At 37.3% G+C, this 72,089-nt stretch overlaps 1 long non-coding RNA gene across 1 annotated transcript; it reads right to left on the bottom strand.

Annotated features, from left to right (window-relative positions):
• Positions 1 to 53,022: 53,022 nt before the first annotated feature.
• On the bottom strand, positions 53,023 to 70,470 carry LOC310893369. Its single transcript, XR_014578941.1, has 8 exons — positions 70,377 to 70,470; positions 69,550 to 69,645; positions 61,510 to 61,709; positions 59,843 to 59,950; positions 59,059 to 59,204; positions 58,695 to 58,926; positions 55,628 to 55,788; positions 53,023 to 53,692 (listed from the first exon to the last, which is right to left on the bottom strand). It is a non-coding gene; the product is annotated as an uncharacterized lncRNA (long non-coding RNA).
• Positions 70,471 to 72,089: the final 1,619 nt, after the last annotated feature.

The following is a 72,089-nucleotide window of genomic DNA, read 5'->3' as shown; positions in this document are numbered from 1 at the left end:
GCTGACCTTCAAGAAGTTATCTACCTTTAGTAATATCACAGGATCCTCAGGTGAATTCACGTTATTAATATTTCCACACTCTCTCCTTACACAAACACTGCAAAACAGATTCTGACATTCATTCACTATTTCAAGATTGGAGGTAACATTCTCACCCAGCCCACACTTCTATTTTAAGAGATTCAGTAAACTTACATTAAATATATTTAATAAGTCATCACCACCAGCAAAATCCTCAGCAGTAATAGGCTCCTTTTCCCATTGGAAAAAGAATATTGTAATTTTTAAATGGAAGAGAGAATGTATTTACTTCAAATAGTGTGATGAGGTGAGAAAAACTGCAGAATTGCCAATAAATGTACAATTTGGTGAGAACAGCAAAAAATAACCATCAGATTGAAATTGTACTGTTTGCAGTATCCGTAAATCTCTAGCTTTGTATAGGATTACATTCTGTTACTCTAAGCAAACACAATTAAAGTTCTCTTGAATATGCTTGCACATAAAGAGATAGATTTTTTTTTTATTACTTCAAGGTATAGGAATGTTTTCTGCAGACAGTGCTGAAGCTGAACTCTTTTCCTAATATCTTATCCACATCCCTCTGAACCTATTAAGAACATTGCCCCTGACTTCACTGGGGGTCCAGAATTATTGACTGCCTTTGACTGTACTGCTCTGAGTTCAGCATAGGATGAATCCTAAAAGTCATGCTGTGTTTCCAGGTACTTTAAAGCCATAAATCCATATTTAATTAGAAGTGCATGAAATGCTGCAGAAGATAAGATCTCTGTTCTAAAAATGAAATAAAAAAACTGGGCCTTTGGCTTTGTTCTCTGACTCTGGGCCATAATTTAATTAAAACTGCATATCATATGCTAAAAATCTCATTGACAAGTCTTAGTTGAGGAATTCAGACTACTCGTGGTTCCTCAATCTGTGCTTTCTATTTTACTGTCATATTGTTCCATATTCTTATCCTCTCCCCCACCCCCTTGCATCTCACACTCCTTCCTCTCTTGTTTCTCATGAACAAAGTGAATTCCTTTGAGATTTAATGCTGTAATGTTGAAGTTTGAACACTGGCATCTTCCTATCTTAATGGATATCTTACTTGACAGCCCTGTGAATTTTAGCTCTCTTCTTTAACAGCATATATTTGTGGGAAAAGGCTGGCATTGAATTTAAGTGCAGGGAGCTCAGGCAGGCTTGAAATGGAAACCTAGCTAAAGTAACTGATTTCTTCCCATTGCATTCGAAACTGGAGTAGGCTTGAGACATTAAAAAGAAAATGGAATATCAATGATTCAACTGAAAATCCCATCACCTGTATCAAATCCGAGAGTGTGATATTCATGTTTTATTTTACCAGTTTGTTATTTCCTTTTACAGCAATGTTATGGACAATGACAATGCTTAGTTAGATCTTTCTTGTATCCCTGGGGATTTCTGTGTACATGTGGGGAAATTTCTGTTCCTGAATCCAGCTTTCATATTTTCATATTTTGGCAATGAGAGTCTGGGAAATACAGATAATCACAAAAGTTTTTTTTTTTTTTTAAGTATCACTATTAATATCTTTCAGTTTACAAAGGACTGTGAGATACAAAAATATTTCCTATTGTTGGGATAGGCATTTCAGATGTTTCTCATTTCAGAGAGATCAACATTAGGTAGTATGAAATGGTAGCTACTTGAGACTGCAAGCTATTTAAAATAACTAGTGCTTGTTTTCAGTGTGTACATGCATTTACTTGCTTGCCATTGAGTGGGAATATGGATATGACAGAAGACGGTTCATTCAGAAGACAACAGAGAAGCCTGCATTGCATCTGTCTATACTATGTAAGCCAATGTTATTAATCTATCTGGAGCAGTAAAATACCACTTCTTATATTAAGGAAGACTACTCACATTTAAAGGTGATGTTGTCATAGTCTGAATTTATATGACATTTGCTGATCATTCGGTACTACTCTGTAAGAAGTAAATTCACATGTATATTCCACATAATTAGATCTACAGTGACTCTGACACTAGACCCATATGTATCATTTGCATGAGATATCTTAATATAAGTATTTCACAGTATATTTCCTCCTCACAGCTGTACTTCTGAAGCAGCTCCCACACCTTCTGTTCTTAGAAAAACTGCACTTTCTTTCCAACAGCTGAATTCTTCAAGTAGGAAAATTCATCTCTGCCACCCCACCTCTCCCACCCCTCAGTTTTCAGGCAGAATCCCAAACCCACCAATTCTGGCGGAAATCCATTCATTGACTCATCGTGTCTTTGTCTCTACAGGAATTTGTACAATCTCTAGTCGATATGTTACTGTGCTCCTCACACGGGACTGGTGAAATTAGACATTTAGGATGTGCAGCAGTCAAAAGTAACCTGATGGTTAAATCAGGAGGTAAACCCCATGTTCTGTTTTGTATGCTTCCAGCAACTGTTAGAGGCTTTCTCGTTTACATGCACCTATCTACGCACAGGAATACAGCTCTAAAGAAATCCATTATAAAAATACCCAAAGCATGCTGTCTTCTGTCTTATAAGAATTATCGTACCAAAAGTACTGATGTAAAGACTGGAGCTAGCAAGCGCAGAATCCATCCCTGTTAGCTAAAATCAGTATAGGATTTAAGCTGAAGAGAAACACAGAGATAAGGATTTTATTTTATTTCTTGGAATAACCTGTAAGAAGTTTAGTAGCAACTAAGGTTTGGAGTACTTTTTACGCATATACGTGTTTAAAGGTGAAAACAGGCACAAAATATCTTATTTATTTATTTATTTTTGTGTGAATACATCTAGGGGCAAGAAAGAGTCAAGAGAGTATGAAACAGCCTGAAAACCTTGGAAGAAGCTAAGCCAATTTACATTGTCAGGGGGATTGGGCCTTAGCTTCTATATGACAGTTTTCATCTGCTTAGTAGTTCACTTTCTGCTGATAATTGTAACATTATTTGGAAATCTAGGGCTTTTTGCAATAAAGTCCATCAAGTGGCAAATAAAAAGCATTTTTGATTAGGATTAATTATAACACAGGAAGGCTCTCACAATCTTTCTGGTACAATGGTTCCAATAATTCTATTTTCAAAACAAACAGAGAAAAAAAATGTTCCCAACTTTTTATTTTTATTCAGTACATGATTCTCATATTTTGCCACTGCTGTCAGTGCATTTTAACTCAATGAAATTTTTCATGTGTTTTATTTTTAATTTCTTGGTATTTCCAGTAATTAGCTTATTGTAGCACTCTTTTTTTTTTTTTTTTCCTATTTTTTGCTCCTTATACTACTATTCGTGTGATGTTCCCTCTCCACCTGTACAAGATGCATATTTGTTTTCTCTGCAACATGAATTGAAATGTCTGGTATTGACTTGACACCTATTTCTTTCCATGAGAGAAATCACCCTTTCTCCTTAGAATTTGATTATAATCGTTGCTAGGGCATGTGCCCCACTTAATAGACGGACCTTGGGGTTTCTAGTGAATACGAAATACAGGATACAATATCATGAGAGCACTAAATTTTCCATGTAGACATTGAAAATACCTAGCCTCTAGAATGAAGCTCAGCATATCATACGTCTAAGGCCATAGGTCTAGCAGAGAAATATTGCAGTGCACATACCCTGTCTCCAGCAAACACCTAACAAGGACATGAGGTTGAAGGGTTAAAAAGCTGAGGTTCAGTTCGCTGCTTAGCTTTTCCATATGACCCTTGACACTGCTAGGCATCCATATCAGGAGGAGATTTTCCCAACCAGGGATCAGCTTAACTGCATTGCCAAAGAAGCTCTCCTTATTCTAGAGGAAGTAGACAACATAAATACCTGTAAAATTATGAGATACTGAGACACAAATGTCAGTGGAATTGGAAAAAGGAAAGGAAGGAGAAAGGTGGGTAGCAAACGGAGATGTGGCAGTTTAATTCCTTTCTGTAGTAGTGTTTTTTACACAAACATACCTCATTGCCTGAGATGTCTGATTTTGTAATTTTTTTTTGCTACCACCAGATGAATGAATATAATCTTTACATGAAATAAGCCAAGATTAAGCTGCCAAATGAGATTTTTTTCTAAAACTAAAAATTACTTCTGAATTTACACCTTGCATTAAAGAACATTTTCAAATATTGTCTGGTGTCTTGCCATATAATCCAAGTGAATGAGTAAAAATGGACCCTAACACTATAATCAGATCAACGTCACTGAGAACAATATTTGGCCTCCTATCTGTATTTTATAGACTGAAAAACTGTCACCACTGTCTCCCACATAACTGTTATTGAAGAAAAGAAAAAGAGAAAACCGGGCTTCAGTTCTCTTCATGTAACTTTCTCAAGAGATACCATTACTGATTGAACCACAGTGTTCTTCTGCACTCATGGTGAGTGATATGACTTTATGTTTCATGTGATTTGCTGAGTTGTAATCCAGCATTCAGCCATTTGGTATTTCTATATCATTTGAAGTTATACTCAAGCTCCAGTTAACCAGGAAGAAACAGAACGGACATGCCAGCTCTCTATAGTCTGTGGGTATTTTCATTGGTAAAAATTGCCCAGTTTAAAGTGGACAGTAAAATTTATCATACCAAATAATGTAAGGAAAAGTTAGTAAAAATTGTGCAATTCCTCAAATTCTCCTGAATATATATATAGATACTGATACCCCTGTGTGTGCATATAAACTTATATATGATATTAATCAAATGCATAAATTATGCCTATCCTTAGATTTACATTTATTTTAAATTTTAATTAAATGAATTCCAAAAATATTTCTGTATGAGCTCACATATATTGCTTAATATTTGTGTCCAAGTTATTTGCCTTTTCAGTGACTGTTCAAGAACGAGGGGTTTTCTGTTCTTGTCTTCACAGCTCATAACTTTTATTACCAGGATCAACTCTCCTTCCTTCTCACCACAATTTTAAGAAACCAGTTTTTTATGATGTGGTAAGTAGTACTGAGCAAAGTACAAGTGAATTCTTGCCAGGGATTTCATTACTACTTCCTTACATTTTCGTCCTACATTTATAGTACTACCTTGGCTTTTAAATTTATTCTTAAAGTTGTCTGGACATTTATGAACAGAAGATCACTATTATATTCAAAACTATGAGAATATACTCTGCTCTGGTAAATTTCTGTTCTCTCCTTAGCTTGTATTTGTAAAACGTGCTTTATATTTTTGATTTTGATCAAGGGAAAACACTTTCTCCACTTATAAACCTGTATGCAAGGATTGAGGAAGGTCAAAAGACATTTTCTTTCCTTATTCCTTTCTCTAGGGCATTATGTACAGAAACTGTGGTAAGGAATTCTTATTTAATCTGATATATATGTTATACTCTACACTAAACACCTGATAGCTTAAAATAAATCAAATACATTATTGGAAGATGGATGGTTTTGTGGTTAAGATGGTGGACTAAAACCAAGAAACCCTATTTTCAACTTTATAGCTCTTTTGCAGGCTTCCTGTGGGCTTGTCTATATTGCAGAAAATGTTGTGTCATGAAGAAATCCTTGGGTTAATGCCAAACCAAGCTTAAATGTCCACAATGAATAGTGCAGTGCTAGAGAGATATATTAGCTTGATAATCAAAAGCAATACAGACATAGTGACCTGAAGATAATGAGCTTCTCAGCAAGGTGTACTAGCTGTAATGCAGCACTGGAGGACATACTAGCTCCCAGTTTTGAAGCTAGCTTGGCTGTGGGTCTACCCAGCTGACTGTTTTGAATATTCCTGGTTCTGGAAGACAGATATACTTTCACTGACTTTCAGCAAGCAATTTAATCTCACTCTGCTTCTTCATTGTTGTGCTATTATCCTTCAAAATATTATTTTGGAAATTTGATGGAAATTTATTTGTCTTTGACTGTTCAAGTTGCAGTTGATCTATCTAGATACACCTATATTTTTATATATTAGAATACAGCCTTGTGTTGGAGTCTCTAAATGCCACTATGAGAGAAATAATAAACAATAATCAAAATGGTTAGAAGCTGTTTGTTAAGTAGAGTGAATATGATGCTGTGAAACATTCTGTCAGAGTTTCTCAGTTTGTAGCCAAAATAGTACTGGTAGTTGGTAAAACATGTATTCTTTTAAATAGATGTTTTCCTACTCTTTCAAGCCAGGAAAAAGAACAATGTGTTGCAAAATATAAACAACATGAGAACATTATAATTTAACTTAATTTTTACATGGATACCAATAGAAAAATACTATGACAACACTTAAATTATTTTGTACATTTTTATTTGATATTTATTTTTACTTTTTCAGAGGTTAAATGATCCTTCAATTATAACAGGCTGAGAATCTCTGCTCAGGTTATGTTGCAGCTAAGAAAGGCACCATAGAATACCTTTACAAGGTAAAAGTGGCCATAATCTACATATTTTCTCTGCAATCCACACTAACTTCTAGACAAAAAATTTTATATTTTTAAGCCATTTACAAGCTTCAGAGAACTTAGAAACAGAATATCCTGAGCTGGGAGGGACCAGCAAGGATCAGAGTCCATCTTCTGACTCCACAAAGGGAAACTTAAGAGGTAAATCATATATCTAAGAGTGTTGTCCAAGTATTTCTTGAGCACTGATATGTTTGGGGCCATGACCACTTGTTCCAGTGCTTGACCACCTTCTCAGTGCAACAGTGGTGCTTGTAGAAAAGCTGATCAAACAAGCTTTGAAAACAATGATCAGTTCTTGAATATACATATTGCATGAGTTTATCACATGAAAATATCATTATAATTATTAAAAATGAAATACTTTATGAAACATAACAAAACCTCTTTGATTGCTAGTAGGTCTGTACAATATACCCTGTTCACCTCAGAGAATAACTCCTTAACTAGTGTTTTTTCCCTAACAATTTCGTGTTTGTATATTGTGGAGCAGATTCAGATGCATCTCAAAGAAACTTTCAAGCCTATTTAGTAGCCAGGAGTGATTACAGACTCAGTGAAGTACAACTAGTTCTGCTAAAAGATTATTTTTTATTTTTTTTTTTACTCCAAGATAGTCTGCTTGGAATGAAATATAACAAGCTTACACAGCTAAAACCACTAAGACCACTTTGCCACTTTAGAATATGATTAGTTTATCATCATCCAATAAATTCAGCTGCTTCTTTACAAACACTCTCCATACCCCACCCAATTTACCCAGGTACAGTAAATTGGGAGCACTTTACTGAAATCCCTGTAAGCCACTAGAAGATCCCACCCAGTGCATCATACAAAACCTGTCGCTCCAGCAGTGTAATACCTCCTAATAAGTAAATCATGTTCTGAGGCTCTGGTCCTGAGTACTAGCTCAGAAGGAATCATGCCACACTGTGAGTCACTCACACCATTTCTTTCTGTTCATGGTATTTAGTCATTGCATTTTCCCCTGCAAGTCTCCTTTCTAAGCATAGTCTGAGGCAAACCATTTTTAATATATGAGACCTGAGAGCAGCCTAGCTTTTTACTACATTTACTGCAAATGTGTCCTCTATTCTGTGGGTGAGAGAATAGAGCCTGAGCTAGTTTTTGTTTGTAAAATGAAAGCATATCTCACGTTCTCTTTTCTAATTTATACTGAAATAAACATTGAAATATATTAAACCACCCTATGTGATTAAAGGAAAACATACTCTTTCCTAGTGTAGGTAGAATTTTAAAAAGGGAAATTAATTTCAATGCATTAGAACTGCTGCTCAGAGATTTATACTGTGGTCTGATGGACAATTACACACAAACCGTGCCATTATTGTGCCAGCATTTGGACGTGTCACAGCAGAACGGCAATGGTAATTGATTGCAGGTGTTTCAGGCTGTGAGCAGCACAGGAAAACTTCCCTTCTTCAATGCGCCTTGAAGCACACTGTGCTGGCAGGAGGATGCATGGGGCTGGTCTGTTTGGCAGAAACTGATTGGCACAAAGTGTTTGGAAACTAGCTCAAAATTTGCTGGAAGAGCTTGTTCTCCCTAAGATTTCTTTAGTGACTTCATATAGTTTGTGACTTTCTTTTTCTTTCTCAATGGGAATCTCCTGTATTTAGGAAGATGCAATTCAAGGCTTAGATTTATAAAATGAAGAAAGGATAAAGAAGTTCTGGGCATCTGCAAGGCTGAAGAAAAGGAGGAAGGGAGGAGAGGTATTAGGCTGAATCTGGCACAGGTGGAGTGAGAGTAAAGTGTAAGGGAATATCAACCTTGACCAGACAAAAGGTGCATAAGGCCCTTTTGACTCTCTCCTGATATGCTTTATCCTCCATGGTATAAGATCTAATGCTTTGGTTTGTCTAAGAGCCATACATGACTTTGCTCAGGGACTAGTGTTTCACTTAAAATAAAGTGCAGTGAAGTATCTTATTCAGTATAATGAAATACTTTGCTTTATCATAAGGAGTCTTATTTCATCTCAAAAATACCCAATTAGTATTATCCTTTGAAATTAAAAATGAAAATTTTGACATAGAAAATCACAGAAAACAGTTAGCTTCTGGAGAACAGTAGATGAAGAGTTAGGTTTGATCCTGATTCTTATTTGGAATGGTTGACGGCTGGACCCTGTTGAAGCAAACAGTTTACAATGAATTAGTTCTAAGGCTGGTAAGACTGCTTTTCTAATATGAGAAATTTACAATTTTATTTTTGATGAGTGAATTAGCACCAAAAAAAAGAAAAAAAAAGTCATGTTTCTATTCAGACTTCCAGCCAGTGCTGAGCGGCTTGTGTCACCTCAGCTCCTGTGGGAGTTATTTTGTACCCTGACCAGTTCAGAGCTCTGGATGTGACTCTCCTTCTGTAATCTCTGTCACTGCCACCGCACACACTTCAACACCATTTCACTCTCATGGAAGCAGATAACACAAAACGTGTCTTGTCTGTCTAATAACACAGCTTTGTTTTCAGCATTATTAGGACTAGCTAAGTGCTATGGACTTTGTGGAAGGGTGAAATGTGCATTAACCTGGATTAGAGAATGATTTTTGGATTAAGGAAAATGACTGGGAGGAACTATGCAAATAAGAGTGTGAGATACCAAAGGGAGCGGTAAGATGATTGTTTTGCTAGGGCCTGATGAGTTCCTGATAAAACCAAAAGGGATTTATCTTACTGTTTTTGATGGAATTTGAAGAGGACTCCAAGTACTGAAGGGTCACGAAGGTAGAGCTGAAGAAAGGGAAAGGTCACTGTGACAAGACCTGAGCATCTTCACCTGTGTACAGGAAAAATCTGTATTCTAAACTATACCTGTGTTATGGTGCATGGTTGTGATGTTTCAGGATTTGCATCAACTCAGAAGATGCCTGAGTTCCTGCAGTCATTGTGACTCTTTGCAGCTTTGCAGCAAGAGTTCTCTGTTCCTGGGTTTCCTATCTATATCTCTAAGCACAGGAGGAGATATGAACCTGCAAACTGGCTTTCATTCTCTGTTGCTGGGAAGACCAAGCACCCCCAGCTCTAGGCTTGACACCAAAACAAGGCTATATCGACTAACATGTAAGACTGCGCATTTAGTAACAAGACTGATAACGAAACCTTGGAACTATGATAAATAAAGAACAAAATTCTAGGTTCTTTAACAGCATCTTGCTCTCTTAGCTGGTTCAGTGCCCCTCATCTTGCTTGTGCTGTTTGTGGCTACAAAAAACCTGGGTTAAGCTATATCTGCCAGGTGGCTCTATGTCTCCAAAGAAGCTTCTGTTGCAAAAACTCCCTTGTATTTCCTTGGAGTTAGGCTTTGGGTACAAATGTCCACAACTGTTTTTCTCTTTTTCACGACTACTCAGCCATGGGAGGAGTAAACTATGGAAATGTCATTCAGGACGCTTTTAAGGGTTAGCTACCACAGGTACTCCTGTTCCTAATTATCAGTCTTCCCAAACTCAATTAAGACCACTCATAAACATTAATTTCCTGTTATACAAGTTAATAGTTATGCGTATTTTATGGTGCTATGGATTGTATGTGTGCTTTCAGCTTTCTACAGAGACCACACAAATATCTAACCCAGTAACACATGAGATGAGAGATGAGTTGGCACAGAGAGTTGTATTGGCTCAGACTTTAGCAACATGACAGAAAGGAACCTGGCTTTGACTGGGATTCCTCACTGGGTAACTGTCTAATATTTAAATGCCCGTGCAGGAAACCCTGGCAGAATTCAGAGGCTTCCATTCCTCAGTGTCCCGAGAGTTTTTACACCTTCCCTGCTGAGGTCTGATGATGTGGCTCCCACGCTTTCCATCTGGTAAAATTGCTTTCAACAAACATCAAACTTATTGGTCTTTAATACTAATGTTCTTGTAAGTTGAACTTTACTGGAAGATTTAGCCAATGCTTGTTACATTTATCTCTTCTGTTCTTGTGCAAAAGATTATGAAAAAAAAAAAGTTTGGTCAAAAGAAACATTAGAAAACTACTAACCAGGTTATTTCACTGTTAATTTGTCAAATTATTTTTAGCATGAACTTAGAGAATTTTGCTGATTTACTGAAATTAAATAAAGGTAGAGGACCGCTGGAGTTTGAAAATTTCATTGGTTTAGCTGAAAAAAATAAAAAATATAGAAATGTGGATGTTAAAAGAACTGAAAAAAATCCCATGATTTACTGTCTGTATTAGATTATCAACCTAACTATTTGAGGAAAGAAAGCACAAGTTGTTAAAAATAAATTATTGGTGTAACTTTTATAATAACAGCACATATACTTACTTCTGTAACCCTTAAGGCATAGAGTTTTGGCTTTCTTTATTCCCATATCTTATATGTCTTTCACTCTCTCCTTTACTGGTTAGAGAAATAAGTTGTGTTACTGAAATTTTCTTTATCTTTGGTAAAAGCTTCGAATCAGAAACTCAGTTTGCAACATAGCGTTTTAATTAATCGAACTTCTGGGAAAATATTAGATAAATTTACTGTTCTGCTCTAATAAAATTATTACAAAGAAACACCAGAAATTCTTGGTTGGTCAGCTTCCTCAAACATCTGAAAATGAAAAAAGCAGATTGTTGGCTAAGAGTTCATGGACCTTTCCTAATGAAACAGAAATGTAATCTTAACACTGGTAAATAAGTTGAAATCAGTGAAACTACAGCTTGGATAAATTTAGCTGATCTATGTTTTCCTTCATCTTTTATTGTTTCCACTTGGACTGGTGCAGAAGACTTACCAATAATGGTGCTTAGTTTTGCTAGGGACTATACAGAATAACATATGCCTGTGGCACCACAGATGTTAAAAAACTGAGAGAAAAAGTAAATATTGTCTGATTTCACAGATGGGAAACTAAGAAATGAAAAGCTATTTTACCTTTCTTCTCTCTCTCTCTCTCTCTCTCTCTCTCTCTCTTTTTTCTTTTATTTTGTAATTCTCATTCTGAGCAACACATTAGCATGAATTTAATACCAAGTCAAATGTAAGGAGCAGACGATCTATGGTCTCAGTTCAACGAGGCAAGTACTTCCAGAGCTTTAATTACATTAGCATTCCCCTTGACTTGTTAACTGACTGTTGGTGACAATGGAGGAAGGAAATCAGTAGCAGATCTGGAAACTTAATCCAGTTTCCATCCATCATGCTACAAACAAGATTCTAAATGCTTAGAGGATGCCTTACTTTGCAGACTATACCAAGTCACCCCCACTAGTTTCTTTGTATCATGAAGAATGGACTCTGCAGGGTATTTGTGCATATTCTTTTTGAATGTGTCTTCGTTAATGTATTAGTCCAGGTTAGAAAAACACTTCTGAAGTGAATCTGCTGATCATTCTTGCTTGGCATGCTTTCATCTTAAATGAGTGTGTGAATGGGATTGCTTTCAGGTGATGTGCTCCAGAAGGCACCTAGCAACTATTAATGAACGTTGAATTCAGAGGACGAGACCTGCAGCAAACTAGCTGCATGGAGTATGGACACTTACATATCAGGACCTGTAGACCCTCTCCTATCATTCTGCACTAACTAGTGATGAAGACTTAGCCTTCATCTCTGTTTCTAAGGTTGTCCTTATGTATCAGTGGCTGACAGAAGGAGTATATGGAAGGGTTAGAAGATGGGACTAGATTATTTATGCGGGGTTTATTGTCAAAAACCTCTGATCAGGGCTGTGTGGCTGAGCCTCAGTAATACTGGAAAAGGGGTAACTAATGAGGCCAAGAGATTGTTCTCATCCCTGGCACCTTACAGAGTCCACCAGGCTGGACAAGTCAGAAGAGATGGATGACAAGACTTTCACTAAGGTGACTGTAGACTTGATTTTGCACAAGAGCAAACATTTTGCTGAACCTTCCTCATAGAAAAAATCACTGCTTTTAGTAAACCAAGCCACACATGGTGTTGGATGGATACTCTCTGCAGCTGATACTAGAGAATGCACTCTGTTCTCCGGATGACAAAATGCTAATTTTGTGTACCTTAACTAAGAAGCTTGTGTTACAACCATTCTCATTAAAATTGTATCAGAATCAGTCAGAGCACATGGCGTGTAACTAATTGCAGAATAAGGCCCTAAGTCTTTTGCTTTACATTTGCTAAACAAGGCTGTTATTGCTGTTTATGTGTGTTGAAATTAAATGTTGAGCTTTGTTAATTAAGAATAACAATATTTATAATAATTAAATCTGTTGTTTGACAGAGAAATCTATTTGTTCTTCTTTTTTTTTTTTTTTCTATTCTCTTTTCTTTATAGGGTAACATAAGGGCTTGATCTACTTACTAAGAACAGCTATGAGAATCAAAATTAGAAAATCATTAAAAACCAAACTCTATGCAAGGTTAGACATTCCACAGCCTTCTTTGTCAAAGGCTGTGACAAGTTCATTTAAAAGGTAATCCATATAAAACCTCTGGTTTTGGAAACATTGATATGAAAAATTAGATCAATAAATATGGGAGAAATGTTTCTCTTTAGCACAGGTTTTCTAGGTGAGCGAGAGTACAAGGGACATTATCATCCTTGTCAGAATAGGTTGCTGCAGTGCATTCATGCATATGCTGTGTGATAGGAACTAGTCTGCTAAAACTGCCTTTTATATGAGTTAGTGATATCCAAACCTTTCAGGTTTAGTGGAAGTGGCTTCCTCAAGACTGTGCTTCCTCTGCAGGTGTAGGAACAAAAAAGCCTGAGGCTGCACTATTTGCTCTCGATCCAGCAGTGTGGTTTTAGTTAGTACAGCAACTTGCAGCACAACACTCATTGATTTGAGCTTGCTGCTATTAGAGCTTGCTGAGTTGCTTAAGATGTCGCATAAACATTAAATTTTTAAGGCCAGATTTGATTTGTTTTTGCCTATGTTTTACTGGGTTCTGAATTCATCTACTCAGAAGTTTTCCTTTTTACAATCAAAAGAGGGTAATCACAAAAGCTGTCAAGTATTATTCATTTTGAATCTTATACACAGCGTTATTCTGATGCCATTGGAAGCAAAAGGAGGTTTCTCAGATGATTTCAATGTTATGGATCCATACTTGACCAGGAGATGGGGAGATACTCAATACTATTTATTGCCACTGAAGTTAAAAGCACATCCAGGTTTTCATAAACTGTTAGACTGAATTGATTTAAAATTTGAGTTGGAGATTTTGGAATTAATTTAAAATTGAATCTAATCTCTCTGATTACTATTCTTTATATTTATGGAATTGATTTAGGATCTCTATTTAAAGTTAAATAACTTCTTATTCTATCAAGCTGCCATTTTTACATGCTATATTAACATTCACCCTATCCCTGGAAACTTTTGAACTAATGGCAAGGCATATAAGAGAAAAGATAGAGGGTCATATAAAATACGTTCTGTGGGAGGCTGACAGACAGAGGCAGGAGAAAATATCACAAAATAGAGTCAGAAAACTGTCTGTCCATAAAAGAAAAAATGAAAATGAAGCAAATCTATTTTTAGAAGTTTCTGTTAAAATCTATTGCAAAATTTTTGGAGACATGGAGACTTTTGTGTGTGTGTGTGTGTGTGTGTTTGTATATGTTTTAGAAGCATAGCCTTTTTTTCCAGACACATCATGTTCTTGCATCAACATTCAATTTTTTCTTCATAGTACTACCATACATCTAGAGGATTCATTCATTTCATCTTATGACCCATATTTTCCAAGTGACAGGTGATTCTTCTGTTAGAAACTCGTTAAGGGTCTTGATTTTAGGCAAGTGACATGTATCTACTCTAAAAATAAAGTGTCTTCTGAAACCCTCAAATACATGTGCATGAAAATATATTCATTTGAGACATCAGCTGAGCTCCCTCTTCATTCTTTCACCTCTAAAGTAGTTGGTAGGACTGGAATATTAGTAATATGGAATGATGCATGACATTTGAACCACCTGGAAAGAACTGTCGTGATAACAACTGTTAATAGAAGAGATGAACTGACAGAGATGAGTACAAAGCCATTATTGTCTTCAAGGTGAGCAGGAGCAAATCCATAAACAGGTTTTGAAAATATTTTGAATGATTTCCCTTGACTGCATTTAAAATTTGCATGTTCAAAACTCAAACATTGGGATACACATGTGAGATCACTGTTAGATAGAGTAAATTTGGTGATTACCATTCATCAGATGTTCAGGATTAGAAACTAAAATGTTACTTCCATCACCTGACAATCTTATGTTCTGCCTTTGAGATTCCTTTGTTCAAAGATTTATGTGGACAGTGGCCATCTTGAGAGATACTTATGATAAGTTATTTATCTGGCTACAATTGCTAAAAATATATATGTGTATATATATATAAGTAAGAGTTTAGATCTTTAGAGTTGTATAATCAGAAACTTTTATAGTAAAACTTTTTTTTTTTTTCTGAATTGGAAAATGTCATTAAAAACAGAACTATTAGTTAGGGAAGTTATTTTTGATGAGGTACTTATTTCAAAAGAAATTTGGAAAGGATTTCCAAATTCTCTGTCAGACTTCCTAAACTGAGCCTTTCTTAGTCTAGCTTCAGTAAATAATCAGCAAACACATCAAAAGGAAATACTTAAGAAAGGCTTAAGGCCAAAATAAAGAGTAAATTTTGATCTAGACCACATTTTGAATTTCTATTCCTTTGGAAATTATGAAGTTACCACAGGAAGACACAGTAAATTTTGAAAAGGTAATTAAAATATACAAGATACTTCCCCACCAAATTCTATAAATAAAAACTAAAAACCAAACCAAAACAAAGAAATAATTAAATCAACTGTACTTTGTGGAGCAAAGTAGGATTCAGATCTGAAGTGTCTCTCTGCCATCAATAGCCACATCGTGCCTTGCTCCAGCAGACTGAGATGCTGTCAGTGTCAACATCCTTTGACTCATTCCACGTGCCAAGGCTCTAATGATAACCAGTGTTTTGGCTGCTGCATGCAGGTCCTTTTTAGAGCCCCCAAGCAATTTCCTGAAATAGAAAGAGAGTGTACTCATCCCTGTCCACTCTTGTCCCTCAGAAAAAGATTATGATTCATTCTCAGAAGAATGACAGGATGAAATGACTTTCTGAAAGAGGTTAAAAGGTTGATGCATTAGGTGTAGTACAGCTTTACTGTGAAAGTTCTCTTTCATGAAAAATGCTGTACCTTAAATCTGTTTCACTAACACTACAAATGATGTTAATGTTGGTAGACCCTTATGACATACAGGAAAACAAAACAAAACAAACAAACAAAAAACACTGGGAATGCCTTTGTGAGTCATCTCATGTGTTTCCTTCCACAGCTGAGCTTGTTCTTCAAGATAACTCTTATTAGTTATTAAATAAATTGGATAAATCAAAAAAAGAAAAAAATATATTTTTAAGGTATTTGTATAGAGAAGAAAAACAAACAGAAAAACAGTGTAAAGTAGGTGAGGAAAATGACTCTGCCATTTGTTTTGTTCTGAATACTCTTCTTTTTCTTGACAACAAGGAGGTTGTATTATAATTGGGCTACATTTTGCATTTACAGCACATTTCAATCCATTTCTTTGCTTACAGTTGTTCTGTGTTTGAAACTGATCCTGGCTGAGTGAATGAAATGTGGAAAGTAGAGCCAATTGCCAGAGTCTGAGGCTGTATTCCCTGGCTCTGCTGGCCTGATCTAGGATGTCTCCAGGCCATGAACCAAAATCTTGGGCTTCTCCAGCTGCTGGGGTTTACAGCTGTGATGTTTGTAATCCCTGGACCTGATGAGTTTGCCAATCCAATCCAGTCCAGTGCAGTCCAACTGATGTTCCTGAATGAGTGTGAACATTCAGGATAACCTTTTAAGTAATAAACTCCAGTATTTGTGTGCAAACGTTTTCTCCACAAATTAGTTATGTAGATTTTTACGCTCATGATTGCATATATACACACAAGAAAACTGAGTAACATAATGACTTCACAAAAAAACAGCTCACCAGGTGTTTACTTAAAATCCAGAGAAATCTGTTATGTATATATATATAATATTGTTCTCCCTGGATTATGATTCTGAGGGAGACTATGATGCAAAGTGTTCAACAGAAGTTGAATGAAATCATTCACATGATCAAAGTGACTCATCTGCATATGCTTTTGCAAGCTTAATCCTCAAAAACAGATGCTATTAGTTTACCAGTCATACACAATGACCAGCTAGCTTCTAGCAGAAGAATGGAAAACAATGCTAGGAAAGAGTCTATTAGCTTTCATACTAACAGAGGCAAAGGGTACTAAGTACATTTTTAGAACATAAAAAAAGAAAAGGTAAAAAACAAGAATACATTGTCCTTTAAATATTCTACTATCTGAAGGCTGCTTACTAGACCAAATCCAATAAAATGAACTAGGTAGATTAGCTTAGTTCATTGCTTTTAATTAAATACATCCTGGGCTATGCTCTCAATGAATTAGCAAGGAACATTTACCGTTTCTCATTTACACCCTTGTTAAAATAACGGTTGGAGTTACTCTATTCCAACTAAGTACTGGGAAGGGGTGGTGGATAAGGAGCTAGGTGCAGGCTTTGTAAATCCAGTGTTTATCGCAACGGGAGCAGAAGGATGATACAGGTGAATTTTACCTTCGAAGTACCATATTTCCAAAGCATGTAATCCACCATGTAATCCTGAATCCTCCTTAAGGGCAGGCTTTCCTGCAAAAATATTATCCTGACCTTTCTTTTACTGTTGCTATGGAAAGAAATGCTTCCTGGCTTCTGGCAAAGGGCCAGTAATTGTATTTAAATGGGGTGTTGAACAACCATAATATGTGCAGTGTGCTATTATTTCTTTGTGGGAGGTTTATTATAGGCTTCTGGTATATAATCTAAATTAGATGTCTGAGGAAAAATAATGCTTTTAAGTTTGGAAATTGTATCCTCTCTTTAAAATTCCCTGATTTCCTTGATAGTCTTTTGAAGTTCTTCTGAAGCTGTAAATGTTATCTATATTCCTTAATCAAACCATCCTTTCAAACAGCTGCAACAGAATGTCTCTCTTTTATGTTTATGGGAACTTGGATGCAATTATTTTACAGAGATGAACTTGCTATAAACAACCCTATCATTTCTAGACTTTCAAATTTCATTATCTTGAGCACAAATCAACATTGACGCTGCTCTGGCCTGGCTCTGATATGCTGTTTAGAATTAACATGGGTGGTTGATTTTTATTCGATTTCATTATATTAGTGAGTAAATTTAGCAAGTAATTTAGCACAGTTTGGGAACCAAAGTTTTTCAAATTATTCACAACACAGATTGGTGGACACATTAAAATAAAGCAGACCACATTACCCTTTTCTGACACAGGTGCCCAGAAATGAATGATTTTAGACAAAGGTGTTCATAACTAACTGATCATCAGTACTTAAGATTTTATCTTTCTCATGTCGGTTTGTAAGAATTAATGAATATTTTATGCTTAATTTATAAAATATGTTTTTCCCCTCCTTTTTTATTTTTTCTTTTATTCATTCATTCATTCATTTATTTATTTATTTGTTTGTTTATTTATTTTTATTTTTAAAGACAACTTTGTTTATATATGTACATAATTATTCAAATGAATATACAAGGTGTATTTTACTGTTAATAAACTTAGCAACGCAAGTCAATTAGGCAGACATTAATGGCCCTAGTGTTGGCTTCTCATCCCATTGAAATCAAATTATCTTGATTTTGTTTTTGATAGATGCCTGATAATTCCAAATAATGCTGTTTTCTCTAGCATACCTTACAGTCTGTTCATAAAGATATAGTCATATGTCCATGAAATGTCATAGAAAAACAACTGAACTTCTTATAACTTGACATATGATCTGAACTTGTCACATGTCTTGTTCCTCTTTCTCTGCATTTGTTTGCAGTGACTTTTCAGAAAAGGTTATCTTTCTTGACTCTCTCTTAAAAAACTCTTTCCTGCTGTTTCCATCTTCAGTGCCTCTGAAAGAGCCACTTCTGCTACAATCTGCTGTGAATCAGCTGTGTAATTATGTTCACTAAAAAGATAATAAATACACCTGCTATTTTCCCTAACTATGTTGTACTCAGTGATGCTTAACCATCCTCCACTGCAGGCGTACTAAGAAGTATATGTACCAGGGCAACTTAACACATATCTAAATTGAAATGGAACTGTACTGGTCTTCAAAATCAGGGAATAACTTCTGATACCTCTGTTCCCTTTCTGAAAGTGGACAGTTTGGCCTTGTAATTACAGACAGGATAAATACAATGGGCCAAAGTTCACAAAGCCTCCAACACATGCCTAACAATGTCATTATAACTTCTAACTGTGTAATGAATCATGATGATGGGTTTAGTAGTAGCGTATGTAGGCATATAAAAGATGATAAGACTGGTCTGCTGAGTAAGGTCAAAGTTTCATCTACCTCAGGATTTGTCCTTCGAGTTACCAATAACAGATGCACAGGGGAAAGTATGAGAACCTACAAGCAGGTTGTGACACACTTCCCAAGAATGCTGAGTGCTTGCAGCTTGAAGGCTTCCTGAGTTGAAAGTACATTTTGTATGTAACGGCTACTGATTTTCTCCTTCTTTTTCTTTGTAACTCTAACATGTAAACTTCCCCAAACATGAAATTCTATATCTTAATTCCATGTGACCTGGAAACTTTTCATTTTTCATTTTGAAACTATACACAACCATCATTTGAAGCGCCTTAGTGCATGTCTTGGAGAGGAAATTTAAAAATCATTTCCTGCTCATACTCTCCATACATTATGGTTCCAGAGATCTTCAGAATTTTATCTATCGGCTTTTTTCCATGATAAAAAATACTACCCTATTGAATTGCTTGAAATACTACATACCTTTGACCTTTGATAATTGTCATGTTTGTACTGCCTTCTTTTAGTTAGACAAACTGAGCTGCCTATTACTAATTGTGAGCTTTATACAAATTATGATAAATAAAAAAAAAGGAATCAAGAAATTAAAAAAAAAAATGTAGAAATTATAGGAAAAAACACGCATCTCCCAAAACCAATTACTGTCTATCCAATTTAAAAGTACATCTCTTACACAAACATTTTGATGATTATTTAAGCTGATGAATATTATTTTGTAACTGATCTAGACCAACAAAGAGTATTGGGTCACCTTCCAAAGGTAACTGTGTACCAGCAGTTTTATCTTGTATTGTAACTTGATGACTGCCACACAACATTTTGGCACTTAATGTACCATGGGAATTAATTTGCTGAATAAGGAAATGCAGTTCCACAAATTCATTTTAACAATACTCTTGCTAAGAACTTTATATTGTTCATGAAATTCGTGAAGTTTTTGAAGTCTTCAAATATACATACCTTTTATTGCTGGCACTTCAAACTTCAAATATTGGCTAATATAACTATTTTGCTTTTTACCAAATAGAGCATGGAGAAAACCTAAAGAATGTTGCTGAATTGTATTTCACTTTTATTTATTTATTTATTTTTTCCCCACAAGCTTTCTGTGCATGCAGTATGCCATTGACATCACTCACTCACTCACTCACAATGTATGGTCTGAAGCAATCACACTAAGAAAATCTGGAGATAAAAGTAGGAAAGCAGCAGGGGGACTGGAGTGAATGAAGCAAAACATATCAATCTGTGGAAGATGCCTGACTGCTTCCAATTGTACTGTCATGATCTTCTGATTTATCCTCTCGGGAGGAAGGATTGCAATTATACTGTACCAACAGGTACAAAAATGGAAGGAAAAATACATCTTGAGCATAGTTAAAGACTTGTCAGTTTTATACAAAATCTCCTTTGGGGCCTTCCTAAACCTGTGTTAGAATCAAAATAAAATTCAACCAAGCTTGCTTTATGTGGTTCACAAAGACTAAATAGGTACCAAGTTGGTGTGGACTTAAAAGCCCAAATATATATGAATGATTATGCACTGCTCCAGACTCAGACATTAGGAACAGAAAACACTAACTGTAATTGGGAGGTTTGCGAGTGAATTAAACAGTAAATACTATAGTGTTTATCACTGGAAAGGTCTGATTCTTATCTGTTGTAGTAAGGAGTATCTCAAAAATAATCCCCTAAACTAAATATAATTGCTTAAATTTTATGCTTAGTGTTGGAGAACTCATTCTCTCTGTGTTCTAAGTACCTTATAAATATTCTTCAGAGATCTTTTCTGACCTAGGAAAATTATCGCTATATTACTAAGAAGATAATAAAGTAGAAGCAAGCTAGATGATTTGCATAAGTAATAATAGCATGTCAGTGGTGAGAGCTAGTAAAAAGGCACCAGGAATCCCAGTGCTGTAAATGGTAGTCAGAATCTGTTGTCAAGAGAAGAAAAAAAATTAAAATCCTGTGATAATTTTTAGAGAGAACTGTAATTCCAATCAAACCCATCAGCCTGTGGTAAAAAAGGCAAATAAACAGATTTTTAAAGAAATGAAAATTTGTATTTTGCTAAATCTTAAAAATTCATTCCATTCTTTCTGATTCAACAAGAAAACACTGAAAAAATCCAGTCCAGAACCAGTGTGAAGGAAACCTCTTTGTTAGAAACATCAACTGAAACTACCATTTGTGATTTGAAATGGTTGAAAACTTCTAGCCAAAAGAATTATTTGTTTTAATCAGAATTTTTGAATACATCTATATATTCAAAAAATCATAGGGGAATCCCATGGCCATTTTCCGAGCAGTTCTACCTTTGAACAATTCACTAATTCATTTCAATAAACTTATTCCATTGTTATCCAAAGGATGCATTTGTGCCTTCCAACAAGGGTATTTGTATTACACTACTTTCAACATTTCTATATGGCTTGCTGCTGTGTTTGTTTTGAGCCAGACCCTCATCACCACTCAGGTCCTTAGTCTATTCTGAAACAAAGAGATCATATAAGACTGGGTGTCGTCATGCTAAATTCAACTATGTCTTCTCCTCTCATATGGTAAATGGCCGGACTCTGGTGAATTTGACCTTAAAACAACCTCATAAGTATGAGAAATCACAGTCAAGATTTCTACTGCTCCTTTTTGCTGCACCTTGCCTGGCTTCATCTGCGGCTTGATTTTCTGGGCCACAGTAATGAGGACTTGGTTCTGTGATTACTTCTTAACTGTGTCATCTCTTCTGCTATCCCCTCAAGCTTGTGGAGGTGGCTGCAGGTTTCTTAGTGACTGATATGTGAGTGTGGTCTTGGCAGTTGTGTCACCCTATCAAAATACCTCACAGAGTTGGATGGTTTTGGGTGTTTGAAGACAAAGCTATGTTGCCTTTCCTCGGTCGTTTTGTTTCTTCCCTTTTTGTGAATAGGAGCAGGTATGAAATACATATGAGTTTGTATATCTAAGTGGGAGGAAGATATGTCAGATCCTGATGCTTTCTGCTGAATACCACTGGATCTGAAACTGCTTCAAATAATAACTAGGATAATGGATGCAGAAATAAACTATGGTCCTTTTGAAAAGAAGACCCATAAGAAACTGGGTATACAAAGAATGCATCTGAGATGAAAACCTTGCTGAAAATGGTTCTCATTGCAGCTACTAAGAATCTGTCACTATATTTTCTGTGGAACCTTGTGCTGCTGTTAATTGGACACACCAAGACATTTCTCAGAATGAGCTGTTTAAAGCACAACTCCTTTCTCTCAATGTAGTGCAGTCAAAATAAACCCTTCCAAACAGCCCTTTCAACTTTCACTGTCATCACCTGCCAATGTGACTCTTTGAAAGAGTTTTTGTTTTAGTAGCTGTTTGAGATGAAAGAAGCATAGTCATATCCACAGATAAAGCGCCTGTGATGAATCTCTGTTGCCATTTGGGCAAGAAGAAGTGCTTTTCTTCCCAAGATTTTATTGATTGTTTGTGAACTCATTGATAAAATAGGCTGTGTGCCTTGTTGCAAAATGCTGCCAGCTCTGCATGCCTTCTGGTTTAACAATGAATCCAATACTAAATGTCCTATTTATGACAGGAGCCTTATGAAAAGCCATGCTTTTAAAATAACAAATGGTACTTTGCACGTCATTTTACTGAGGAAATATTATTCAAAGAAAACAAGAATTAGAGTTGTAATGTTATTTATTTATTTATTAACCTAGCACACATATTCTGTACATTTATCAGTGGAGAAAAAAAAAAGGAAAACAAACAAAAACAAACAAACACACACACACACAAAAATGAATTTAAGCCTAAAATCACAGCAAAGAGGTTACACAATCCTGCCTGGAAAGAGAATTATGTATTCTTTTATCTGATATAAGAGGCAGGGAAATTAAAAGTCTGAAACTTCATAAAATCCTATCTGGAATTAATCAATAGGATTCCAAACATTCAAAGTATCACCTCGTGTTTACAAGGATTAGCTATATACATTGAACTACAGTTACTCTGGAAATACCAACTAAATTCAAAGTTACTTTCAGCTGCAAATAGATAAGTGCAGCGAATTGTGTTCAGCGTTTGTCCTCATGTTTGCCGTGAGTGATGGAGGCAAGTCAGCATAAGCATACACATTCAGATAATCAGTTACCTGACAGGGCTTTCAATGATAAAAACTCTTTTCGCTGTCTCCAGAGAGCACAATTCTTATTTCAGACATTTCCTGGAAGACAAAGAGATGGAAGAAGAAACTCTAGATTACACTGGGATGTCAGTGATCTGCTAATAAAAATGTAAAGGTCAAAAGGCTTGATACTCCTCCAGTGTAAACCAGCATTACTTCAGCTATGACACCTGCTTACCCCTGCTGAGGATCTTGATTACCAAGGTAGTTTCTGTATCTTTTTTTTCTTTGATTGTCACACAGTAAAAAGGCCATACAGAAGCCACATAAGCACAGTTAGATTTCAAATAAAAGCAACTGCTGTTAACATACTAAGTATAATTCTCAAGGTATATTTAGTATGCTGTTGTCTGGCAGATTTCAGGGGGAAGAAAAAAAAAAAAGAAAAAACAAGGAAAAAAAAAGGAAAAAAAGAAAAGAAAAAGCATACAAACAAAAAAATAAAAACACAAAAAATACACAACCCTCAAGTTCAACAACAACAGCAAAGACCATTGTGAGGCTTTCATAACATTTGAAGGGGAAATAACAGACAATCTGTGAATCACATACTTAGCTTTTAGTAGTTAAGACCATCACCACACCTAGAGGTGGATACAGGATACAGGATCCTAAAGGTGGAGCTGACACTTGCATGTAATATAGAGAAGAAATAAGGTAGCATCACTGTGAATTTGATATTTTTTTATACTTGATTTTATATTTACCAAGTGAATCATATTTATCTCAAGTATGTGCCTTCTATATTTAAGTGGCTACAAAACCTTCCTGAAGCTGTGTATATAATTTCTTAGATTTTCACTCAAATTCATTCTCATTTAATTTTTGTTTCATATTCCTTTTTCAAATTCTTGTAAAGGAGAACACAGATAAATAGATATGATATAAAAGAGAGAAAAACACACACACACACACACAATGTGAACTTCCACTGTTATGTGGATGACATTCAGATGTATTTTTGTCAAATCCTAGCGTGGTACTTTCTTGCTAAATGTTTGGAATTCGATCTGGAATGGACAGAAAGTCAATTGACTTGGCTTAAATCTGTCTCCAACTAAGTTGTTCTTGATTGGTACATGACATAAGTACAGAAGGGCGATTTCCCCATACTTGCATTTTGATGGACTTGCCTTGTTAAGACTTACTATTGCTGCTTCAAGGTGGTTCTTTTATTATTATTCCAAGGATGCAGTAAATGAGGTGTTCATTAGCTGAGGATGACTGGAGATCATTATTCCTACTTTCATTACAAGTAGGTCTGATTTGTGTAGGGTTTTTCTGTGTTGGCCTTCCTGTCACTATGTGCACTCTCCAACAGCTTGGAATTCTCTGGATAGACTAAAATTGCTGATTGTATCACTCCTGCTCTGCCATCCTCACAGTACTTCTCTGTTTGACAGTAAGTAGTTGCCATGGAAATAATTGTGGTGTCACAAATTCAGTGTTATGATTTCAATAGAGGATCATGTAAAGTGGAAGAAAGGGTCTGCAAGAGTAACTAATACAAATGGCAAAGGAAACAATAAAAACATATCCAAGAGGACAACACTGTCTGGTAACTGTCTGTAAGGCTTTTCTGACTAGTCCTTCAGGTAGATTTTCAGGTCAGATTCCTTTTCTTCAATATTTCTGTTGATGGGAACTCCTTGCTCTCTGCCACATTTTCTATTAATCCTTCAGCAGTGAGATATTCAGTGAAGTGACAGCAGCATAGCATTCCACAGCAGCAGGTATCTGGGGCTAGACAAAGTACACCAGACAGCATCTCATTTGTATTCTGCCCCACTTATGGCTGAGACATTGCTTACATGAAGCACTGGTACATAACCATGGCCCTTCTGGCATTCAACACATGCAAAGAAGTCATGTGCATCAGACATGGAGGGAAGTGACAAGGTGTTTCTCTGCCAGCCTGGCGCTATTTGTTGGATCAGAGATATCCCATTTCTTTGTCTCTCTGCCCTGTTTAATTATTATTTTTTTCTTTGGTGTCTATTGGAATGTTTCTCATTTGAGTTATTCTTATGGAAATACTCTGCACAGACGTTGATTGTTATATATGGAAAAGCTTCTTGTCTACTAAGAGACCCCAAGCACTTTTTAATGCTGTAAATTAGTTTATGAAAATCTTCATATTCTGCAGCAAGGCTTTTGTCCTTGTTTGAGCTTTCTCAGCCAGCTTGATAATATTTAGTTTCTAAAAGTACTTTCTGAGGTTTAACTCTTTAATTATTGTAGGGTAACCAGAAGTCCCAGTTTGTCTGGACAAGATCAAGAATGCTGAAAATTACCATGTCATCCCAGTCAAAAACTATGAAAATTTATTTCTGGCACAGAATTTTTGCTAGGAGAAAGAGGACTTCTCTTGTTGTCACCCTTTGAGATGGTGAATGAATCATTCACAGAAAACTGAAATAGACAGAAGCTTTGACTCACATGTAGCTCAACACATTACTGTTTCACCTGCATGGTTGTAGCCGGGAGACCCAGTGAGGTTCCAACATTAAGATGAATTCTCCTGCCTGTCCTGATATTTGAATAGAATATAGAATATTTGGGGTCAAGTTAGAGCCATAAACATGCATGAAGGCATAAAGGCATAAAATATATAGTATATACAGTAGACATACTATAGATTACTAGCCAGAAAGTCTATTAAGGGATATTAAATAAGTCTCTCACTTTTTTTAATTACCTGTAAAATGGGTGTATCAACATCTTCCTACCTCATAGGCACATTGTGAGGGTAAATACACTCATGACTACAAGGTACTCACACTGGTGTCCTGAGATAACACAGTAACCAGATAGGATTTTAGGGGAAGGGTTTCTACCAGTTTTACCAAACTAAGTACTTTCTGGTAAAATGCCAGTTACTTTAGAGCAGCAAAATTTGCCACTGAATTTTAACAGTTTCAAAACAAGTCTTTGAAGGTTTTCTGTAAGTTGTCCACATTATCTAAAAGCTAGGGGTTAAATTACATTTGAAATGTGTCCATGGTGTCCCCAGAGTACTCTGTTCCTCATGTTTGGGACAGAGCCATTCTCTCCTGGGTTGTGGATCTATTTGAAATAATCAACTTTCTCCTTGGGAGCATTTGCATGCAAGAATTAGTTTTCTCATGCATGGAGACTGGCTTTCATTTCTGAGAGAAATTCAAGGAAAGAATGAGAAATGTTTTGATTTATGCAAAGCAGTGAATGTTTTTGGAATTAATTTTTAAATCTAACTACAAGTGGCTTACACTGATATAATTTGTTCTAGTCCTTGTTTACACAGAAATGTTAAACTAGTTTAAAAAATGACTAATATTAGGATTATATTCCCAGCACTAATCTTTGGCAAAATCATGAGAGAATTAATATGGGATACATAAAGATTTAGAGAGTAGTACCATAATCAATGTAAATCAAACTGTTGTGGTTTTGTTGTTCCTTTTTTCATTTGTTTTCTTTTGTTTGTTTGTTTTTAAGAAAATGGGTCTTGTCAAACAAACTAGATATTGGGCTTTAAAAAAAAAAGTATTACAAGTATGGTTGTCAAAGATAAGTGTTGGTACAATAACCAGGCTGTAATTCAAAACAAGATTTAAGAGTGCTGTTCAGGATGGAAATGGCTGAAAGTTAGGGCCTTAGCTCTGTAAATCAAACATTCAAGGCAAATGCAGCTCTGCACCTCATATGGGAAGAGCTAAATGCTTACCACTAGGAATCCCAAACTCCACACATAAATTCTGGGGATGTTAAAGAAAATCCCTTTGAAAAGTAAATACTTAAAACTTGAAGAGATGGGAGAAGTGATATCTACAGCAGCCTTCTAAGAGCAAATGTCTTATGCCTCTCAAGGTGAGAAACTTTATAGGAATGAATCAGGACAGGAATTCCTCTTGCTTTAGAAGAGTCTCCTCAGTCTCCTAACAACAGGGAAAGAAGGGGAGAAGAAGAGCATCCTTTGGCTTTTATTTCTGACTGCATTTTTCCATGTTTTCAGGCTATAGTTAGGTATTTTAAACTTGAGTCTCACTCCTTGTTCTTTCACATTTTAAAAAAAAAATACTTTTTACTACTGAAATCCTGGCACAGTCCGCAGAAGTACGAGACTTGCTGGATGTAAGCTACCCTGTTAAGACACGAGGGACATACAGATTTGCCTGACCCCTGCCTCACACCCCTTATATAGGGCCAGCTCCCTCCATGACTGACTGTCTGCTTCCACTCTGCCAAGTGCTTGGCCCTGGGCTCCCTGTGGGCCCCAGCAGGGGCCTTGTGAGCCTGAGAAATAATCACAATTACTTGTGAGGTTTTTTATTTTTTATTTCTGTTTGAAATGTCTGCAGTGTCAGAAGGTTTGCTTTGCAACCTCAAGTAGTTCCATTTCTATATAGAATGAGGCACATCGTGCGCTTCAGGCTGTGGCAAAGGACAGCTAAAACTGTTTAATTCTCAAAGCTAGCTAGAACATCAATGGTGGACTGCGTGCAGCAGAATAGCCATAGTGAGGGAGACAATATCCACCAGTGCCTTTGGAAAAGACGCTCTGGAGGGAATTATTAACAGCACTCTGCCTGGATATGTCAGAGCACTTACTGGAGCAATCAAAAACCAGTTAAGAGTGGACAGAAAATTAAGCAGTTTAGATAGATGATGGAAGGTCCAAGAATCACATTCATACCCTTCCACTCTTTATTTAGTATTATATACATATTGATATAAGCAAACTATAGTAATGCCTGAACAGGTGCAGAAGCAGTATTTCTGTCTCTCTCCTATCTTCATGATAAAAGCATTTGTTTAGATTCTATCCAAGAAGCTGTCCATGTGACATCAGTATTTTGATATGAATTCAATGTAGTCCAAGCAGGTTAGTTTATATCTGAACACCAAATACAATTGTTTGCTTGTTTGTTTGTTTGTTTTACCAAGTTAGGTAAAAGCTTGCTTGCTGTTTGCACACCAAATGGCATGAGTTGGTGCATTTCAGGTGATCTTGGAGGCCTTGGCATAGTAGGCTGAATTCTAATGAATTCCTGGACTACAGGTTATAAATGACACATTAGGTACCAGATCAGTTCAATGAACTTCTATTTACCTGATGTCTCAGACATTTGATATAGACCTGTATGACATTCAGATAACAAAATTATCACTATACAAAAATCAGTGAAGATCTCTTAAATGTATTAAAACTAGCTAAGTTTGGCAAATGAAAGCTTGCCAAAACTACAGCCTTTGTGTGGGGGTGAGTTGCTTTTGATTAATTATTTTTAAGCTTTGATGTTCTCTCTACTTTTTCATACATTTCTCCTTTGGAAAGAAAGTGGAAGATTCTGTTTTTCAGGCATTTTGGTGGTTGTTGTTTTTGTTCAGAAATGTAGGGAAAATATTTTTACAATAAAATTCCATGTAAGTAAGTATAAAAATTCTTCAAGTGTTGAAAAAAACACCACTCTTTATTCATCCATTTTCCCAGTTTTCAGCTTTTTCTTTCTTGCCTTTTTTTTTTTTTTTTTTTTTCCAGAATTTGAGATGTCAGCATCTTGATCTATTTCAGGAAAGGGAAAAAAAAAAAAAGTGAAATCCTGAAGATTTTGCAATATGGAGAAATCGTTTGCCATCCAGCTCTAATTAAAAGCTTTCTCTAATTAAATATTTGTTAAGTGACAGATCTCAAAAATTGTAATAATGAATCATCGTACTGTGGAACTAGTCCCAGTGCAATCTGTTCTTGACCAAATGCTATGTGACATCCTTATCTGTAGTCCTGAGAGAGTATAGACATTGCTAGTAAAAATTACAGATGAAAGGAATAGGTGGTATAGTAAATAAAGAGGATGCCTAATTTCTGTAGACAATTTTGGTAATTCCTCAGCAGTTGTTTTCATTTGAAATGCATGAAATGACACATCTTTTGGAAAGAAGCAAGTAGGTCATGAATGGAAACTGGTGGGCAGTACTTGAAATGCCAATGCACTCAAAAACTGTTGAGGTACGAAAGCAGCTTAACATGAGCTCCCTGTGTGATGCTGTAGTTAACAGGGCAAACAGCTTTGGTGCATGCATAAAGACTGAACATCAAATATTAACATGAAGTTGATTTCCACCCTGTGTGAAGTACAGCAAGAAGATATTGCAAAGCATTGTCTAGAACCTGTGTCTGTACTGCAGAAAAGGTGACAAAAATGTAGGTGTTTCAGAAAAGCGCCAAAAAGATGCTACTAGTTCTGGAAACCTGTCTTGTAATGAAAGACTGGGGAGTTTAAGGAATTTGCTAATCATTTATCTGAGAGCTGCTAACCTGATTATTGATACAATTACAAATCAAAGGAGATCAAGCTGAAGCTGTCTTTTAGTCTACTAGAAATAGGTGTAATGAGATTTCATGTTTGGAAGCTGAAGTCAGCAAAGTCTGGGCTGGAAAAAAGGCAAGATTTTTTTTTTCCCTCTCAGAATGCAAATAACAACTGAATTAATATTTCCTGAAGCATAGTGGCTTCTATAGCTTTTAAACTGTTTTAACTCAAGGCTAGATGATTTTTAAAATGTATACCTGACAGCAGAGGGATTCATACAGATGTTATTTTGATATGTAAAGCATTTTAGGATGAGATTTAAACATGCAATAAAATGACAGTGCCCCAGGCAGGATGGTGTTCATCAGGTGCCTTCCCTCTGCCCCTACTTCGTCGTCTCTGTTTTCCTCCTACTTTTGTGTCAGTCATACTGATCGTTTGGCTGCAGAATGGGGCAGAAGAGCTCGTTGATCTGGCTGGAAACTAACCTAAAAACAAACAAATAAAAAGCCAACCCCAGTGACTGAAACTACATGTCTAGAGCAGTGAACAGTTTTAGATCACAGCTACCTATGCAGATCTTTCTAAATTTGCTCTGCTCCCTCCTCAAATACTATAAAGATAGATACTACTTGGTCTTGTCCCCACCATCTCAGACAACATGTCCCATGGAAAGGTTCACAATCTGGCTGTCAGTTAAAGGCACAAAAGGAACTTGGCAAGACAGACCAGACAGCAGCTATAAGCGGATTTATTACTTTTCATCAGGCAGAGTGGAGCCCAAAGCTTAATTGCCCAGAGTAGATACCTGTGTCCTAGAATACTTCCTTACTAGAGTAAAATCCTTCTACGCTTTCTGTTGTCTCTGGACTGGGACTTGTTTTCTTTTTAATGCAGCAGTTCATCTTTGTGTATTGTGTTGTTGGGGACCAGGAGGGGAGAGAGGGCTTGCTGCTTTCCTGACCTAGAAATGATGATAATCCCTGCTAAACAGGCATTTACAAAGTCAAATGAGCAAAAGTGCTTGTACTTTAGGCACAGAAGAAAAAAGAAATAACTCACTAGGGATTTTTTTTGACATAGAATTTAAACGAATGTGATATTTATACAACTAAGTTATGTAGTTTTTTGTTTGTTTTTGTCTTTCTCATGAAATTAGGAAGATAAATTGTTAACTATTATATTATTTTGAATTTTACTGTAAATTGAGTAAACCCAAACCAATATGCCTGTTTTGGATGCCTACATGCCATAGTCATGGAGAATTAGGACATTGGTCTGGGATTTCTCTCTTCTAACACAAGAACTGGGAGGTATCAGGTAAACTAACAGGTGGTGGGTTCAAAACAAACACAGTGTTTCATCTTGTAAAGTTTACTAAAGATGTGACACTCCTTGTAGGTTGAGTGACAGAATTGACATAAGTTCACCTGAACAAAACCATGGAATAAAAATTCAGTGAGGGTTATTTAATACTAAGACATAATTTCTCATTCTGGAAGTCCCTAAGCAGAAAACTGGTGGATGTTGGAGACATACTAACATATTCCCAAGACATACTCTTGGAAACCCGTATGTTTATCTCATTCCTATACTTTTCTGTACTCATCTCCTTCTACCTGCTTCCAGAAAAAAAGACAGTGCATGGTGATATTTTATTCTGACTCACTCTTAAATTATGCTCATCTAGTAAAACTACATGATTTTATAAATATACATTCCACATCTTACCCTGATAACAGAAATTTATCATTTGAAGAGGTGGTTCTTGGTATTGCCCTATCATTTCTGACTATCATTTTTAATTTGACATTCTATCACAGTTGGTTTGCAGTTGATCTCAGCTGTTCAAAATCCTCACATTCAACTACAAAAAATTGTGACTACTTTCATCCAAAAAGCTTCCAAAAATAAATGTGGAATTTACTACGAGAATTTTCTTCCCAAAGGAATGGCTCTCAGTTTTTGGCTAGGTTTTCTTAGATCTTGTGATGCCCTGCAGTTTGCCTTACAAATTCAGCACACTTGTCAAACGACAGTATTGCACAACTGAACTGGAAAGAGAAAAATACTGGCTCATTCATGTGGTTTGGAATTAAATCCATCAGTGTTATTCAAAGTGACAAGTAGAGCTTACATGTACAGTAAATCAGCCAGCACAGCATGATAAATTATGCTTTCCTCTCTGTCAAAGGATTTTTGAATCACAATTGAAATATTTTTTCCGTGTTCAGTCTGAATTTCCAAAGATATGGAAGCTAAAAAAAAAAAAAGCCAGGCCTTGGCTTACACCCTGAGTTAAGCGACAACGTGATTTTAAATACAGTAAAGGTTTTGTCTATTTCAGAATCTTTTCTTCTAAAGTAAGCTACTTCTAAGTATCTTCAGACATACATCTCCTTATTTAAGACTGCATTAAACTGAACAAGAAAAACAAAACAAAACAAAACAAAAAACACTAAGCAGTCATTTCTGGAATAAGAGTAGCTACAAAGGGACACATTCTTATGAGAAAACTATTCTGGTCAAGTTTCCCATGTAGACAGACCTTTAATTAATTCACTGTAAAACCATGTGTGGAAACTCATTCTGAATTAAGCTCAAATTATATCAGTTTAATTTGTTTCCTTAAATTGACAGGTGCAAATGATATAACTAATTTTAATCTGGATAGTAGAACATTTCGACATTTCAGTTTACTTGGCTTTTACATCTTTTTTTGGATGAATCTATATTCGCAGTTAAACAGGTTTAATTTAAGAAGATATCAACATATTTAGGCAAACCAGTAAAAGAGACTATGTATTCAGCTCATATTCTCATCTACCTAAGTCTCACTTGATTGCAGCTTCATTTAAACTGAAGGAGAAGAAGGCTCTTCTGTCAGAAATAATGTCCATAAAAGCTTCTGCATTATTTTAAATAGATCTGTGCAAGTTTGTCTGTTGACTTGCTTTCTTACACTTGTTCATCTCTTATCTGTAGATAAAATACATGAAGCTCAGCTGCCTGTTTTCCTGTATTTAAGCGATACATATTCAAAAAAAAAAAAAAGTTCTACCAAGTCTAGTGTAGGAAAGGAAGGGTTAGCAGGGCATGGACAGCTGAGGCAGAAATTTCACATGCCCAGTTTCACTAGAAGAGGAGAATGAGTAATGAGTAATCATGAATCTTGTACATCTTCCCTGAACAGAGGAAAATTCAAATCTACGTTTATGTCAACAACAGGCCAGCAGCACATAAACCTTTCCACCTGGTTCTCACTCCAGATCCGTCCCACAGGGCACCCTAGGCCACCCGGTACAGTTGCTCTTTGTGCTACGTATGATAACTTTTTTTTTTTTTTAAGGAAATCCTATTGTTTTGTGTTATTTATGTATCATCATGGTAATTAGCATTTTCCTGCTGAAATGCTTCAGATATACTCTGTGAAACCCGCATAGGCAAATCATTGCTGTGTGCCTCTGATTTCAATGCAGACATGCAGGCTTGTGCTCTAATATTCAGCTCTGTCCTCTCTTGTGTGAGGATGTTACAAATGAACTTGACAAGAAAAAAAGATACTGGCAATTACAATGGTTTTTGAGTGGGGGAGAGAGGAATATAAATGAGCAGAAAGGTGCCAAGATATCAAGACTAAACCATCTGGCTTAGTGATAGTTGTAAAGTGAATTTTTAATGTAGTGAGTTTTATTTTTGAGGTCCTAATTTGAATAGGATCTGTTTTCATGACCTGTGTAGCATAAACCTCTTTCAAAAAGGTCAGGACAGACTACATGAAACATTATTAAGAGAGTCTGTGTTTCTCTTCATTGCAGCTACTTTATCACAAATACTTGTACAATCCAATAGCTAGTTAGAAAATGGAGAGAAAGAGAAAACGAAAAAGAGACAAGACAGGAAGAAAGGACATTACCTTCTTTTCACACTTGGGCCTTTGCTTTTGTTTTGTAACGAATTCCTGCATTTCTGCAGTTGCACTCAGGAGAATGCTGGAAGGTTACTTCCTATAACGAACACAATCTGATACGTGAAGGGCACATCTGCAAATGCTGCTGTGAATCTAAAAGGTGAAAGCCAAGTGAGACGCATGTGGGATGATGAATGAAGGAAAGTAGATGAAGAGGAGAGACAAAGCTTACTGAGTGAAAAGGTGGTAGTACTGTGGGTTTGTCTATAAAGGATCAATTGAAATAGTATACAGTAGTTGTTGTTGTTGTTGTTGTTGTTGTTGTTATTAAGGCTACACAGAGATGGTGCAAGAGCTTCAGGCCTCTTCTGCTTGCTTTCACTTACAGCCGTGTATCCTCTTTCCCTTGAGAACAATTTCCAGTTCTGTATCACAGCCAGTTCAATTAAAGTCCTGCTGAATTATATTATTTATTTTTGAGAGTGCCACAATGATCAGCAGGAAATCACAGGAATAAGCAAGTGTCATTAATTGCTGTGATCTTGAGGCTGGATGGTCTTGGGCACAGGTTTCATAGCAAAGACAATATAAGATGGTTGAGCACAGAGGTTTAGTAGCTTTTTCCTTCCATTATATTGGCTATAGCACAAGAAAATCACTTTTAAGATTTAGTTAGTATGGTGCCTTTGATAAGCTCACAGAACAGTTGGAGATTTTTTCTTTTAATATTTAGATGAAAACCTTTCTTGTGTGTGTGTGTGTGTGGGGGGGAGCTTCTATATCTTACTGTCTGCTCATGTTCTTACATTGCCATGAGGCACTAAAGTAATCAGTGTATTTTACATATATGTGAGTACCTTCATTACATTTGTACTCTAAAAAAATTTTATTTATTTATTTATTTATTTTTCCTGGAAGGTAAATTGGTATCTTCTAAGGAAATATTGGATAATAGTTATTAGTTTTCAACTCATGAACATTCCCATCTACAATATACTTCCAGGAGTTACAGCTATTCATTCGGAGACCAAAGACAATACCTTGTAACCTGTCACTCAATGAGAGAAACAATGCAGCATAACTCTACTTTTTTTTTTCTTCTTCCTAAATACTGTCAATCATCAAACAAACAAAAAAAAAATAACCCACATATTAAATTATTTTCCAGAAATAGTTTAGAGATAAATCAAGTATATCTGAGACACTTAGAATCTACTAAAGAAAAATCCACCAGCAAAAACATAAGCTATCCCCCTATTAAAAGATATGCACGTAACTCCTATGCAGAGGCCATATGTGTGAAATAGATCTACATTACAAATGGCAGGTAGCTGTTAAGCTGTCCCCACTGTAACTTCTATTAAAATTTTGCTTGAAGAAAGGTAATTTTATTTTTCCCTTCTCCACAATTTTAATGAAGATATCATTTAAAGAAATATTTTTTCTTACAATGCCATGTAAACCTTTATGTTTCAAAAGAAAATAGCAATCAAGCCTCATAAATAAAGTGTTATATTAGCAGTAAATTTCACAGTACTGTACATAAAATTGATTCAAATGCTATGTTTGACCTTGATTTTCATCCTTCTTTCACTAAATGAAATATCTAAAATGATGACAGATCAGTAAAAAGAAGACATACTTTTAAAGGTAAAAGTTGTGGTAAAGCAAAACATCTGAAATAAAAGAAATCAAAATATTTTTAGTCAAAGGGACTAAGTCAACTTATTCCCCTGGTATGGAAAGACAAATGCAATAGAGCATGCTACTGTAGCTTAATGGGTTACTGTGGTTTGGTGAGTTCAGTCTAATATGTTTTATTTTAGCACCATTGGGATGAGCTAAAACCATGCTTATTTTCAGTTTCCAGGGCTTGCATGATGAGTGACAGTTTGTTATATAGTGATACCACAATCAGTTGCTGTCATTAGCAATCACTAGCTATCAATGTCTTCTATCTTTTAGTGCTTGCATTGGGGGAAATGACAAAAAAGAAATGTTGATTTAAATGAAACCCAATTTTTATTCTTAAGGTGATATTGCCACCAGGCAGTCTGATAAATCCCAAGGTGCTGATGCATGTTTATGCGTTAAGACATCAAAATAAAGACCGCCTTCTTCCAGAAGATAGAGAAATGCACCTATGGTGAGATTCATGACACAAATTCAGCAGTGTAAAAGTTAGGTTTTTGTCTAAGCTCAGTATTTAACATCTATCCCTGAGGTTTGGGACTTAAGTAAATTTCACAAGAATGAAAATTCTACTTATATCGATTGTTATTAGCTTAGTTGAAAGATGTTACTTAAAATTGGAATAGAGCATCTACATTCCTCTTAAAAAAACAATGATTTAAGTTTTTGTTTGTTTGTTTGTTTGTTTGTTTGTTTTGATAAAGCAGCATTAATACTGGTCTTTCAATGTGCTTAATTCCTTTTTTTTTTTTATTAGCTTTTTAATTATTTAATTAATTAATTTTTTCCAGGAATGAAAGCCTAATTTCTAAAATGAAGACAAACAGCACTGTCCTTCCCTGCCACCTTGTTTTTCAGTGCTGACTTTATCCAAGAGTCTTTGTCAGGTCTTGTGTCAAATCATGGTCTGACACTACACTATGACTTCCATTAACCTAATGCATAACAACAGTACTATAAACCTGAAAATACACTACAGCAGTAGCCATTGCCTGCTTTTACCCAGCAATCAATAGTATTTTTTCTTTTTTTTTTTTTTTCTATGAGGCACGCAGTGATAAGCTTTAATATATTTCTGACTTTTAATAGTACAAAACCACCGTCTGCCCTAAACATAACCCAGCATTTGAATGTGTGTGCCATGAAACAGGTACACAGTAAATAAAATCCTCCTATATGAGTGATTTACATCATAGATCTCAACACACTTTTCAAAGATTAGTAAAGAATTGAAGCAGAGAGACTGAGGGAAAACTAGTCAAGTATTTAATTATGCTTGATTTTACTGATGGCCCTGTAGAGACACCTAGAACCACAATTTCTGTTGTCTAAACACAACGAAAGTGGCATTCTCAGCACATCTTATGAAACCTGAATGTGGAGAATAACCACCCTTGAAAACCTTTGACTAAGGGCTAAGTACAAAAAAAGCCCCCCTTAGAAAGTGACAATACTATTTCTATTAAAAAAAAAAAAAAAAGTAGGTTCTCTAACAAGCTCAGCTCTACAGGTGTCCAGGCGGCTGTGAGCACTGTTTTCTCCTTGACCATGTCTTGGTGGAGTCATCTGGAATCTTGTCTTTTTGTAACAGGTTTCGCTCAAATTTTTAGAGTGAGGAAATGATTATTAAGACTTAAAAGGGCCCAGCTTTGCTACCAGCAGTGTATCTCTGTTTTCACAAACAGCATTCTTTTCCCAAAGTGAGAAAGTCCCTCATTTACTCAAGCTTAACATTGACTGTCACTGATTTTGATATTAAATATCCTTACAGATGGCTGTGTTTGGTAATACTTTAAATATACTTTGTTAACCAAATCCCTGCACAATGCAATTAATGACAAATAAAACCAATTTACAGAATATGAATTCTCTTTCCATCTGTATGGGGGTGTCACCTAATCATATAATCGTTTTTAAATTTAAGGTGGTGTAGGGGGAGGGCAGACAGATAAAGAATAGTCAAATAAATATTCCTGCATTAAGACAGAAATGTTTCCACCTACATCTGTTAACTGTGAAAACAGCATCTAGATGCTATAAAATAGCTTTTTCTCATCTGTGTATTGTCTTTGCTGGCATCAAATATACCTCACCTCCCCTTCATCTCAGCTCAACATTATTTGCTTATGCATGCATAGCTTGTAGAAGTGTGAAAAAAAAAAAACAACTTCTCTTGTAGGAGCTTAAGGTGGATAAATCTTTGATGTACACTGGTAAGCTATTCTAATCTTTGCAGGCACTGTATGAGATATCAACTCTTTAATATTCATTCCTCTTGGAAAGAGGCACAATTGATCTTGTGAAGATCTAAGTAAATCTAGGATTTACTGCTAGAATAAATTGATACACATCTTTTAAAAAATACTTACAATAATCAGAATGCTTCCATAATAATCAAGCATTATTCCATGTTAAAAAGTAGTATATTTATGGCCAAATATTTTTAAATTAGTGTACAGATTATTTATTTATTTATTTATTTTTAATTTCTTCAGTTTAGAACATACTATCAAGCCAATGAGAACAGATCCTTAACCATTGAAAACTGACAGATTTCAAGACTTTAATACTTTTTTTTTTTTTTTTCCCAGTTTGGAACTTTATTTAAATTTAAAATAACCATTAATTATATCATATTTCACATATTATTTAAGTATTCAGAGACTTTGAAATTGCAATGTGTCCCCTTATATTTAAGGTTTCTTCTGCATTTTGCTCAATTAGGCAAAATCAATATATTTAGTAGCTTTCACCATTACTCTAAGAGTGTTTGTATAAGAGCAATACTGAAGCAGTGTTAAGCATTACTGTGATCAGGGCTACCAAAACATTATGAAAATATAACTACGGAGACCATTTTTCTGATGCATGTTTTCCCCCCAAAACTAGATAATTACAATCCTATAATGAAGCCACCACACCATTATTAACAGTGAAAAAGCAAGTACTGAAGTAAGACTTAACATGCTGTCTTTTCAATTACAATATGCAGATGCTTTTGTAGCAAATAATAGCACTTTTATTACATGTGAAACAAGCCTTATCCCTTGTATATCAGAACCACTGGTGACTGTTTTGATCAAATGTTGTGTATAGTGTGTGTTGCAGGAAATCTAACTGTCTGGATAGGAACTCCTTCTTTGATACATATTGGTATATTGTTTAACACAATGAGGTCTTTGATTTAGAAATGGGTATAACTATGATAGATCAGCAATGAAAGATAATAAACAGTAGGAATTGTAATTGTCCTGTTTGTATTATTAATGTAGAAACTGCCTCGAAGATGTTCAGCCATCTCACTTGTATTCTCTTGTATCAATTGATCCTCTGCCATTCTTTCTTTGTCAATTAGGCAGGGGTATGTAGCAAATTAGGATGAATTCCAGCTCTGCACACATTATTTGATTGGTTCCTCCCATTTTCATTCAGTGTTTTATACACTCTTGATGAGAGAGTTGGAATTCATGCATCTGGCCCCGTAGCCTGGATAAATACAGCAGCAGCCCTCAAAGGCCTATTTTGAATGAGAGACAGAGACATTAAAAAAACAAAACAAAACAAAACAAAACAAAACAAAACAAAACAAAACACATAATGATTTAATGAGTTTGGTTTATAGAGTAGCTGTATGAGAGTCAATGTCAGGGATTTCCTCCCCAAACTCCCTCCCCTTCTGACTTTGGTTTGCTTGTACTCACAAACATTACTGGCAAACTGGGAGGATGGGTCATTTCCTAAATAATATCAATGGCCCAGAACCAATGGTATTCTGGCCCAAATCACATCCCGCTGGTCCCTTTCATGTGAGAACTTTGAGTATTCTAGTTCATTGTCATTTACAGTTTCTCCACAACACGTACAGTATTATTGCCAGTCAAGCCAGACTGTATGTCATTTGATTTCGTTTGCATTCCTGGCTTGCTCAAGCTGGTTTTACTGAGATCACTGAAGAACATCATTTCCTTATTTAAATAGGATTTGCATTTCTCAGGCTTCTTGTACAGCTTCTTTTGAACATTGCTTTTTGAGGATTTACTCTGACGTTCCTACCAAGCAAGTCCACAAAAGACCATTGTAGGCTCTGAATGTCCCTTCATGCTGTTAACCTAGTGGAGGGCATTATGACATGGGGGGGATAAATAAAAGTTAACAGAGATAACAAGGACCTTAATACAAGGAAGCATTAAGATCTCTAGAGCAACTCTACTGTAAAATCTCAGTGACAGTCCTGGGTTTCTGTCAAAGCTACAGCAGCTACAGCAAATTGCTGATGATGTTAGTTCAAAGTGTAGTAGTGTATGTGAGACAAACACACACACCAACAGAAGTCAATTTATTTGTGCTTTTGCAAAGGCGCTCAAGGTGGCTGAACTCCAACCCTGTGCTCAAGGATTCCCTCTGGACTTGTGTTTTCTTTCTAGATAGGGCTAACTAATGCAGCTGGGATCCAAAGTACCTTGAAATCAATGTGAGAGTGATACTTCACAGAAAGTGTTACGTATTATCTTGAATGGTTTTGGAACAACAGGAGCTGAGATGAAAAAATATGAAGGGTCAGATTTGAACTGATTTTTTCTTTGGTAGATATACCCAGATATACACATATAAGCTGAAGTTCTGGAATGAAACATTTAGAATTCAACATGAATTCTGTTCATACAGAATATTGAATGTCAGGACTTGAATCAATCCAAAAAATGTAGGTCACCCCTGGAGCTGAAAGTGCTGGGAGCTCTGTGTTTAGTTCAGGTCTTGCCTAATTACCCTAACTAGGAACTATAACTGTGTCTGATCTATCACATATGTACGTATCTCTTCCAACCTTATTCTCCCTATAGAGATGAATTGTAGAATGATGTCCATAACTATTAGGCAATTCTTTACTTCCAGAACTGCATGACCCAGTTTGATCTTGTGGGTTAGTAGGTGGGGGAAGAGGAGATGAGATATTAACTTTATAGCTACTCAGACAACCTCAGAAATTAAACTGTTATCCTGTATTATCATATATCTTTGCAATTCCTTTGTACTTGTGAACCCCAGGTCACAAACTAGCACACTATGAAGTGTTCAGCAATTTCCATACCATAAATCCTGCTAAGGATGAAAGATTCTCTTCTGAGCAATACTGTCCAATTTCAGTAACATCAGGATTAGCTTATAAGCTACTAAAACTGTGACTGTTTAACCAAAAATTAACCTCACAGAGTTTTGGGAAAATCTCTGAATAACAGCTATTTCCAGAAATGTAGCATTACGTGTTTTTTTTTTTGTGGCAATGATGTCTGTGCTGAAAATTCCTCTCATTACCACTTCTTTGAATAGTGGTGAACAATACTTGGACCAGATCCAAATCCTAGGCAGTGCTGAGTATCAGTAATGATTTTGATGGGAAATACCTTTAAATAAAATATCTGATTCCTAATGAAAGAGTAAGTTCTTGAGGTTGATTGGGAATTAATTTTTGTTCTATAAAAAATGACAAAACTGAATAGCTGATTTGAAAAATAAAACACCAAACCAAGAAAACTTCAAAAATATCTGAGTTTATATACCCAAACATATGCCAAATACTCCAACTTGACTATTCTGAGTATATTGACAACCCAAAAGAAAAACAAGCAAACAAAAATTTGTTAAGAACATAACATTTTCAGTAAAAAGAAATGTTTCATTAAAGTAGGTATTTCTTAAGGAAGTTCCTATCTGACAGAAACAAAAATACAAACAAAACTAAAACAAACAAATGCTTATCAAATAATTAAATTGATATGCCGTCAGCCTTAATTATAAGTTGCTGAAAAAAAATACTGAAAAAAAAATAAAATAACTGTACAGTGTGGCTTATTTGTATGCTGTTGGAAACTTACCTAATCTCGTAAAGAAACTGGCCCCCTAAAAGACATTAAATAACAATCTACCAATTTACCAGTCTCAAGTTGATATTATGCACATTGTACCTGCATTTCCAAAAATAAAGGGGTCATGCACTTTTTTCTTCAAAAGGGCACATGGAGGTTCTTAATGAAAAGCTGCTGAGAATCTAAAGCAGTTAAAGGCAACTGTGACTAGAGGAAACCAATTTATAACCATTGGTTTCACAGCGGGCTGTCATCTCACTGCCTCTATTCATTTGCTTGTTTTCTGGTTCAGTAAAAACTCTGTTCTACTATTATGATTTAATGGCATGGTAATCTTTATAAACCTACTAGATTCTTCTGGAATATATTTAAGAAAAACAAATGTATAGGAGCTGGTGGCATATTCCTTCATTAAGATTCCTCAGGCGTGCGGATGCGTGTTTGGAATCCAAAAAGATTCACACTTCCTACACACAAACAAGACTTTGGTTGGAGGTAAGAAGCTGATGATACTGTTTCCTAACACCCCACATTTTAATAATTAAAAAAAAAAAAAATCAAGCTGGAAGTATTTTAACATAATTTTAAATCTGAGATATGTTGGTGTCTCTGAGTGATAATGCAGACTTGTGCTGCTGCAATTGCATTGTCTGGAGTGAAACACACAGTTACTTGAAGTCACAAATTGGGGTTGTAGTAGCAAGGGGTGAGGGAATGCGGCTGGACCACTTCTTATATCAGTTTCTGTGTAACCATCAAGGAAATTCCCTTCTGGAAAGAGAGCTCACAAAGACATGCAGTCACAAGCCTGGAAATGCCACCTTGAGTGGGTTTGTCACGGGAAATATACTATTTTCCAGAGGTTAAGGGAAAGTGCTGTGCCAGAGTTGTAGTACTCTAAAAAGGATAATGTAGGTTCTACTTCTTGGCCTTCTTACCATTCAGGATAAATACCACAGCTGGACAAAGAGGATAAGAATGAAAAAGGAGCAGAAATGAAAACATCACAACTGCCTTGAAAAAGTAATCTTATGAGTAAAATTGTACGTGACAGGGAAAATGGTAAACAAAAATAAAAGTAAATCTCATTTTCCTTATCCCTTCTTTCCTAACACAATAAAGCCAAAATTTGGCCCAGGCAGCTTCCTTGGCAGGGGTAGAAATTAATCTAGATTAGACATTCAAGAGTATTTCTTAGGTACAAGGTATTCTATGTCTTTAAGTCCATATTCCCACAGGATAAAGTCCTACATTCAGTCCTAAACAAGCCTACAGGTCATACTCGATAGACAGCTACACTCTGCTGGCTGTTTCAGCAGCATTAGCTACCTATCACTATCTTCACAGGGCAGGACATTAAGTGTACAGGCAGGAATATATAGAGAAACTTTTCTCATACCTGTCCTAAATTACCAGCCTAAGACTGTGGAAGAGAGATAGTTAGGCACACTGCAAAAACATTTCCCAATATTTTTTAATTCATCCTTGTAAGCCTATTAGCTTTTTAGAACATTTTATCATGCCTTGCCCACTTCTCCAGAAATCGCTGTTTGTGAAATCAGACAGATCACTTTGGTTGATTGCACAGTAAATCAGTGGCACAGCATTACTTACATACCATTCATTGCATACTTTAAAATGTCAGCCTCATTTTCTCTATGAGAGAAACAACACCAGTTTCCAAAAATGTCAAGTTTAGCTTATTTTTCATCCTTGTTACTTCACAGTGAATGGACAAATAACCTGGTCACACACAAAGTCCTCTCTCAGAATGCTCTGAAAGTGTCAGTGGTTTTCCCAGAAATAATGTTAAAAGCCACATGATGTTATTGATCTACTTGGGAAAGGCCAAAAGCCATAAACATTAATTACATAAAATAAATAAATAAATAAATAAATAAATAAATAAATAAAAATGGTGGTACACAAAGACTAAAATAAGGTGTGAAAAAAGCAACATTTTATTATACCAGCCATAAAAAAATAAGTTTTTGAAATCTGTTATAAATATCTAATCAGCTGATTCCTTCAGTGTTTTCATGACATGGACATGTTGGTAGAAAGCCAACGTATTGCCTGTGCAGCTCATAGGCCCATTTAAGTTCATTTTTATAGCAATGAACATTACCCACAACAAAACAATTGAAAACCTAAGCATTTAAAATATTTAAAATGCTTTTTGTTGTTGTTGTTTTCTCTCTCTCTTTTTTTTTTTTTCCCCCAATGCTATAATTCAATATACAATTGGCCTTAGGGATAAAATCAGCATGACCAAATTACAGGTAACAATATTGAAAGCATTTTAAAGGACTTTTTCTGGATACATACCAACCCATTCATACCAGAAAGAGAGAAAACCATGACAGAAATAGAGACAGAAGTGGTAGAAAGCTTTGAGGAGAAACTGTTGCCTGTACTTCGGTCTTTGACCACACAAGATAAGTGCTGAATGCAATTTTTGGATGGTCTACCCTTCCAGAGAGAATTTTACAACTAAAAGAACATGGTCCAGAGAAGAAGGCACCCATATCTTTATTGCAGTGCCTTTTCCTACCTGCTAAGACAGCAACCACAGCTTCAACATCACTAATAATAATTCATAACCAAACATTTTTGATGTATGCAACAGCATCTGGACTGACTGTCACTGAACTCTGAGCCACAAAAGGAAACTACACAAACACCAAGATGAGCATTGAGGATTTCATGTCATGGATTAAATCAGAACTTGCCTTGAAAAATTAATTCTTCAGTCCTCTCTATATCAAGAAAGGACTTCCCTTTACTTTTACTTAGATTCCTGCACTGGTTCAACTACCACTTTATTAATACTGCTTCATCACTGAAAATTAAATCAGTATTAGAAAAAGACTAAACATTTATTCTGATAGAACTCATTCTCTAAAAAGAGGTCAAAATGCAGAAAACCTTGACCCAGGTTCCTCTGACTGTCCCAGTCCTCTGAGCATAGGAAGACCCTCTAGAGAACCACTCGTACTGCAGTTTTCTAACAGCTCTTCAGGATTTTTTTGCTCCCTCATTCACCTTCTACTCAGTAAATCTATTATTATTGGTAAAGTGGGTTGGCCTAGGTTAAGCTTATTCCCATTATCAACATTTCTCCTATTCTAAAATGGATTTAAATGGTGACTAATAGCATTTGTCTTGATCATTTTTGCAATTAACTGTGCACACCTATCTAGTTGGAAGATACAGAAATAATTAAACCAGACATTTACATTCTTTTTCATTTTCCTTCCAAGCTTCTTTCCTGTTATCTTTGGTAAGCCATCCCAGGACTGAAAATACTTTTTGTCCTGAAATAAAATCAGATGTAAAAAAGCATTTTCAAAAAGTAACTTGGGAAAAGTTTACAGGCTATAAGCCTACTCTCAATTATGCTACAGCATCTTTGCACAACTTAAGGCATCTTTATTAAGCCCAGTCTTTACTGTAAATAAGAATAAGATCTGAAGCCTCTTATATTGTCAGTTATTAATCGTTATTCATCTTTTTTATTTGTTTGCATTATCTAAGTGTCTGAGTCACAGATCAAGATCCTACTCTAGTGTGTTCTGTACAGACATGGGGATTTAGGCATATCCTTTTGGGTGCCTGCCAAATGGTTGCATATTCCTATAGCCTAGAAATGGATAATGATTTTGCAAGAATAATGGGAATGCGTGTTGCTGTTCAGTCAGCTATATTATGCTCCCACTTTCCTCTTGCACAACCTGTGTAAGAGCCAAGATAAACTACAGGCTGAAGTGTGCAAAGGCAGCCAGCCTAGCCCTACACCCAAGGATGCTGAAGTGCCACAAGGGATGGGAAAAGGCCATCATGAGGCCACTTGTCCAGGTGCCCTTCTCACTGCTGGGGGAGCAATAGGAGCATGGAGTCCACCTGAGGAGTTGTAGACGAAGGCTACCTGTGAGGCTTTGCTTACTGTTTCACCACTTCCCACTGTGAAGCAGAAATATGGGGACTGTGTGCTACATATGTGGAGATCCAGTAAGACACTGGAGATGACAATTATTTTTCACATAAAATGCTGGATGGAAATCTGTTTTTACCTTTCACACCTAAACCTGGATTAGCTGCAGGATAATTTGGTATGTCCCTATCCTGTGAGGGGTCTCCGTGTGTGTTCTTAGAGACTATTTGAAGCCTATGATGCCACCGTGCCAGAGGTCACTCCCAGGGGAGAAATAGCTCTCCAGCAAGAATTTCAAGAAATTAGACCAACTTGAACTCCTTCAGATGACAGTCCAGACTACCTTTCTCTCTATTGATTATGAAAGGAGGCTAGGGAGATTAACCTCACTGGACCACCCTTAGCCCACGAACATCTCCTTTTAAAGCTTTACAACACAGTTTAGCTTAAGCTAGCAGATATTTTCCCTCTCTATTAACTGTCATACTTACAGAACTGCTAGTTCGTCTTCTTTTTTGTCATTTACAGTCTTTCATAGGAGGAAAAGCTATGTGTGTGAGAACATCTCCAGTCCAAAAGGGGGTTGATTTCCCAGTATGCTAACACACTTCATATAAGAGCAATCTTCCACAAGTTGTGCTTTTGGGAACAGCTGAGTTAAATAAAATGTCTTCTCTCACCTTTCTTCTGCAGTTGTGAAGTTCTTGGCATGTTTACCTAACAGTTCTACTGTTTATCGCCTTGGAATTAATTTATACAAATACATTAAAAATCAATCAATCAATCAATCAAACAAACAAAAACAAGAAAAACAACCAAAAAAATCTCCTTTTTATCCTATTAAAAAAGCTCATCTTCTCAATCCAATCAATATCAGCAGCAAATCCATAAAAAGTAACAATATATAAAACATGTCATAGATTTGGCTCCAAGAGTTTAATTAATTTAGTCCATTTGGGAGTAGATGACAAGGCTTTTTCTTCTGAAACCTTCATTGATTCATTTTAAATAGTGCTGACACAAGTAGAAGTAATTCAAATTAATGTCAGATAAAGTTCTACTTTGGGTTGAGATTCCTTAAACGGTTTAGACTATAGTCAGTATTAATCCACCCAAATTTAACACTTGTATAACTATAAACAGAATTGAGAGGTGTTTTAGGGGTAAATAAAGAGGAAGAACTTCTATTCTTTCCTTCCAATTATCTTAATGTTCAGATGATTGTTTGTTAGACCTATTCTCTGTGTAATGATATACAGAAAGCACTTTCCCAAAGATGTTGAACAGGAATCTGTGAAGAGGAGATCAAGACTTACATAAATAGTCTAAATTATTTATTAGAAAATGCTCTGTGCCTGGAATTGATAAGGATAAATCATTTCAGAGAAAATAAGAATCTTACTTCCTTTGATTATGATGATAATTAATAGTTATTTGCATAATTGTATCAAACTGGGTTTATTTGTGTACATACAAAAAATGGTGGTTGCTCAAATTTTAAACCCCTTTTCACAAACATACCAAGTGACATTTGCTTGTTGATACAGAATTATTTCATTCATTTTCTTAAGGATGAATATGAAAAGAACTCCTCAGTTGAAGTTTCAGACAAAGCATTAATAGGTAGAGAAAGACAAACTTTGTTAGTCTGTTTTATAACCCTGCTCCTTACCAGCACCTAACAATCAAAGATAAGCCACCTCAGAAAGATGTTCGTGCCTGAACTGGTAGAATTTAAGTCATTAGTAGCATTGACACTTAACTGAGTACCCACTTAAGCTTTAGAGTAGACCCGCCATTGCGATAAACAGGATAGATCAGTGCTGCCTTGGATCTGCTGCTTTATTGTATATAGACCCAGGAGCACTGCACTTCTGCTGAGCGTGTTTGGGGAGGTCCAACCAACACAGATGTCAACTGCAACAGCATAGATTTAGAAGAGAAATTAACAATATATTATAGTTTACATGATGGTTTCCTAGGAAAAGTACAGTCTCTCAATTATTTGATGTTATTTAAAAGTTTCAAAACACTGGTAGGAGTGATTGAGAGATGCTTGAGCTGGGGGAAAAATTGGACTAGCTGACCTCTCAAGGTCCCTGGAACACTATTTCTGATTCACAAACAGAGAAAAATGAATTCTGCCTGTGGCTTAAAGTGTGAAGAAATTTACATAGGAGGGAGAGGATTTAAAGCTCTGCAGAAGGATTAAAATTTGCTATGAGCACCAGCATAAAAGTGGTACTGTTAAGCAAAAACCTTTATACTGTTAAACAGCACCCTTGTCCTCCAGAGTAATACCATTTACCGATAAGAGAAATGGTCTTTCAGATCAGAGCAAAGGTCACTTTCATGGTGAGTTTGAACGAAGATTTAGACTTGCCTTTGGATTTTCATTTGTTAGTGTACCTACCTGTTTCTCCACTTTCATGGGGATAAATTCTTTACAAGACTATTGCATTAAGAAAGCATGTGATGCTTTCTTAAGGTGATGGCAGCCCAGTGGTCATGCACAGAGCAATAGGAGCTCTCTGAGTTTGAAGTGAGGAAAGCAATCTCAGCTGTGCACCAAGGAGAATAACGCCGGGTAGCACAATCATCCTTCATTACACACTTAAGCCCAAATTTGCAAAGTGGGCAGCAATTCCAGTTGCCTGCATTTCTATCACTTTGGGCTGACCTAGATTTGAAAGAGGAAGGAGGGGGGAGTGAGGAGTGGATATCGAAAGGTTAGAGTAAATCTCCTGGGATCAAACTTTTGCAGTTCCAGTCCAGAGCAATTTTGGATTGAACAACATAAAGATGATGCATTGAAGAACACAGCCACCAGATAATTAAAGCTGCATCCTTATAGCTGGCCTAGGAGTTGGTCTTAAACTGTGGCTTCACCAGTTATGGTACAAAAATAAATCCAATGTCTGTACAAGAACAGATGACCCAACAGATTACCTCACTAAACCACACCAGCATTCAAGGCAACAGCAGAAGTGAAAATAAGTTGGCTACCAATACTCACGTCACCTTTGTCTTCCCAGCTCAAACTAGTTTTTTTCTCATTAACTCATATATAGTCATGTTTACTGGGAAAGCCTTCAACATGACACTGGAGCAAGGCTAAACTGCCTCCATAATAAGATACCTTCCTCCACGAGTCTCTTGTCAGATAAATCATGTTGTAACCAATACAAAGCAGTAAAAGGTGAATCTTTCTTATTGTTTGCTGTAATTCAGAATGCAAAAATGTCCTCAAAGTATGATACAGCTTTAGACTTTCCATAAAAGATCCATAGCATAATTTGAATATTCAAGTACTGGTACACCTCTCTTTCAGCCTTGCTGCAGAGGAAATGTTAGGATCGGGGAACATAGTCAACAATGCCAGCCATCTCACACTCTCTTAAAGGTCTGTAGCAAGTCTTGAGTAATTTACAGAATTCATATAGAGAGTTGTTTAAAACATATATTCTCTATTTCATGGGAAAAAAATATATTTTTTTCATCACAACCCCCCCAAACTTTAAATATGTGTTTTCCCCTTGCCCCAAATCAAGATGTTGCTCATAAGATCTGTGATATTTCCTGTACTAAAATATATATATATATTTTTCTTGCCAGGGTAATCAGTGACTTTATTCCCTTAAAAAAATAATAACGCTTAGCTGGAATATGAATATTCTACATAAAATAGGTACAGTGGTGGTCAGAAAAAAAAAAGAGAGAGAAAAAAAAAAGAAAAAAAAGGAATAGAACTAAGGCTGACCCTTCTTATCCCCTTCTCTAGCTACTGTCAGGATTTGGAAGCTTCACATTCTCCTGTACTTCTTTAAAAGAAAGGATAAAAATAGCCCTAATGAGCAGCTCTGTAACTACAAACAGCAAGAATTTCAGTCAGGAAAGAAATGTCACTGTTAAGCTTTCAGTGGTTGTTATATATAACAGCAATTTAAAAACATATAGTGTAAAAATGATGAAAGCTACCTTGACAGGGGTGCTTTTAAATCTGCAAGATTTATGGAAATATAAAATAAATATTTAGCATGTTGATTTTACATGCAAGAAGGAGTCAAATGCATGCCATTACCAACATGTTTCCTCCCTCCCCCACTTCTGTTTTCAAGGCAGGGAAATGCATCTCACCATTGTACATATTCTGCTATTTCTTTGTGCTTGGAGACACTCATATGGATCATTACTTAAGAATAAATGAATTAAAATCTGGGGTATTAATTGTGTGACATAGAATAGTTCAAATAGAAATGAGAGCTTATTCTCATCACCAGGTACACTGCCTAGTAGGTGACAGTTTCAAATACTAAATAACACTGGAGATGAGGGAACAAATATTCTCTGTGAATAGGTATAGAGTTAATTGAAGGCTGCCCTATTGTTCTACCACTGTAATCCAAAACACACCTGCAAGGGCTTCCTTCCTCTTTTGATTCACATACACAACTGTTTGAGGTGGAGTCGGGGGGGTAAGGGGAGGGGGAGAAGGAAGTAAAATGAAGTGAAGGGAGGGAAGATGAGAATAAGGAAAGAACTTTGTTTTTCTTCCCATCATATGAAAAGAGTTAATCAAAGTAAAGTGTGTGTTGCAATATTGATGGGGGGAGGGGAAACAAGCTTAAGAGATTAAGTGCATAAATGGAATGGAATTTAGCCACATGCCATTACAGTCAGTAATAGAGGTTTTTTTTTTTTTTTTTCCTCCCCCAAACAAATATCACGAATAGAACCAAACAGTAAGGGATAATTTGGGGTGGTAGTTCTGAAGTCCTCTATTCAATGTCAAGAGAATGCATGAACAGTGATGCATGCTATCTGGCTGAGAAAAGGGAATTCTAAAGTAGGCTCCGTTCTTCATGGCCAGACAATTTCTTTTTTGTGTTCTGCCAGAACTCTAATTGTAAAGGCCTTTTCAATCGCACCAATCAGCCATGTCTTTCAAGTTGGCTCCCCCCATTCTATTATTCAGCTGACAAGCAGTTATAAAAAGAGAGATTTTTTTTTCCACATAGGCAGAAGCTATACGAAGATAAGTGACGCCAGCTACATTTAAATTTTAAAACCAGATTCTTTCATAAAATTGTAGGTTGCTGTCATTCACTTCTTATTTTATCAACTAGCAACTGGCAACACTTTCTCCCTTTAAACAATAATGAAAGGAGATAAGCTAGTGAAATACCTCTGAGTAGGAGTACAGACAAAACAGAGTGCCATAGGAAAAGGACAGATTTTAGCCAGCCCAGAATAAAAAGATTGTAGAATATTTCATGCTACATGGAAAAAAAAAAAAAGACCACACAATTTTAGAAAACTAGATATCACATGGTTTTGTGACTGATAAAAAACTTCCACTTCTGAGACTGATATTGCAGTCAAATAATGGCACAGAGCTCACATGTGAAAAAAATGTGGAAGAAAAAACGAGTTGGGTGGAACATGTTTATTTCAGTGGGGTGAAGTCATACATTTTAATGTTACAAAAAGGTAATTTTATGAAGCCAGATCCTTCTCTTATCCTGAGTTATTAAATTACTTATTTGATTTCAGTGGTCTTATTTAAGATAAGCAAAGAGCCAAAAATCAAGCATAAGCTGTCAGTGCAATTTATAACTGTGCGCAATATTCTTCCACTTAGTATACCTGGATTATGGACTGTCCAGAGAGGTCTGCAGGACAGAGCTCCAGGAGGATAAAACAAAAAGGAAGGATAGAGGAGATAATATGTCCTGTTTTCAACCTTCTGAGGTTAGATCAGCTGCTTCATGCAAGCTGTGGATACTTAAAATCATTAGTATGGCCATTCAGCAGACAAGAAATAAAACGTTGGGTTTTATGGATGAATTTAAGGGAGAAGAAAGGAAGATAAATAGGAATGACTGAAGATATTCCATAAATAATAGGTAGCATCATATTACCCAGGATATGGAGAAGGATGAGGTTCTCAGTGACTTCTTCCTCAGTCTTTACTGGCAAGAGTTCGAACCACATTGCCCAAGCCCCAGAACGCAAAGGCAGGGACTGGGAGAATGGTGAACCACCCACTGTGGGAGATCAGGTTTGAGACCAGCTAATGAACCTGAAGGTGTACAAGTCCATGGGTCCTGAAGAGATGTATCCGTGTGTCCTGAGGGAACTGGCAGATGTAGTTGCTAAACCACTATCCATCTTATTTGAGAAGTCATGGCAATCCAGTGAAGTTCCCACTGACTGGAAGAGGGGAAACAATCCCCTTTTTTTTTTAAAAAAAAAAAGGAAAAAAGGAAGAGCCAGGGAACCACAGGCAAGTTAGTATCACCTCAGTGATGAGTAAGATCACGGAGCAGATCCTCCTGGAAACGAGGCTAAGGCACATGAAAAATAAAAATTGATCGGTGACAGCCAACATGGATCACTAAGGGTAGATGACATTTGCTTGACCAGTCTGATGGCCTTCTACAGTGGGGTTACATCATTGGTGGACAGGGGAAGAATAACTGACATCTACCTGGACTTGTGCAAAGCACTTGACATTGTCCCCCATGATATCCTTGTCTCTGAATTGGAGAGGCATGGATTTGACAGATGGACCACTCGGTGGGTAAGGATCTGGCAGTGTAGTAACACTCAGTGAGTAGTGGTCAATGGCTCAATGTCCAAGTGGAGATCAGTAATGAGTGGTGTTCCTCAGGGATCAGTATCGGGACTGGTACCGTTAAACACCTTTGTTGGCAACGTGGCATGTTGGGTTTATGTGGCAAGGGTTTAGTTGCAAGGTGTGGCCTCTGTGAGCAGAGCCCAGCAGCTGCCCGATGTCAGAGCAGAGCCAGCTCCTGCCGGCTCCAAAAGGGACCCGCCACTGCCCAGAGCTGAGCCATGAATGATGTTGGTTGGACTGCTGTGAAAGAAGATTTAAGAAAGGGAAAAAACTACTGCACAACAGCAGCTGGGAAAGTGAGGAGGGAAAAACAGCCCTGCAGACACCTTAGGTCAGTGCAGCAGGAGGGCAGGAGGTCCTCCAGGCACACAGCACAAGTTCCCCTGAGGCCTGTGGAGAGGTCCCTGGTGGAGCAGGCTGTCCCCCTGCAGCCCATGGGTCCCACACGGAGCAGATCTCCACGCTGCAGCCCGTGGAGGAGCCCCCGGTGGAGCAGGTGGATGTGGCCTGGAGGAGGCTGCGGCCCATTGAGAGCCCCCGCAGGAGCAGGCCCCGGGCCGGAGCTGCAGCCCGTGGAGAGGAGCCCACGCAGGATCAGGGGTTCTGGGGGGAGCTGCCGCCCTTGGGGGACCCGTGCTGGAGTAGTTTGCTCCTGGGGCATGGATGGACCCCGTGGTACGGAGCCGTGTGGGAGCAGTTCTTGAAGAGCTGCTGCCTGTGGGCAGCCCCCGCAGGCTCAGTTCAGGAAGGACAGCATCCCGTGGGAGGGACCCGCGTGGAGCAGGGGCAGCAAGTGACTGGGAAGGGGTGACAGAGACAAAGTGTCATGGACTGATTGTGGCCCCCATTCCCTGTTCCCCTGCGCTGCTCAGGGGGAGAACACAGAAGAGGGTGGATGGGGGGAAGATAGTTTTAGTTTCTAACTTCTCTAGCTTGTTAGTAATATGTAACAAATTTCATTAATCTCCCTATACTGAGTCTGTTTTGCCCATGATGATAACTGTTGAGTGATCTCCCTGTCCTTATCTCAACCCTTGAGCCTTTTTCATTATATTTTCTCTCCCTTCCGTTTTGAGGGTAGATAGTGAGAGCAGTTGTGGTGGAGGTTGGCTTCCCAGATGAGAAAAAACACCACACATGGACAGTGGGATTAAGTGCACCCTCAGCCAGTTTGCTGCTGACACCAAGCTGTCTGGTGCGGTCAACACACCAGAGGGAAGGGATGCCATCCAGAGGCACCTGGACAAGCTTGAGAGGTGGGCCTGTGTGAACCTCATGAGGTTACAACAAGGCCAAGTGCAAGGTCCTGAACCTGGGCCACAGCAATTGCAAGCACAAATGCAGGCTGTTTGGAGATTGGACTGAGAACAGCCCTGAGAAGGAGGACCTGGGGGTGTCGGTTGATGAGACACTCCACATAAGCCATCAAAGTGCACTTGCAGCCCAGAAAATCAACTTTATCCGGGGCTGCATCAAAAGAAGTGTGGCCAGCAGGGCAAAGGAGGTGATTCTCCTCTACTCTCCTCTTGTGAGTCCCCACCTGGAGTTCTTTGTTCAGCTTTGGGGTCCCCAGGACAAGAAGGACATTTATGTATTAGAATGAGTCCAGAAGAGGGCCAATATTATAAAAGGCCTGAAACACTTCTGTTCAGACAGGGTGAGGGAATTGTGGTTGTTCAGCCTGGAGAAGAGAAGGCTCTAAGGATACCTTACAGCGGTCTTCCATTACCTAAAAGGGGCCTACAAGAAAGCTGAGGAGGGAGTCTTTGTCAGTGAGTGTAGTGATAGGACAAGGGGGGATGACATTAAACTAAAAGAAGTAGATTTAGATTAGATATTAAGAAGTTCTTTACTATGAGGGTGGTGAGGCACTGGTACAGGTTTCCCAGAGAAGTTGCCCCCATCCCTGGAAGTGTTCAAGGCCAGGCTGGATGGGGCTTTGAGCAACCTGGTCTAGAGGGAGGTGTCCCTGCCCATGGCAGGGGGGTTGGAGTTAAAAGATCTTTAAGGTCCCTTCCAACCCAATCCACTCTGATTCTGTAATTCTATGATTCTGTGCTCAGAGTATGTTGGAAAGTATTTTCAGGAAGAGAGCTAACAAAATATAAGGAAATGCAACTGGTGAACCCACACACAAAATAAGAAATACGTTGAAAGAAGACGAAAGGTCTTCTCCAGTCTGGGAAGAGACCAGAGTTTAAGTAGGTAAGAGGACACACATTCTAGACATTATAGTTACCGGCAAGCCACAATCATCAGAAGACCAGTTGTCATAATATCCAAACCAAAGGAGTAGGAAGGGTTGAGGAATGAAGAGCTGTCATGGAAACCAAAAGTCTGAAAAAAAAAACCACAAAAAACCTTATAACAGAGATCAAGTTGTCAAGGAACAACTAATAGAGATCATAACATAAGCAAAGAATTTCTTTGAACAAATGCTCTCAACACTTTCTTTAGTTTCTTAAAAAATAAAGAAATCAGTGTGTGGGGAAAATCTAACAGTTTTAAGGACCTTAGAGTTTCAGTTTTGCAGACAAATAGTTCAGCAACAACATTCTCCAAACATAATGCAGCAAGCATTTTTAATAAAAGTATGCAGTTACAGATGTATAACATTTCATGAGAGAATAAAAACAAAACTAAAGCAGCCAACCCCCCTAAAAATCCAAATGGATAAAAAGAAAGGTTTACATTCCTGTATTTCCAGAGCTACCTTGCTGAATGATGATACAGCTAAAGAGAAAATAAATGATTCAGCCAAGACTGTAAAGTAGGTCAGCGCAGACTCGAGCATAAGGTTCCTAGTGTGTCCTTCAACCATTAGACATTAATTCTTTGACAAAGCTGTCACTATGCAATTAGACAGAATAGTTTTACTTGTTACTTTTTATTAAAAATTGGTTTCTGGTGTCTTCCTGAAACTCTACTCCTTCATTTTATCCAAGCAGAATATATGTCTATCACTTAAGCTGTTATCAGACTAGACAGAGAAATAGAAAATTGTATTCTATGGGTATGGAACTCAAGTCAGATACATTACAAATTTAGAAAACAGCCAGGCATGATTGATTGACTGGTTATTCATCTGAACCCACTAGGAAATGCAGCATCACTTTATCAGCATGTTCTCATTTCAGGAGTGCTATGGCTGTTGGTTTAAGTGAGCTATTTTTCCTCGAGAGCTCTTCCCCTCCCTCCCCCCCCCCCCAGCAGAATTTTCTACTGAGGCAGAACCCCAGCAGAAATTATCCCACAGGACTCCATGGCTCTATTCTGCTTCTTGGCCTTTCCCAGAGGTCTGCTCATATGATTTGTAGTTAGCTTGGTTCATCATTTTTACATGCATAGGACAATTGTTTCTCTTTAAGTGTCAGTGAGCAGTCCAGGTATCTGACTGGACTCATGGATTTCATTAAGTGGAGAAGTACCTTAAAGTTGGTTCAGCATGCTAGTCTCTCCTATTCCATCAAGACTGGAGACCCAACTGATAGAATGTAAAGTAACAAAGAATATCAGCCCACAAACAGCAAAAAGCTCACAGGTGAGAGGTTGTCTTTTTTCAAGGCTTTTATTTGCTTGTTCATCCCATTCAGAACTGCAGCATCAACTTAATGCCTGCCATGTTCTTTGGAGTTTTCTAAGACTGTAAAGCACCTTTCTTTGCACGTGTAGTTTTAAGTACTAGTGACGGTTTGAAATTCAGCCTGTGCTGCACCACATAATGAAAGATTGTTAACGGGACTGCTGAAATATAAAGGTACTGCAATAGACTGAATCTTGTCAGTGCAAGAATATGCAAGGTACCTTATGCTGACTGACAGATGATGAACACAAAAATCTTTGTGCTTGTGAGTAAAAAGCTACCAAGGAGAGGGAGAAGATTCTGTTACAGAATCTGTTACAGAAAGCTACATCAGAAATCATAATACAGATTTCAAAAGGTGGAAAAGTGCTTAATGAACTCATTTATATTTCATTAAAATTAAGCTTTCATTTCTCTAACTGCTGTTTCTAGAGCCATCTTGCTAACAAACATGCAACAAGGAAGCGAGGTAAGACATAGCACTGTCACATTTTCTGAGACTCTTGTCCTACCCCATCCTATACCTCATCTTGTGAATGGCTAGTAAGAAAGGCGCTAGGGGAGGATTCTCATTTCTGTGTCTGAACCTCTCATAGCAGCTTTAGAGCCAGATTGGAGCCAGCAGAGCCAAGTGACCACACAACAGAGCTACAGATGCACATGGTACCTCCCTGTTAATAAACTCATACCTCATCTGAGAGACTTCCTTCATGGCTTTGGAAGCATGCCTATAACAACTCCCAGACCAGCACTTCCCAGAAGATTTTTGATTTGTTAGTGGTGAAAGAAGAAATTCATAGGAGTGGATGGGAGAACACACCCGACAAGTTTTAACTGCAATGCTGTCAGACTGAAAAAAAAGGAAGGAAGGTATGTTATAGATGGGAAAGGACCAGAAAGCTTGAAAGAATGATACAAGCCATCCATCAATAGAAGATATGCAATAAGCCATTCACAGGAGAAGTGATCAGTGTAATTTGTTTTGTTTGAATGATTTGAAATATTTCCCCAGATACATTTAATCATGTAGATATTTTTGCTATCCATAAAAACATTCAATTCTTTCTGGAATCCTGACTATGCCCTGCCACTGGCTGCAGCAATGTCTTCCACAAGGAAAACATAACCTGTGAAAATATTTCTGGTAACCAGTTGTGAATGCCATTGGGTAACCTCCATTTATATTTTGGGAAAAAAAAAAAAAAAAAAAAAGAAAAAAAAAGAGGTGAGTAAAAGGTCAAGATCTGCCTTTTTACACTTACTTTGTATATATTATAGTGTTTCCTCATCCATTAACTTTGACAGATTTTTAAAGCTCTTTCTTGACAGGCAAATCAGTATTTTCATGCAATCTCAACCAAATTAGATTCACATGACAGCCTTTTTAATGCTGACTAACAAGCATACTAACCATGCTAATGCATTTCAAGCAAGTGCATGTGACTATTTTGTAGTCCAGAAGCATTAAGACAGGGCCACAGATAGCATTATTTGCTATGTCCTGGGCCCATTTTCTTCTTCACAGCCTATAAATACTGTGCTTGTCAAACCCTGGCAGTGTGGTAGCATGGTATCTGGATTTCTCTACAACGAGCAATTGAATGTCATTTGAAAGTGGTGTATTTTAATTACCATGATTCTAGACACCACCAGGCATCTTAAAACTGCACAAAGTAGTTGTGACCAAATTGTATTTGGTCAGTATTCAGGAAAAAAAAATTAAGCTTTGCAGGAAAATTGCACTCTATCTAAAAAAAAAAATAGCAAAATGTTAAATTTGTCACAAATACTCACTGACATTTCTGTCATGTCTATATTTTTTTATTTTCTATTTTTTCCAAATTTGTTCTTGCTGGTTATGCTTGTTTTTAAGGTTAATGTAACTATATTTGACTACACACAATTACAAAAATTGTTGATAAACATGGAAAGAGATCCAATGGCAGCCTTTCCCATTAAGGTCATTTCTGCAAAGTTAAGCCAATCCTATGAACTTTTGAAAATCCCCACCTCAGAGGGGCACAGGGCATGTTTTAATGAGTATCCACAGTAATAACAGTATCTGGTTAATGCAAACAAATAATGTTTAACAAAACAATTACATCAGACATGAAAAACAGCTGTGGCAGAAAATACTCTGTGGTTACTTGTGCAATAAGGAAGGTTTAAGATGTTTTAGGGACAAAATGTTCACTAAGTCTGTTATTTCTTCCCTTTTCTGTAGGATGACTTGAATACTGTAAATATACAATTTCACAATAGAATCTGGTATATTTCTAGTTTTGGATGGCATTTAAAAAAAAAGTTAACGTACTGTATCAGATTGAATTTGGTAATACAGTACTGCCTGTTTGTGCATGTACGTGCATAAGGATATGTATGTATGAGCAGTGTATGCTATGGTTATGAAAGTTTTCTGTTGATCTATTTTCTTTCAGTAAAATCCTAAGCTAAACATATGGACACATATAAGCACTATGAAAAGAAAACTTTCACAGCAATACGAATTTATGCCAAAACTCACTGAAGGTAGTGAAGGGGCTGTTTGGAAGCACTGTATCCCAAGGCAGAGCAACCTTCACAGAAAACTCAGCACCAGGATTCATTGGGTAACCAGGCCTGCATACTGCAAGCGCCCCCAGTAAAATTAGGGCTTAACTTCTAACATTGGAGCACTACACGTGAATTCTTTAAGCAGTGAGTGCCAACAGGTCATCTTCCCACCATTTCAGTCTGAACCAAATGGAAAAAAGTACACACCCAACCCCAAGGAAGCCACCGGTAACTGCACAGCTTTTGAATAAGTGTTTTTATTTTTAAGGCATGTTGATATATGCTGAGAGCTGCTTTGGTAACCAGATTTTAATTTGTGAAAACTTTGAAGTTAGACAAGTTTTTATTGGGAGGTGGATGACGGAGAGGGGAGAAGATATCCGTCAAGTTAAATATCACATTCCTCCACCATTAAATTGAGGAAATAACTGCAAATCCTTTCATATGAAAGGGAGAAATAGAGTAGAAGCATCCAACGTCTTTTAGCTGTCTTCTCAACAGTAGTAATAACCTTGATTGTATTGATTATACTTCTAAGGTGACTGCCTCAAATACCTTTATCTCTTGACCATCTGAGTTATTTCTACATCATGTAAAATCATACAATAATATGCCATGTAGCCAGGATGATGTTATATCAAAGGACTATAAAAAACGTGAAAAAGTTTTTAAAAATGAAAGGCATTTCCTGCTCAAATATATATGGTATTTGACTTAGTAAGGAGTTTTCTTTCAGAAAGGTTTTAAAACAAATGCAGTTTCCATTAAAGTGAGTTGATATTCCAAGTGCAGGAAAAAAAGCCTCAATTTAGCTGAAATAAAGTTTTGATTTGTTGAACTGAACTGATGTGTGTTGGTCTTCAGATTCTAGCAATTTATGGTGAAAAGACACTCTATGGAAGCTGCTGTTTGGATGCCCCATATCCATGGACTCTCATGCAGATTTATCCTGGCTGATCTGTGTTTCCTGTGATACTCCACATGATTGTTCTACCAGAGCCCATCAGGAAACAGTAATATTTCCCATGGATCTGTTTTCACCGAGATTTTCCCACTGTCTCACTGCAAGCCTTTTTCTGTGCCCCAAGCTAGGAAAACTCTTGACTACGTAATTTTTATTCTACCATAAACAAATCCATCCTTTTTTTCCCATTTTCTGTAAATAAGAACAAGTGCCCATCTTCCCAGTATGCATTAGCTTACCTTTCTTCTTGATATTCAAATTTAAAGTTTCTCTGTATTCCCTATTTGAGTTTGTTATCTCTCCAGAGAGTCAACCAAATCACCAAGAGAAGAGCAGAGGTAGTGTTACGGGTCTCACAGACTTTGATGAGCCTCAGCTTTACATTCAAGTTCTTCTATGACCATAGCAAAAATCATACTGTCCCAGCAATGTATGTTGGCTCCTAATGATCAAGATAGCCAAGGAATGGGCCTAGAAAAGGATTTTAACATCAAGAATTCTCATTACAGCATCTTTTGAAGACACCCTATGAACTGCCATTTATTCATTTATTTTACATTAGGGAGGGGGCAGAAACAGAATGAAAACACAGGTCTCACATACCATAATGTATGTAAGTCATTATCTTAAAATTATTTTAGCTGCAGTGAAGGAACAAAACATTCATGGCATCCTCCTCACACTGTGGTAGTAATATGGGGCAATATGAAAGGCTCATTCCTTCCTTCCCTGGACAAGTTGTACTTTGCCTGGCAATACAAATGCAAAGGGAAGTCTGTTCTTGAATTACAAAATTAGAAATATAGTAATTTAATCAAGCATCTTATTCAGGAAGAATGCTTCAATAACCAAAACAATCCTGGAAGTGAAGGTTTTGAAGATATTTTGCAGAGCATCTACCGTGACTGGTAGGGATTCAGAAAACTGCTGTTGCATTCAGTTAAGTGCTGCTCCTTTTAGTTTTCCACCTCACTCATAGTGTGCAATAGTACTCTATGTCAGTACTGTAGTGATGAAGGTATGTGAAACAGAATATAACATATAGCATATAGAATGGCTTGGGTTGGAAGGGACCTTAAAGACCACTTAGTTCCAACACCCCTGCCAGGATGTCCACCCACTAGATCAAGTTGCCTAGGGCAACCTGTCCTTGGACACCTCTAGAGATGGGACATCCACAGCTTCTTTGGGCAACCTGTTCCAGGGCCTCACCACCCTCTGAGTGAAGAATTTCCTCCAAACATCTAATCTAAATCTCCCCTCTTTTAGTTTAAAACCATTCCCCCTTGTCCTGTCATTATTTGACTGAGAAAAAAGTTGTTCTCAGTCTCTTTTTTAAACCCCCTTTAATCAATACTTAAGTATTGAAAAGCTGCAATGAGGTCACCCTGAAGCCTTCTCTTCTTCAGGCTGAACAGTCCCAGCTCTCTTAGCCTTTCTTCATAGAAGAACAAATGCAGAGAAGTTAGAAGGAGAAGCAGCTTGTCTTGGAATCCTTTAGTAAATGAGATGCAAAAAAGGAAACAATTAAAATAAATAAATAAAATCCTCGACCTGCACTTTGAATAATGTATATACAGTTAAGCAGTTTGTCCTCAGTTCCTCTCCAAGTCTCCTTAGCACACTACACAATTTACATTTCAATTCTTTAACCCAAGTAGTGGGAGAAATATATATCTCTATATATACACACATATGTATTAGTACATCACAGGATGCAGTGTATCTGTATTTTAAATGAGACGATGGAAGCTGTATTTGAAATGATTATTAGCATGTACAGGGTTGCACAGCCCTGTATGCAATAGTCTTCCCATTCACTTGAAGAGTGAAATTAGGATTAGCTCAAGGTCTGGTGTAAATATTGAGGCTTCTAGTCTAAATAAATTTATCTAGGCAAATACTGACGAATGGGCTAAGAAGAAAGAACAGCTGACAGAGTTATGGACAAAAAGAGAATAACTTCGTATTTTCTGTGGCTAAGGAAAAATTATCATGCCACACAAGGTAAAAGAGGATATGTATACACTATAACTCCTTGAGGGATAACCTTTTTAAGATCAGTTGTGGAGAAAATAGGGGGAAAAAGGTCATTCTTCATAGGAATTAAAAACAAACAAACAAACACCTTACTGTGGTTCTCCAAATTGTTTTAATTTATAATGGGTTCATGCCCTATACATTTTTTTAGAACAGTATTTGGGATAAGTCTAACAAAAGCAGTGTCTGACTTACAGGAGCTTAGTACCCACTTCTGTAAAGCATCATATTACTAAAGCTAATTGGAAAGTTCATTTTATCAAAGAAAAATAAGTTCTGTTTAATCAAAGTATAATTTAAAGCTTTTACAAAATAAAAACCTCACTATTCCTTTTTAAATCTCTCTCAAAGTTTCCTTCTTCTTCAATATTTTTTTTACCAGATATTAAAAACTTCAATTTGATCTTGAACAAAGTTTCTTTTCTTTTTTTTTTTTTTTAAAAAAAGACATTTCTCAAAAGTTTCTGTGCAGATGCAAATATGCCTTCTTCTTTAAAATGGCACTGCAAGTAATTTAATTCTATTGTTCAGATTATGGATGACTAAAAACCAATAATAAGCAATACAACAAAATACTCAGTAACTTCCATATTTCATTTCACAGATAAACTGTCAATGCATGTTTGATAAGCACAAGAAAAGTTTAAAATACACTAATGCTGTGTATCTAGAGAACTGTCAAAAAGCACCTTGCAAAGATTCACATTACCAAAGTTCTTCCAAATTTGCATATTTTGCTCAAAATAATGAAGTGTTAAGATAAAATGACTGCTAAGTTTTGTTTAAAATTAATGGATTTTTAGACGCATGCTAGGATATTATTTGTTAGGACTTCACAGTTATCTGATCTTGCTCCCATTCATGTTTAAGCATCTCGGACAAACCAGCAGAATGGCAATACAGAAATAGCTGGATGGTGGGTATCAGTCTTCCTCAACGAGATAGAATGAGGAGTTAAATTCTGTATATACAGGAGAGGCTCAGAGATGAAAAAGAATGGAAATATGACCTTACCTTTGTCATTATGATGTGAGGATCTTAAATATAATCATTTCAAATGGAAAAAGGAAGATAGTTTAATTTGAATCTTTAAGCTTTAACTTGTCCTCTTTTTTTTTGTATGTAAGACAAGAAGAAAACCCCTTTGCTCCCAAAAAACGTTAAGTCAGCATAAATTCATTGGTGTTTCAAAATAAGTTTCTCTCAGGCTTTGTCTAGGAAAAAAAAAAAATAAAAGGATTTTAGGATTTTCCTAAGACATCACTTGAGTGAAGAACTGAGTTAGCTCTCTTGGTGCTAAAAGAAGCTCCTAGCTCTTACTTGTGAATTGAAGACAAATCCCAGCTGAAGGGTATGAAAGTATACCCTTGCAAGTCTCTTGTGTCTAATGTATTTCTCACCAAGAATCTTTTTCCTTCTTTGCTATTCTCCAGGAAAATATGAGAAAAGAGAAAACAAAAGAGAAAAACAAAAACTAATTCCATTATTCCTTCATCTGGGCTGGGGCAATCCCAAGCACAAATGCTGAGAATGAATTAAGAACAGCCCTGAGGAGAAGGACTTGGGGTAGCTGGTGGATGAGAAGCTCAGCATGAGCTGACAAAATGTATTTGCAGCCCAGAAGGCCAACCATATCCTGGGCTGCATCAAAAGCAGTGTGGCCAGCAGGGTGAGGGAGGGGATTCTCCCCCTATGATTCTATTTTCTTCCAGTGAGGTCCACACATGCAGATCCTAGTAGAGGGGACCAAGATGTATTTAAGTATACCAAATATAACCTGATTTTCTTGTACTTCACACTGACTTAGTTAAAATGTTCATTTATAGCTGCAGCATACTTCTTGTTAATGTAACAAACACTCTGTTTCCATTTTTGTTCAGACATGAGGCATATTGTTGATCTCTACCTGGACAATGAGCCACTGACCTCAGTTCTTTGAGTATGACCAACCAGCCAATTCCTTAACCACTGAGTGGTCCATCCATCAAATGTATGTCTTTCCAATTTAGAGACTAGGATCTAATAGGGGACACCATCAAATGCTTTCAACAAATCCAGGTCAACGTGGTTTAACTCAGATGGGCAGCCAACCTCCACCACAACCACTATCTCACTCCCCATCCTCAACAGGAAAGGGGGAGAAAATATAAAGAAAATGGCTCAACGGTTGAGATAAGGATAGGGAGATCACTCAACAGTTATCGTCATGAGCAAAACAGACTCAGCACAGGAAGATTAATGTAATTTGTTACACGTTGCTAACAAGCTAGGGAAGTTAGAAACTAAAAACAAAAACACACCAAAAACACCTTCCCCCGTGATCCTCTTCTACATCCTACCCCTGAACAGCACAGGGCAACAGGGAATGGGGGCTGTGGTCAGTCCCTGAGACTTCGTCTCCGCTGCTCCTTCACGGTCACTCTCTGCCCCTGCTCCACGCGGGGTCCCTCCCACGGGATGCCGTCCTTCCCGAACTGAGGGGGCTGTCCACAGGCAGCAGCTTTTCAAGAACTGCTCCCACACGGCTCCGTACCACGGGGTCCGTCCATCCCCCAGGAGCAAACTGCTCCAGCACGGGTCCCCCACGGGCGGCAGCTCCCCCCAGACCCCCTGCTCCTGCGGGGGCTCCTCTCCACGGGCTGCAGCTCCGGCCCGGGGCCTGCTCCTGCGGGGGCTCTCCATGGGCCGCAGCCTCCTCCAGGCCACAGCCACCTGCTCCACCGGGGGCTCCTCCACGGGCTGCAGCGTGGAGATCTGCTCCGTGTGGGACCCATGGGCTGCAGGGGGACAGCCTGCTCCACCAGGGACCTCTCCACAGGCCGCAGGGGAACTGCTGCTGCGTGCCTGGAGCACCTCCTGCCCTCCTGCTGCACTGACCTAAGGTGTCTGCAGGGCTGTTTTTCCCTCCTCACTTTCCCAGCTGCTGTTGTGCCGCAGTTTTTGTTTTGTTTTTCCCTGTTTTCTCAAATCTGCTCTCACAGTGGCACAAACAACATCTCTCATTGACTTGGCTCTGACCAGCTGCAGGTCCCTTTTGGAGCTGTTTGAAACATGCTTTATCTAACATGGGGCAGCTGCTGGACTCTTCTCACAGAGGCCACCCCTGCAGCTCCCCAGTACCAAAACCTTGCCACATAAACCCAATACAGCAGAAGATGTCAGTTTCTCTTCCCCTGTCCACCAATGCTGTAACTGTTGTAGAAAGCCACCAGCTTTGTCAGGCATGATCTGCCTTCAGTGAAGCCATGTTGGCTATCCTCAGTCACATCCTTATTTTCCACATGCCTTCGCATAGTTTTCAGGAAGATCTGCTCCATGATCTTGCCAGGCATAGAGGTGAGACTGACTGACCTGTAAATATTTCTAGTGTTAATGTCCTTTTGTTGAGGTTTAACACCAGTAGTTAACTAGGCATCACACTGCTGCTCTCACCCTCCTCCTCAGTGAGAGTAGATAATAAAATGGAAGAAAAATTTGAGGGTGGGAAAAAATTATGGGTTTAAGATAGAAGCAGGTTAATGAAAGAGTGATCAAGAAAAGCAAGCTTCTCGTCTCTACTTCCCACTAGCAAGCTTGCTAAGTCCAGCCACTTGCTAAGAAGCAGAGCCTCAATACACATAATGGTTGCTTTGGAAGACAAACACCTTCATATTAACATCTTTCTCCTCCCCCTTTCCCCCCCAGCTTTTATTGCTGAGCATGATGCCCTATGGTGTGGAATATCCCTTTGGTCAGTATAGGTCGGCTGTCCTCTCACCACCTCTTGCCCACTCCTAGCCTTTTTTTTTCGGGTAGAGAGGGAAGGTTGGAAATTGGAGAGAGAGCCCTGATGCTGTGCCATCACTGCTCAGCAACAGCCAAAACATTGGTGCAGTATTAACACTACTCTAGCTAGGAGCGCGAAGTGCAACATGGTATGTGCTGCTGTAGGGAAAGTTAACTTCATCACAGCCAGACCCTGTACATCTTCAAGGCCAGGCTGGGTGGAGCCTTGGCCAACCTGATCTAGTGGGTGGCATCCCTGCCTATGGCAGGGGGGTTGGAGTTAGCTGATCTTTAAGGTCCCTTCCAACCTGAGCTATTCTATGATCTTTTTATCCCAGACAGTGGAGTATTCCCACAATTTCTATTGGACCCTTTTGAAACTAGATGGAAGTTCATAATCCTCCTCAGATGATGGCATAATGCCATTGTGTTCGCAGCTTCCCCATTACCAGGAAATTTCTTCAGGGAGATGGCTGCTCAGAACTTGTGCCATGTCAATGCTAGCATGCTAAATCCATCCACTTTGTTCAAAGGACGAGTATTTAAAACAAGCTGCATTTACCCTGTTGGCTATCATCACAACCTTCTTTATTAATTAGTTTTTCCAACAGAACTTTTTTTCTTGTTCAGATTAAAAAGGTGCCGTTTTAAAAGCAACAAACCCTGTTAAGCTATGATGCTCTTCAGCATCTCCTGGTAATTCTCATGATTTTCCTGCTTGTGTCTACAGCAATGCTGTAAAGAATATAAGCAAAAGCAGGGTGTTCAGATAAAGTCAGATTTACCTGGTGTAAACTGAAAACAAAAATTCAGAGCTCAGTATACTCCAGGTGAAATAAGGATGATTTCTTTCCTAAATTCCATGAGTACTACACAGAGGACAAGTACTCTATTGGTTAAATACATGTAGTGCAAGAAATACTAAACTAGTATTTAATATAAACTAGTAAACCTGGTCAAAAGTAAATCAGGTGCAGATAGCCCAAAACAAGGAAAAATGAATTAGACAACTCTGCAAAACATTTTGAAAAGTTACAGGCCAGGACAAACCAACAGCAGAGTAAACCACAATACGGGTTTACAAAGAACTGACCTGATAGTTTTCTAATAGGCACCAGCATAAGGAAAGCTTGTCACCCTTGTGCCTTGTGCTAGCACTGGAAACCCTCTGATAATTTGCAAAGCAATTCAACTCACTTACCTGGCACAGAACTCTTTTTAAGGGGTGAAAATGGGGGCAAGGGAGAATCACCTTTCTGAGTTTAATGAACTGAGTCAGATGGACTTTCAGACAGGTGTATCAGAGCTGAAGTAAGCAACAAGAACTTGCAACTGCAAAAGGAAAGCAAGGCAGGACGACACTAGTCTATAGCCACAAACTTGAGATAACTGATTTCATAGGGGGAAAAAAAAAAAAGCAGAATAGATCTAATCTTGCTGAGTTTCAATAAAACACTTGATATGCAAAATAAGTTCAAAGGAAAAACGGCACCAGAGCTACCAGGCAGATAACAAAAAGGCAAGTGAGAATACAGCAAGCATTGCAATTTAGCTGGCTGGGCTGGTTTCAAAAACAAAAAACATAGGTGAAAGGAGTATCTTTTCATCACTGCATGTGATGCACTGCAGCTCTTCAGGCTGTTCTTATAATGGTGGTTGTTACTTTGCTTCAAGCATGTCTCCAGGTAACAAAGGAGGAGCTGCTCATAAATACAACTAGCAAACCAGGAAGATGTTCAGCATTTCTCTTGGCCAGGACAATGTTTCTACAGCTGGTCCAGGAGATAGGGGAAAAAAGGAAGTGGTCTGGGAGTCCCTGAGAGTGCCTATTTCTTTTCAAATGTATATGCTAAAAAAAAGGCCTGGACTAGCTAGCTAGCTTTTTGTTTGTTTGTTTGTTTCTTTTACAGTGTTGTAAAATGTCTATGCATATCTCTGAAATACCTAGATAAACCAAGTTGAACCTTTTACCTCAAGAAAACTCAGCCTCAGGTTTGGAGTACACTATTGTATCTGTTCTATTGATTTATTGATTTATTTTTAATTTAATATACATGCTTATTTTGCAACATGTGATGTTTAATGCATACAATAATGAAAGTTTCTGAACAGAGGGTAGGAAAAGTCAAAAAAAAAGTCAGTGAGACTGAGACCTTTCTCCAAGAAAATTGAATAGTATAACCAGGTTTCATAATAGCAAGCCAACTATGACTGTGAGCAAAGTTTTTCCGTAACATTATATTTGTTAGCTCATATGGTTCCTGACTGCAGAGAGGAATCCCCTTCTCAGATGATCATCCAGGACTAGAAAGAGATATCAGTGAGACTTTTTACATTTGCTCTGTTGATGTTGTACTTGGCACCAGTAACATCACTTCAAAGCAAAGTTCATTTCCTCCTGAGAGCACAAACACATGCCCCACCATAAGTTCAAATGCATTTCAGCCAGTGCTCCTCAGGACATGGAGACCAAGGCTTTAGGGAGGCCCTTTGCCTTTGTTTAGAAGACACTGTCATAGCAAACACGTGCATCCAGAGATTCTTCTCTTGAAGAACTATGAATCTCTAGGTACAGTTCAAGAGCTGAGAAGCAACCCAGTAGGTTGGAAGTGACACTGCGCAGTGGATAAAAGAATCAGAATAAAGTGCTCAGTAATGTTCACACCGTAGTACAATACAGAACAACTGGTTAAAGATTCCAAATAATTTTGTTTCAAAATAGGTAGCGTATGAAAGCTGCACTGAACTTCAGGGCAAACTAACCACATTAGTGAACACATCAGTGAAGCCTATACTGTCTATGTACCTTACGTTATGAACATAACTGTATCTCCTTTTCAAGAAGAGACCTGAAGCCAGCTGAAAAACATGGAGAAACATGAAAACATAGAGATAAACATCAAGGTGATATATGATTACCTGGTGTAAAGGCTAGATCTTTAACTAGAGTTGAGTCAGCCAAGCTCTAGTAGACTAGCCTAAAGAATTTAGCCTTCTGGCTCCCAAAATAAAAGATTGCAATATGAAGCCACAGTGTTGTCATAGGCCTGGAAAAAAATATGAAAGAAATCTGTTGTTGGACTTGGGCCACAGAGTATTATCGTAAGCCCAGCAGCACTGTTGGCAAGAAGGTCTAAGGCCTGGAAAGAAGGACCAGCCGGAGAAATATTTAAAAGCCTGTCTACTCACCACACAAAGACTTCATGTTACTATGAACTGATCTCAAACAAACTACAATGTTTAAGCTGCAAATTGCATTGGATCAAGCTGCTCTGCATGCTGGTACAAAAGTAAAACTAGACTTGGAATGCTGACCCAACACATTTTCACAGACTTAAATATTTTAGGTTGTAATAAGGTAGAAGCTTCAGTTACAGATCTTTTAGTTAAAGATTTTTCTCATCAATACTTCAGGTGCCAGCGCTAACATAGACTGCTCCATGTTCAGCCAGCATGCTACAGGATTTTATACCAAGTTAATTTCTATTTGCTTCCAAAGTAAACCAAGAACTCAGATTAAAAAAAAAAAAATCAGAACTTGCAATTGTTGAATAGGATTAAAAAAGATCTTAGTCATGACTAACAGTGTTTTCCAAGTTATTTCTGGGTTCAGGCTTCAGTCCTGACTTTCAGTCAGGAAAAAGAGTTGTCATGCAGAGTAGTGTAATTTGGATAAGTTCCTTGTACAATCCTGTTCAAGGAGATTGCACATTTTCGTAGGTGAAGGTTTGTCTTTAAATGCAATAAAAATCTTTAACTAGACAAGTATCATACATATTCAGAAGCCTCAGTTTGAACATTACATGTAATTGACGTTGCAGAAATCTGTTTCCACTGGCATGACATCAGAGATTGTCAGGTTGGGAAATCAAGGGGATGAGCTTCATAGTTGCCAACTTGTACTGTTCAACTATATTGAAAATTTGTCTTAACAAATCCCAGTAACACCACCCCTTCTCCAATCCCATCATAATCTCTAGGAAGAGAAAGAAAGACTGCTGGCTCACATCTGCCTACTATCTAAGAACAGGCAGCTATTGCCTATGCTTTTTTCATTGTTTATAAACCTGTTTCTTGCATTCTTCTTCAGAGGCATCAGCTAGGGCACAAGATCACGGGAACAGGCATACTGCCAGTTGAAATAATTGTATGATCTCCAACCCTCTTCCACCAAGGGGAGAAAATTATGGGAACTTAGAGGTTCTTCTTTAAGAAGAACTTCAGCTTTGTGATACTCCTCCTCAGTGTTTTATATATTTCTGATGAAGGCAGCAACAGAGCAGTTCCATTAAACTAGTGAAACCTCAGAGAAGCTGAGCAGAGCTGGCTCTCATTTTCTGTAGTTTCCATGAGGAGCTTGTGATATCAAGACTGAGGTTGAAGATGCACGTACCAAACACAAAACACTGCATGTCAAAACCAAACTCTACCACTGTGTCTCATACCCTGTTATCTGGGCTCCACAGTCCACAAGTATAACCAGTTCAACTAGAAATAAAGGCTTTTGTTCCACTGTTAAACAATATCTGCAGAAATGACATAAGTGTTTAGGATCTGACACCCTGCTCCCCAGCTCACTTCCACAAGGAGCCTAACCACAGCCTTCTCTTCATTTCTGTCTCCCACCAACACCTTGGCTCTGCATTCTTCCCATCCCAGTCTACTAACTCATCTGTCCCTTTTCCCTGCTTGACCCAGCTCTGCCCAGTCCCTCACTGAAGTGCAAAGAACTGGACAGTATTCTCTAACCCACCTGCTGCCCAGGGAAGAAGGGGGCAGGCAGAAGTGTGCCCCTATCACAGTGAGGAACAGGGTGCCTCAGGGGAGACGCTCTACTACCCTCTGAGATCTACCCCTCCAAAGGGCTAGGAGAAAAAGGCATGTAAGTTAGTTTAACTGAGGGATATGGGAGATCAGGCATAGATTTAAATATATATATTTTTTCTAATATATATATATTTTTCTCTCTCTATATATATATATTTTAGAAAGCATTGGTTTACTGCATAGCAGAAGCCAGATGTTATCACTTCTTACATCAACATCCATGTAGCCATCCTATAAATTCTCAAAATTTAAACAGTATTCCTCATACTACAGACATGGCTTACATACAAAAAGCATTGCAAATCAGTGTTTTAGAGCGAGTTCTTTCTGCAGAATTCAGCTAATACTGCCTGACCAGAAACAGTAGGAGGACAGAAAGTGTTCAAACCAGAAAACATTCAGCAGATGCCTGTTTGCAGTTTCTGCAATGAAATTCCAGGTCCACAGTAGGTATTCACTTACAGTGGCTTGAACTCTCAATTCCAAAATGAGCAGAAGAGGACTTAGTCACTTTGCCTTGCAGCCTGATCATGCAGTCACACTCACAGCACCAGGTTACTAAGCAGGATGAACAAGATCAGGCAAATAATTTATTGGAGACCATTTCAGCCACTGAGCTGAGACACAAGTAAGTAACCCTTGAAAATAACAATGATTTTTCTATACATCAAGTACAACTGATGAAAGAAGCCCAGCTACATTTAAGTTTGTGTTAAGTAAAGTACTCTCTATATAATTATAGAATACTTTCTTGTAGCTGTCATATTACTCAAAAGTGCTTCTTTTAAGCATCTCCAAATCACTCAGGACAAATAGAAGGTTTTCTTGAAAGCTGCCAGAAGTCAGACTTTGTCTTTTACGTTACCTTAAAATGAATCTTTTAACATGAAAAACTATAAGGTACAGTTCCATAGGTTACATAATAAGGATTCAAAGCTACCTACAGTAATTCCTGCACCTACAACATCATGCAGCTAAGCTTAGATGCAGCACAGCAGCATGAGACACAAGCATCACCAAGTAGGAGCACCAGACTTGAAAAATTCCTTGTTCAAGTGTTTACAAACATAGGAGGAAAAAAAAATAATTAAAAAATTTAAAAAAATCTCCACAGACACAAAACCTGCTACTCCTTCTATCACAGAGTTAGGCATATCTCCAGTCCCAGACTACCATTGCTACTTTATCTAATAACCATTTGGATTGGCTGAATTTTCACAAAATCAACCAAAACCTCCAGGCAATCTGAAAGGAATAAGCCAAAACCTGAATGTACACTTGTACCCAACTGTAAGTAAGAATCAACTCAAAGGAGAATAGACACCATTCTTAGCTCCAGAGGCAACACCTTTGCTAAATCTAAAGATTTAGATCTAAAATCTTCCCTCACTTCCCACCATCTTAATATGATGTCAGCTGTTATTTAAGTCTTTCACCTGGGTCTTATCTCTGACAACTGATTCTTCACACCTGCATGCTGTTTCCCATGTTATTAAGAGGCTACCATTGACTACTTACTCAACAAGGGTAAAAGCATCAGAATGGGGCCAAAAGCAAACACGGAGTAACTGAGTACTTACTGCTCATCTTATTTACTAGTGCTTATTGTAATGATTTCTGTTACATATTCATGAGAAATTAGGAAGCAATAGCACACACAATTGTATACAACCAGTACATAAAGATGCCAAATGAAAACTTCTTTACTGAAGGAGAAAAAAAAAAAAAGGAAAGAAAGAAAGAAACAGCAACAAAGACATCTGAAAAATCTTTGTCCTGGTTGGCACGCTATCAGTGCCAAATTTCAAAGCATAAAGAATTGCTTAAATTCCCAGCTGTTATAGCAGAAAAGCGTATGAGACAAGCAGAAGATTAATAAAAGTTAGAATAAAAGAACATAAAAGAGAAAATGCAAAGTCAGAATGTGGTATGTGCCAATAAGAACAGAATTAGAGTAATAATTTGGATAGGTTATAGGCCAGAGATAAAAGCCCGATAAATTCCCAGAAAACTAGATTACTGAGAAAGCTATTTGAAATTAAAAAGAAACATAAATCAAAACTGGGAGATGAATGACATTTGGATAATATTATTGGACTGATTAAATTAACTTTTATTTAGTAGAATAGTGTGGTAAGAAAAAGAGATATAATAACCATAAAATATTTCTACAGCTATAAACAAAACTATTGATGAGCCCAATGTGAATTTCTTCCTTCACTTGAGCTCTTTATTATCTCTACAATGCTTTTTTTTTTTTTTTTTTTTAATTTCTGCTCAGAAAACAGTTCAGAAATTATTCCAGTTTTGATAGAAAACGCACTTATGCCTAGGTCAGCGTTGAAACTGTTTGCTTAAGAAAATTCAACTGAATATGGAATAAATTTACTTTAGAATTGCTCTGCATGAAACTCCAGTATATTCCCAGTCATATTTCTTAGCAGTCATGTTTTCAGAAAGTGTAGTTTTGAATGAATTGTTGAGAATATGAATGATCAACAAATTTGGCTTTAACAACCATAAATATTTGCATCCCCAACCATTTTCATTGATTTATATTAAAACTGTATCATGTGATTTACCAATTCAACCAATGCCAACCACATACTTCAGATTTTGAATATGAAATAACCATAACTGTTATTTGAACCTTCAGTAGACTATAAATTATTTAAAATTTTCTTTTAAAGAATAAGCATATTAAAACTAATTGTAGAACATTCAGATATAATTCACAGACAAAAAAAGCCTAATTTGACTTTATTATTTCTTTCCTCCAACTTGTTCTGTCAGCTTTGGATACCATGTAGAAGTAATAGTGATGAGATTTACAAAATTGTTTTCTTCCTGTACAAATCAGAATGATGTCAAAATGCTATAGCTTTCTATTCACTTTTAATCTAACTGTTGATATGATGGCAAAAAGTCAGAACAATACTAGCTCTTAATGACCTTGTGATATATAACCTACACATAACTTCAGTGATCTCTCAGTCCAGCAT

The sequence above is a fragment of the Anser anser genome (assembly GCF_964211835.1).
Source record: "Anser anser genome assembly, chromosome: 2".
Taxonomy (NCBI): Eukaryota; Metazoa; Chordata; class Aves; order Anseriformes; family Anatidae; genus Anser; species Anser anser.
The sequence above is the reverse complement of the archived record's forward strand: the minus strand, read 5'-3'. Positions and strand labels throughout refer to the sequence as shown.